Source organism: Dasypus novemcinctus, chromosome 30 (assembly GCF_030445035.2).
Source record: "Dasypus novemcinctus isolate mDasNov1 chromosome 30, mDasNov1.1.hap2, whole genome shotgun sequence".
Lineage (NCBI taxonomy): Eukaryota > Metazoa > Chordata > Mammalia > Cingulata > Dasypodidae > Dasypus > Dasypus novemcinctus.
The window spans coordinates 25,640,343-25,712,431 of NC_080702.1; the positions used below are offsets into that span (position 1 = coordinate 25,640,343).

The 72,089-nt window shown below is 39.6% G+C and overlaps 1 protein-coding gene across 2 annotated transcripts; it reads right to left on the reverse strand.

The window, feature by feature from the left end:
* Positions 1–2,929: 2,929 nt before the first annotated feature.
* On the reverse strand, positions 2,930–27,403 carry LOC101412432 (zinc finger protein 699-like). Of its 2 annotated transcripts, XM_004454027.4 has the most exons (5): positions 26,945–27,403; positions 21,418–21,668; positions 8,915–9,041; positions 7,771–7,918; positions 2,930–7,359 (listed from the first exon to the last, which is right to left on the reverse strand). In XM_004454027.4, the coding sequence occupies exons 2-5, from the start codon at positions 21,418–21,420 to the stop codon at positions 6,237–6,239; spliced, it is 1,401 nt and encodes a 466-aa protein (XP_004454084.1). In that variant the 5' UTR covers positions 21,421–21,668; positions 26,945–27,403; the 3' UTR covers positions 2,930–6,236. The 2 variants fall into 2 exon arrangements, with proteins under 2 accessions (XP_004454084.1, XP_004454085.1); XM_004454028.5 differs by lacking the exons at positions 21,418–21,668; positions 26,945–27,403 and having other exon boundaries at positions 7,771–7,907; positions 8,915–9,008.
* Between the last annotated feature and the right edge of the window lie 44,686 nt (positions 27,404–72,089).

Genomic DNA, 72,089 nt, shown 5'->3' on the forward strand with positions numbered 1-72,089 from the left:
ACTCAGGGGACCTGAGTCTCTAGACTGTTCATGTAATAGCCAGGCCCTCAGCCTCAACGGACTTGCAACTCCTACCCTCTGGTTTATTGGACTTACCCTGGCCAGCTAACAGGGAGGTGAAGGTCAACTACCACACCACGGAGCCAAGAGTGCCTACAACTGTAAGCAGGAGAATTACATCCATCATCCATGTGAAATCTAAGCCCCCTCTTGATACAGAGGTGGAATGGACATAACCATCCCAGGGTCCACAGGATGGAGGAATAGAATATGGATTAGAGTGGACTTACTGATATTCTACTACGGAACTATTGTGATTAGTAGGGGAAGGAAATGTAGCATAGATTGGAAAAAGTGGCCACAGTAGCTGCTGAGGGTAGGGAGAGGGAAGAAGAGATATGATGTGGGGGCATTATCAGGACTTGGAGTTGTTCTGGGTGGTACTGCAGGGACAGTTGCTGGACATTTTATGTCCTGCCATGGCCCACTGGGTGGACTGGGGGAAAGTGTGAACTATAATGTATTATCCATGTGGTGCAGCTGTGCTCCTGATGTATTCACCAAATGGAATGAATGTCCCATGATGATGGAGGTTGTTGATATGGGAGGAGTGGGGTAAGGTGGGTGGGGGGTATATGGGGACCTCATATTTTTTTATTGTAACATTTTTAAAAAAGAGAAAAAAAAGCAGAGGAAAATGTGGGGGAAAAAGCTCTTTCTAAAAACGGAAGGTTTTCAATGTAAATGACTGATTCCAGAAAGCCACTCTTAAGCAGAAATCTATGAGTTGATATTGATATCAAAAAGTAACTCCATAACAGAGAACCCTGTCAGATGCCACCTCAATCTGTTATGATCAAGGATAACTAGGATTTATTTGCCAAATAGTGTACTGATGCAAAACTGAAGTTTGACTTTTTATTAAAATATATTAAATCTGGTATTAGCTGCCTATTTCAGACACTTTATACTTACAGAAGATCCATGTTGCACGCTAAACTTTTTTTTTTTTAAGTGTATTACCTTTATTGTTGAAAGTAAATGTACTTTTAGGGTGCAAACATTACTGTTCCAATAGGCATGTGATCATATTAAAGTGATGGTAGTAGGAAGATAATCTCGATTTCATTGGGAATCTTAGGTTTTCATAAAATAACTTGGAAAATTTCCTCCCTGTACTGCTGTTTATTCAAGAATACTGTGTATCTTACAGTAAACAATGCAGACACTGTTCATTTTAATCTGAAGTAAAACACTTTCAAGATCCTTTAAAAAGTTTCATTTACTATATTACTTATATTTAGGATTCTACAAAGCTCTTAAAGACTTAAGGTCTCACTGTCAGTATTCTATCCAAATACTAATCTGCATAGTGGTACTGTGGTTATAGTTTTAGTTATTCTTAGAAGAATGTGATATCTTATGAAAACCACAATCCCTTATCAATTACATTATTCTACTCTGATGCTTCTCTAAAAGAGCATGAAATGGGCTCCCCTTCAATAAAAAGGGACTTTGAAGAAAGCAAATCTACATACTGTGTTTTACTGGTTGAGTAACATAATCTTGGTAAAACTGTAATAGTAAAATGAAAGAAAACTTCTACAATAGGTGGTCAATGATCTCTAGAAACAGCTTTATTTAAACTCTCATAAGGAAATTAGGGCCTAGAGTGTAAGCTTTGCAGTAGTCACATTTATTCCTGGGAGAATCCCTGGCAGCTCTGGTCTTCCCACAAATATCCTTCCTTTATCTTTGATGAACTGGAGTAATTGGCTAAAAACTGCAAGAGCCACTCTTCTGGGTGGCAACTCCCAGAGCCCACAAACTCCTATAATTACTAATAGTCACTTGCTTGTCTTGTTCATATGGTAGCTGTGGCCTTCTATTTAAACCCCCATTCCACACTTAGGGCTTCATGTTGAAAAGTTCACAGATTTTAAGAGTTGTGGGATGGAGTGGATTGTAGTGTAAATGACTTTGCATTTCCCCGCCACCCCTTCCAGCTCTTCCTGGCTCTCAAATTGCAGCATTCCTGAGTAAAAAAGGCAACCCTTAGGAGCTGGTGAATGATCAGTAAATTTTGTAACACTGTATTCCTTATTAGACCCACTGCCCCTCATGTGCCTTCTGGACCTGCACTTGGACATGCTTTATAAAAGACCCCTCTCATTTTGCATTAGGGCAGATGATTGAACTCAGAAAATGTTCTCTCTCCTCCTGCTGCTGAGGATGAGGACCCCATCTTAGTATCAGGATATAAAGTTGAAATTAATGCATATGCAGATATGGTCATGGTAAATTCCATTATTTCTAACTTTGTCCTGGTATGAACTTCCTTTTGCACAAAAAAGCAAAATGAGGTCAATCAAGGCTTTCCTACATTGCTTGGTTACACAATCTCTCCTCTGAATGAGGCCTTATAGACAAGTGTCTTCAAGAAGGGAAACCAAAGTCTTCCCTTGTCTTCCATTCGTAGAATATCTTGACAGTGTGATGACTCACATATTGACTCAGTTGTGGGGAAAAAACACAAACTGGATGTTCCCACCTTTCTTACAATTATATGGTTAGAGTGCAATTCCTCATGTGTTCATCAGGTATAATCAGCAAAAGTTTTCCCACATTGAAGTATGGGGGAAAAGCAAAAACTTGCCCACATTCTGTACCCTTAACAAAGTTTCTCTCCCATGTACAGTATCTTCTTTTAGGTTTTAAAATGATGAAGGAAAACTGAAAGCTTCCAACATTACTTACACATTTTTAATCTGTAGAGTACCTTCTCATGTCTTCAAAAGGCTGAAAAGCAGAGACATCTCACATTCCTTACAATAATAACGCTTCTCTTCATGGTGGGCTCTCATCTGGTCAGTGAGGGATGAGTGATTAAAGGCTTTCCCACATTTTTACATTCATAGACTGCTGCAAGTTTTTGCATTTAAAGCAATTTTATTGAGATATATTTACATACCATACAAACCATCCAACAGTGCAATCAATGGCTTTTCATATAGAGCTGTGCCCCATTTCAACACAATTTCAGAACATTTTCATTATTCAATGAAGAAAAACCCATATCCCTTGACAGTCACCTTTCAATCTTTCTTTCGCTAGTCCTATATTACACTAATTGTCTCTATAGATTTATTTACACACACACATATATATGAATATTTATATATCTACTTTTTTTATATACAGACTGAGTTATATGTAGTACTTGTATCTGGTTTCTATCACCATGTTTTTAAAAATTATTTAATTAGAGAAATTGTATGTTTATAGAAAAGTCATGTAAAAAATACAATATATCCATACATCCCATTTATGACACATTGATTAGTGTTATACTTTTTACTATTGATGAAAAAATATTGAACTACTATTAACTGCAGTCCATAATTTATATTACATGTATTTTCCCATATACCATTCAATTATTAACACCTCGTGTCAATCATTTGTTACAATTCATGAAGAAACATTCTTGTACTATTAACCCCACTCCATCACCCACAACAGGGTTTACTATGTTATAGTCACATATGTTATCTTCTTTCATTCTAGTAAAATACATGATCCAAAATGTCTCCTTTTGTATTAGTCAGCCAAAGGGGTGCTGATGCAAAATCTGTCGGATTTCATAAAGGGTATTTATTTGGGGTAGAAGGTTACAGTCACAAGGCCATAAAGAGTAAGTTACTTCCCTCATCAAAGACTGTGAGGGTTCAGTCTTCCTCTTCCTCAAATGGCTCCGTAGTCCCGGTTTCTCCTCTTCTCAGCTGTAGGCTAGCAGAAAGCTCACCTTTCTCCCTGGGGCTCGTTTCATCCTGGGCTTTCTCAGTTGTTCAGGGCTCTGGTCTCCTCAGCTGCAAACTATCAGGTGAACAGCTCGGCTCTCTCCCCAGGGCTCCAGAGTCTAAAACTAAACTCTCTGTGTTCTTCTTGTCCATGTATTTACTTCCCTATCCTTGAGCATCCATTTATATAGCCCACAAAGGGGGTGGGGGTGGGAACTCTGAGTCACCCTAATGATGTGGTCAAATAAAAGCCCTAATCTTGATTTAATAAAGGCAAAGTGAAACCTCTGAATCTAACACAATCTTATATGCCCAGAGGAACAGACCAGTTTACAAACACATTCCAATATCTATTTTTGGAATTTATAAATACCAAACTGCCACACCTTTCAAACACATTCACATAGTACAGTGAGGTTAATTAAACTCACAATACTGTGGGGCCTTCACCATTATCCACTTCCAAATTCACAATTAACCAAAGTAGAAATTCTGTATGTATAAGCATCAGGTCCCCATTCTCTACCGCACTCATTACCCTGCTAACCTATATTTTAGATTCTATGAGTTTGCTTACATAATTAGCTCATTGACAGTAAGATCACACATTTATTGTGGCTTGACTCAACATAATGTATTCAAGATTGATCCATGTTCACATGCATCAAGACTTCCTTTTAAAAAATGGAATAATATTCCATCTGCTTCCTCTATTTTTCTTTTCATTGTTTTAGTCCTGCTTTACCACTTTATATCTTGCATGCCCATTTTCAGGAAACACCTTTTCCTTGCTCAGTTGTATTCTGATTCTATGAATTAAAGTGCAGTGCTATGTATTGTGGATAGAGTACTATTGCATTTTGCATTTACCTTTTTAGCTACCATCTCTTCACACCACTCCAAACCACTTCCTCTTGTCTTTTTAATCTGCAGAACTCCCTTTAGTAATTCTTAAAGGGCAGGTCTCTTGTTGACCGATTCTCTCATTTTGTGTTATCTGTGAATACTCTACACTCTCCCTCAGTTTTGAAGAACAGTGTTGCCAGATAAAGGATTTTTGGCTGGCAGTTTTTCTTTTCAGTACCTTAAATATGTATTTCATTTTCATTTCTGATAAATCAGAAGTCTTTTTAGGATGTCTTGTGACAAATGACTTTTCTCTTGCTTTCAGAATTCTCTTTAACTTTAGAATCTGACATTCTGATTAATATGTATCTTAGAGGTCTATCTGGATTGTTTGGAGAGCATTGTACTTCTCAGACATGTGTATTTATGTCTTCCATTAGACTTGGGAATTTTCTGGTCAAATATACTTTCTACCCCTTTACCTTCTCTTCTCCTTCTGGGCTGCCCATGACATGTATGTTTGTACACTTTTTGTTCTCACTCAAATGCCTGAGACATTGCTCAAATATTTGCTGTCCTGTGCCTTGAATTAAAAGGACAATTTCAAATGTCCTTTTAGTTTGCTGATTTTTCCTTCTGCCTGATCAAATCTGATTTTTGTCTCTAATGTAGATATATAATCTCTACTATTGTGTCTTTCATCCCCATTTGTTAGTTTATACTTTCAAGCTCTTCATTATACTCACACATTGCCTTTATATCCTTTATCTCTTCATGCCTATTTTCCTTCATCCCCTTAAATTGTTTTAAGAGATTAGTTTGAACACCTTATTAAGTTCCAAATCATGAGTCCTCTCTGAAAAAGTTTTCCCTTGACTGAGCCATATCTTCCAGTTTCTTAGTATGGCCTATGATTTTTTCCCCTGATGCCTGGGCATCTGATTCTCTTCATCAGTTAACTCTTAAGGTCCATTTCTTTTTATCCAGAATCTTATGGTTGACTGGCTTTATGTTAAGGCTCTTCTGCACTTGGTCTTACTCTAGACCTTCACAACAGCCCATATTTAACTGTTCAGATTTTCTCAACTCATCTGAATCTTGCCATGAATATGTGGTGCAATTTTTAAGATTACACACATTTTGTGTAACTGCTTCACCTCCAAATAGTTTTTCTCTGTTCCTTCTCTGGTATTCTTGATCTGTAATTTTTGTATGTGCGCAGACTTTCCTCCCAAGCTCCTGGTTTGTGTAAATTCTCTCCCTCACTCAGATCCTTGTCTTCCTTACACTTTTCAGCTCTGCAACCCATTCGATCTTACTGCAGTTCAGTTGAACACACCACTGCCATTTTTGTGTTGTTTCCTGTGAGGCTTTCCTGCCATTGGTTTCTTCTCCATCAGGGAATTCCACCCTGGGAAGCCAGATAGGGTCAACCCAGAAGGGTGGGTCACTTCAGAAAAGTCCATTTTGCCTTTGTATGGTCTAGCTGACTAAAACTGGTGTGAATAAAGTCACAACAGTCATTACTAGCCTTTCTTTGGTGGTCTCTCTCCCCATCTGCCCCAAGGGCTCTTTTGCATGCAACACTCCTCAGCGGTTCATGTTCTTCTCACCAGAGTGAATTCTGCTATGTTTAGTAAGGTATGAGGAACGACTAAAGGCTTTCCCACACTCCTTACATTCATAAGGCTTCTCGCCAGTATGATTTTTTTTATGTTCGGTGAGGGCGAAGGAAAGGCTAAAAGCTTTCCCGCATTCTTTACATTCATAAGGCTTCTCTCCGGTATGAATTCTGATATGTTTAGTGAAGGATGAGGAACGGCTAAAGGCTTTCTCACATTCCTTACATTCGTAAGGTTTCTCTCCACTGTGACATCTTTTGTGTTCCGTGAGGGAAACAGAAATAGCGTAGGCTTTCCCACACTCATTACACTTAAAAGGCTTCTCTCCTCTGTGACTTCTTACATGGACATAAAGGTATGAAGAACGACTAAAGGCTTTCCCGCATTCCTTACATTCGTAAGGCTTCTCTCCGGTGTGTATTCTTTTGTGTTCAGTGAGGGCGAAGGAACGGCTGAAGGCTTTCCCACATTCCTTACATTCATACCGCTTATCTCCAGTGTGGTTTTTTTTATGTTCAGCAAGGGCAAAGGAACCGATAAAGGCTTCCCCACACTCCTTACATTCGTAACGCTTATCTCCACTATGAATTTTTTTATGTAAAGTGAGGGATGAGGAACGAGTAAAGATTCTGCCACATTCCTTACATTCAATAATATGACCTCTTACATGTGTCTGAAAGGCTGAGGGACAACCAAAGGTTTTTCCACATTCCTTACATTCAGAGAATTTCTCTCCAGTGAGGGTGGAAACATGTCTTTTAAGAGATGCATGAGAACCAAATCCTTTCTCACATTCTCTACATTTATAGGGTTTCTCTCCAGTTAGAGTTCTCATATGAGTACTTATATACGAGGTACAACTACAAGTTTCTAGACATTCTGTACACTGAGAGGGTTTGCATCCAATGTAAGAACTCATGTGATGCTTAAGTGATGAATGATCCATGAAGGCTTCTCCGCTACCATGGCATTCATAAGACTTCAATACAACAGGAGTTCTTCTAAGCAGAGTAAGATGTGGAATTTGGCTGAAGGTAATTCCAAACTGATTACCTTCATCATTCTCAGGGAGGCTTTCAACCATATGCCCTCTGTTAAAAATAAGAAGCATGCTGTCAGAAATGAATTTATTACCAATTTACCATAGATATACACAGTGAACATGTATGGTTTCTGCCCTGAGTTGTCCCAAGTTGTAAGAGCTGAATCATCTGGCAGGGAGTGCTAGCTTTATTGTCACAACGTTTCTAAAATATGGGACTTTCTGATAACTGCTGACAAGTTATAGATGTTTCAAATACTCAATATCCGACTCACAAGAATGGAATAGTGAAAATTATAGGAATGCACACTTTTTTAGAGGTATATACATACATACATTCACACATATTTACATATGTGTGTATGTAAACACACACATTTATGTATGTAGGCAGGTATTTTAATGCCATGATACCCTCAGGCTCTGGGGCACTAGTCTCTCTTGTGTGAATGGCACTCACCTAACAAGTCTCCCCCATTGGTGCAGATCTTCAATGCCCTGGAATTGGTAGACTTCTCTTAACATAGAGGGCCAGGAGTCACTCTTCATGAACTGCACTATTATATGTTCATTGGATAAGTGTTCTCCATTATTATCCTGTTGAGAAACTGACCCAGTGATTTTAAGACAAGTTTCATCATATGAAACAAAAAAGCAAAGACATTTTAAAAGAAAGAAGGCACGTGTGAGCAAAAAAGCTTTGAGGCATTTGAAAATGCCTTATTTGGAAATAATAAGTATAAAGAACTGGAAGGGTAAATAACTTACTAAGAAATAACTTCTTGAGAACTGAATGTTGATATTATAAATAGGGTGCAATTAGGAGAGGAAAGAAGAAAGGTGCATGTGCCCAAAGATAATATTAAAGGAGGTCAGAGGGAAGGCTTTACCCATGAACACAGAGGCTGGAGAGCAATGATGAAAAGTCAGAAAAGTAACTTCACCCTCTTCAAGTCATAAGAGATGTTTTCTAATTAACTTAATCGAATGTACCTCTCACCACTCAAGGATTGTTCTTTAAAAGATATTGTCTTCTAGGTGCTCTCCAACACAACAGCTCTGGAAAATTCCTATCTTTACTATCCTCAGATCTAACCCTTGCTTCTCTGGGGGGAAAAGACGGAATGGGTGTGGCTGGCCTGGTCCTCATAGGACAAAGGCGTATTATGAGAGAAGATAGTGAAGGGCAACACAGATTTCTCTGGCCATGAACCCAAAGCTTTGGTCTGCTAGAGAGGGGCACACATGAGTTTATTTGCAGCAAAATCATGTCAAATTTCTAATAAAGACAGTACAACTATAACAAGGTCCCAAATCACAAATCTTCTCTGGGTCCCAAAGTGACTCCTGGGGCCAATGCCCACATTTATCACACATAAAGGACTTCAGGACTTTTAACCATATGGAAAGAAGTCAGATTAATACACAGATATTTATGTTCATGGGTAAGTCGGGATATATGTAAGCTCCATAGCACAAGTGACCATGGTAATCTTATTCATCAAACTATTTCCATTTTTCGGCCTAAATTCTGGAACAAGGTCAAAGAGTGAAATAAACTTTTTCACTAAAGGAGTAAATTTTTTAAATGAGGCCACTCTTACCTATGGAGGCCAGGTTCCTGAAGTTTTCCACCATCACATCTCGGTAGAGTTTCCTCTGAGCAAGATCCAGCAAAGCCCACTCTTCCTGAGAAAAATCCATGGCCACATCCTCAAAGACCACTGAGTCCTGAAACATTACACACATTCTGGATCAGCAAGTTACCATCTCCCTAATATGTGGAGGATGATTGAGGATTTCGGCCTTGGGGAACTAAAAAGTCTTAGGAAGTTTACAAAGTTCTGGGTGTTTACCAAGATTTACATTACCTAAAGGCTTGGCCAAAAGCATCTTCCCTACACCAGCTATATTTACTTCCTGACTCACTGCGTCTTGTCTCACAGACTCAACAACCTTCAATCACATCGAATTTATCTCTCCATCTGTTGGCTCTGAGTAAGTAATTCCAGTCTTCTTCCTGTGTTTATGGCTCAAAACAGAGCCCTTAGCAAAAATGAGAGAAATGCTCTACAGATGACTTATTCCCCCATTTAGCTAATCACTTCTTTGTAAAAATAATTATTTCATTTCCCTGCCTAAGACCCTCCAGAACAATCAACAAACATAAAGGGTGAAATGGGCATGAGATATCAGTAATTGGTAAAGTACTAGGGAAATGGCAACTTTTCCTTTTGCCCCTCCCCATTTCCATGCAAAGCCCAGAAAGTAACTAATTCAGATACAGAAACAGTCAACCCTGGCACTGAGCTCACCCTAAGTCCTTTAAAAGTTATATACCAGGAAAAAGATGTGGCTCAAGCAACTGGGCTCCCGTCTACCATATAGGAAGTCCAGGGTTCGATTCCCAGGGCCTCCTGGTGAAAGGCAAGCTGGCCCATATGGCGAGCTGGCCCACGCAGAGTGCTCGCCCTTATAGGAGTGCTGGCCCATGTGGACAGCTGGTGCAGCAAGATGACACAACACGGAGAGACACAGAGGAAAGACAATAAGAGATACAGCAGACTAGGGAGCTGAGGGGACGCAACAGATTGAGCACCTCTCTCCCCCTCTAGAAGGTCCCAGGATCAGTTCCCAGTGCTGCCTAAAGAGAAGACAAGCAGACACAGAAGAACACACAGACAGCAGACAGCAAGTGTAAAATGAGTGGGGTGGGGGGAGAGGGAAGAAATAGAGTGATAAATACATCTTTTAAAAAATAAAATAAAATAAAAGCTACACATCATCAGGAGGACACAGGACAACCTGACTACAGGAGAATAATCTTTTGGAAAAGTATGTATTTTCACCTATCTGTCATCTAGTTTTAAAGAATTCAGCACTTGCACTGTCACCCTAACACCTTCATATAGATAAGCAAGGGTACTGAAATTTTAAAAGAGTTCCGATGGAGAGGACACATGAAAATATGGGCCTCCACACAATTCCAACACTTATGAGACTGACTGTACCTGCACAAGTATTAGTGACCGCTCTGCTCAATAAACATAAGCCCAGACATCCAATGACATTCTAATACAAGATACCAAAGAGAACTATTTCCACAAGAGCCAGAAGAACATGCTTTGGGCTTTATTAGGTGTGGGTAACAAGTTAAGGTTCCCGTTTTACATGGTTACTGAAGTCCAAATTGGTTTCAATGTTAAGTTGCCCATTAATCCTAGGAAACAGAGACTTACACACCAGTCCTCTGAAGGCTCCACTCTAATATTTCCTTACATCTCCATCCATGGTGGGGACACAAGCATAACTACCTTAACCCTGACCACGGCAAAATCCCAGGGGCTGTAGGGGTCACCATAACGACCTGCCACTAAGAAAGATCATTGCTCACTGACTGCCAAAATAAATACTACCTCAAACAGCAGGGCTCCTGAGGGCTCTGGAGACATCTAGACACTACAGGCAGGGCAGACAGCTCAGAAGTTTGGTGCCTGGCCAGTGGGGCCTACTTTGGAACTGATGCTCCCCAGTGTGACAGAATTGGACTCAGCTGTGGTTTCCCTACACATGGCTCTTCTGACCCTGTACTGAACCTAGAATTGATAGGTGTACACCCAAAAAACTGAAATCTTTGGGCTGTCCATGTTACCAGCTGGGCGCTGAATCTCAACAGAGGTGCAATACCTACTCTCCAGTTCACTGGACTCATGCAGGACAACTAACAAGGAAATGATGATGGACAACAACCATCCCAAGGAACCAAGAATCTACAACTGCAAGCAAGATAGTCCCATCCATCTGCCCTATGGTACCAAAGCCCCCTCTCAATTAGAGGTGGAGTGGGCATCATCATCCCAGAATTCTCAAGATTGGGGAATGAATGAAGGACTAAAGTAGTCTTACTGTATTTCTACTATAGCCTTATTGTCATTTTAGCAATGGAAGAACAGAAAAGGCATTAGACAAAATCAAGAACACCTTTATGATAAAAACACTTAGAAAACTAGAAATAGAAGGAAACATCCTCAACATCAAAAAGGGCAAAAATTCAACCAAGGACGTAAAGAACTTACATACAGAAAATTATAAAACATTACTAAAAGAAACCAAAGAAGATGTAAATAAATGGAAGTATATTCCGTATTCATGGACTGGAAGACTAAATATTATTAAAATGTAAATTGTACCCAAAGGAATTTAGAAATTCAATGCAATCCTAATCAAAATTCCAACAGCCTTCTTCGCAGAAACGTAAGAGCCAATCATCAAATAAATACAGAAGGGTAAGTCACACTGAAAGCCAATACCATCATGAAAAAGAATGAAGTTATTCACAATGATAAAACTTACTGCAAAGCTATAGTGATCAAAATAGCACGTATTCATGACCTAAATATAAGACCCAAATTATAAAACTTCTGGGAAAAAACATAGGGAAGCATCTTCAGGATTTGTAACAGGCAATGGTTTATAAGACTTTACACTAGAAGGATAAACAACAAATAAAAATACAGATAAATGGTATATCATCAAAATAAAAATATTTTCTGCATTAAAGAACTTCATCATGAAAGTAAAAAATATAACCTCTAGATTAGAGGAAAATATTTGGAAACCACTTATCAGATAAGGGTTCTTTTTTTGTTCATTTTTTTATCTTTTTTTTAAAAGATACATAGATCACACAAAATGTTACATTAAACAAATATTAGAGGTTCTCATATACCCCCACTCCCCCACATTGATAACTTCTTTCATCAGTGTGGCACATTCATTGCATTTGATAAGTACATTTTGGAGCACTGCTACACAGCATGGATTATAGTTTACATTGGAGTTTACATTCTCGCCCAGTCCATTCAGTGGGTTATGGCAAGATATATAATGTCCTACATCAGGTAAGGGTTTAATACGCAGATTATATGAGGAAATCCTACAACCCAAAAACAAAACAAAACAAAAAACATCCAACTAAAAAACAGGCGGAAGAACTAATGGCTAAAAAGCATATGAAAAGATGCTCAATATCATTAGCCAGTAGGGAAATGCAAATCTAAACCCAATATAAAATACCATTTCCCATCCAGTAGAATACTATTATAACCAGAAAGCAACAAATCTTGGAGAAGATGTGAAGAAAGAGGGTCACTTATTCATTGTCGGTATGCAGCCCCTATGAAAGTCAGACAGTTCCCCAGGAAGCTAAATATAGCATTACCATATGACCAGGCAATCCTGCTACCAGGTACATACACAGAAGAATTGTAAAGAGGGACTCAAAACAGATATTTGCACATCAATGTTCATAGTGGCACTATTCACAATTGCCAAAGATGAAAATAACCCAAGTGTCCATTAACTGGTAAACGGATAAACAAAATGTAGTATATACAAAAAGGAAATATTACTCAGTTCTAAAATGCAATGAAGTCCTGATACATGCAACAACATGGATGAACTTTGAGGACATTATGTTGAGTGAAATAAATTAGGCAGAAAAGGACAAATATTACATGATTTTACTTTTATGATCTAACTATAATAAGCAAACTCAAAGAGACAGAATCTAGAACATAGGTTACCAGGGGATAGATTGGGTTAGAGATGGGTATCTGATGCTTAATTTGTACAAAATTTCTATTTAGGTAATTGTAGAGGTTTGGAAATGGATGTTAGTGATGGTACCAGATTATTGTGAGTTTAACAGCACTGAACCATGTATGTGAATATGTTTGAAAAGGGACATTTTGGGTCATATATGTTACTAGAGTGAAAGAAGATAAAACATGGGAGTATAGAACATAGTGAACTCTGTTGTAGATAATACACTGAGGCTAATAGCACAAGTATAAAAATGTTATTTCATGAATCATAAGAAATGCATGCCACCATTACAGGTGTTAATAGTAGGGTGGTATGTGCGAAAAAATACCTAACGTAAACTATGGACTATAGTTAATAGCACAATTTCAATATTCTTTCATCAGTAGTAACAAAGGTACCACACTAAGGTAAAGTGTCAACAATAGGAAGGTATATGGGAACCATGACTTTTCTGTAAACATACTTCTCCAATTAAAAAAACAAAATAAAACATTATGCTAAGTGAAAAGAAGCCAGAAACAATGTACTACATATTGTATGATTCCATTTTCATAAAATGTAAATACAAATAAATGCATAGAGACAGAAATAAATTAATTGCTATGTAGGGTTGGGAAAGGAGAGAGCGATTGAGAGGTGACTGCTAAGGAGCATGGGTTTTTCTTTTGAGAGTAAAGAAGATGTTCTAAAATTGATTGTGATGAACGCACAACTGTGATCTGATGGTATGCTTTTGATGAATTGTTTGGTATGTGTGTAGTAGCAGTTTGGTATTATTTATGAATTCCAAAATAGATATTGGATTAAGTTCGTGAACTCTGTTACTCTAGGCATATTAGACTATACTGGATTCAGATGTTTCACTTTTACTTAATTATGACTAAAGTCTTGATTGGGCCTTGTCAGTAGGATGTTGAGCCCCCACCCCCTTGGTGGGTGGGGACACACAGAGAAAAGACATGGCAGAGTACAGAGAGTAGAGTGTTTTGATGCTGAAGCCTCAGGAAGTAAACACCTAAGAGACAAACACAGAGGAATAAAGATGACTCCATTGACACGGCAGAGCCCAAGGAACAAATAGAGCCTGATAGTCTACAGCTGACATTGTGGAGAGAATAGAGCAGCTGAGCCTGGAGAGAAACAAGCCACAAGAGAGGGACAAGGCTTATCACAACCTACAGCTGAGATTAGAAGAAGCTGGGACCACGGAGCCTTAAGAGGAAGAGGAAGCCTGAACCCTTGCAGACATCAGCAGCCATCTTGCTCCAACACATGGCAAAAGACTTTGGTAAGGGAAATAACATGCCTTATAGCCTTGTAACTGTAAGCTTTTAATCCAAATAATTACCTTTTTATAAAAGCCAACAGATATCTGGTACTTTGCACCAGCACTCCTGTGGCTGATTAATGCATGCATATAACTCAGTAAAACTGCTTTAAAAGAAAAACAAAAAACAAATGAAGAGAATGTTGGATAACCTAAAAAGTACCAGTCTTAAATGAGTTTATATGGCTATGAGTCTCTAAAAAAGAGTCTGGAGGTTGTCAGAAGGATTGTCCTTATGCACACCTGAGCAGAGTCTCAGAGACAGATAAAGTAGATAAAACCCCAGGTATTGGTTCTTTTGAGGACTAAAGAGACCCACAGGTTCTATGGTCATGGCAGATGGGGTTCACTGCCATGTCAGTTGGCCCTTCTTTGGAGCTGGTGTTTCTGCGTGATGGAACTGGACTCAGATGTGATCTCTTTTCACAAGCCTTTCATGCTACTTTACTGGAATTGTATTTGGTGCTGGGGTTTAAGATATATCTAGGGGATTTGAATCTCTGGACTGACAATACGATAGCCAGGCCCTGAGTCTCAACAGACTTCAGCTCCTATACTCTGATTTATTGGACTTACCCCACTCAGCTAACATGGAGTTGAAGAATGTCAGCCATCCCACCATGGAGCCTAGAGTGCCTACAACTGAAAGCAGGAGAACTGCATCCAGTATCCATGTGGAATCTAAGCCTCCTCTTGACATAGATGTGGAATGGACACAACCAAGCCAAGGTCCACAGAAAGGAGGAATACAGTAAGGATTAGAGTGGACTTAATGATATTCTATTCATGAACTATTGTGGTTAATAATCAAGAAAATGTGGCATTGGTGTGGAAAAAGTGGCCATGGTGGCTGCTGGGGGCGGGGAATGGGAGGAAGAGATGAGATGTGGACGCATTTTCGGGACTTGGAGTTGTCCTGAGTGGTGCTGCAGGGACAACTGCCGGACATTCTATGTCCTCCCATGGCCCACTGGATGGAACGTGGGAAAGTGTGGGCTATGGTGTGGACCACAGGCCATGGGGTGCAGCGAAGCCCAGAGATGTACTCACCAGATGCAATGGATGTGTCATGATGATGGGGGAGAGTGTTACTGTGGGGGGAGTGGTGGGGTGGGGGTGGTGGGGGTGAATGGGGACCTCATATTTTTTGAATGTAGTATTTTCTTAAAAAATGAATAAATTGAGTAGAATTTGAAAAAAATAAAATAAAAATAAAAATATTTTGGAGCAAAAAAAAAAAAAGTACCAGTCTTGCTTCTTTGTAATTAAGATTCACCTGTGAAAAACTCCGAGGTCTTCTCTATGGAATGATGCAACAGCTAAACAATCCAAAATTAAATTATATATCTTACTTCCTGAGAGTGACCTTGTTGCTCAAATATGGCCTCTCTCTAAGTCAAACACGGCACATAAATGCATTACCTTTCCCCCAGTGTAGGACATGACTCCTGGGGATGAGCCTTCCTGGCACCAAGACATTACTACCAAGTACCAACTAGCATTGCAAGTGGAAAAAGACCTTGACTAAAAGGGGGAAAAGTAAAGACAAATGAGTTTATAGGGCAAGGAGACTTCAAAATGAGTTGGGAGGTCACTCCAGAGGTACACTTATTCACTTCTCAGCAGGATCTCCTTGACTACCAAATTAAATACTACTTCAGACAGTGGGGCTCCTGAAGGCTCTGGAGACATCCAGACACTACAGGCAGAGCAGACAGCTCAGGAGTTTGGTGCCTTACCAGTCGGCCCTACTTTGGAATTGATGCTCCCCAGTGTGACAGAGTTGGACTCAGTTGTGGTTTCCCTATACATGTCTCTTCTGACCCTTCTATTTGAACCTATAGTTAGTACTACAGTAAATGACAGGTATACATCCAAGAGAATTAGATCTTTGGGCTGTCCATGTGCCAGCTGGGCCCTGAATCTCAACAGAGTTGCAACACCTACTCTACAGTTCACTGGACTCACCCAGGACAACTAACAACGAGGTGATGATGGACAACGGCCATCCCCCCAAGGAACAGAGAGAGTTTGCAATTGCAAGGAAGATACTTTCATCCATCTGGCCCATGGAATCTAAATCCCCTCTCAATTAGAGGTGTGGTGAGCATCACCATCCCAGTATCCTCAGGACTGGGGAATGAACAAAAACTAGAATAAGCTTATTGGTTCCACTATTGAATTGTTGTGATTCTAGTAATGGAAGAACGTATATCATTGATGTGGAGGCAGTGGCCACAAGAGGTTCTGAGGGGAGGCAGAAGGAAAAAAATGTGTAATATAGGGGCATTTTGGGGACTTGGGAATTGTCCTGATTGGCATTGCAATGGCAGATACAGGCCATTATGTATCTTGCCATAACCTACAAAATTGTGCAGGAGAGAGTATAAACTACAATGTAAACTATAAACTGCACTTATTGGCAATGCTCTAAAATGTATTCATCAATTGTAACAAATGTACCACACTAATGAAGGATGTTGTTAAGGTAGGAAAATGTTGAGAGGGAATAGGGAATGGGGCATATGTGGTTTCCCTGTATTTTTTATGTAACATTTATGTAATCTAAGTATCTTTTAAAAATATATATATATGTTTTTAAAAATTATATATCTTATGTATAATACAAGAGAGAAAAAGAAGTAGAGCAGGATTCAGAATACTGATAGTGCTGACAATTCAAGTAGCTATATTATTTAGGTTATTCAGTGGGCATTATCAAAAAGAAGGAACTGAACTGAGTCTCATTGGCTGCAACTGTTACCCAAGGGAATATGTGAGAAGATAATGTACCAGACAGAGGAAACAGTCAGAAGACAGTAGGTAAGTGTGCTTTAGGTAGAGCCAGAGACCAATGTAATGGGAACACAATGATATTCAGAAGAACAATCATAGAGGAAGTCAAAGAAGTGTGCAGAGTCTGTGAGCATTTCATGCTTTAGAGCATTTGTGATCAATGTCTTTTAATCTGAGTGAAATGTGGAGGAATTTCAAGCTCTTCACCAGAGAACAAACCATATCTGATAGTTCTTAAAGAACCTCTTTGTAAAATATATATCTGAACACTGTTGAAAGAGTTAGGTTAAATATAGGTAATAGAATGAAAACAAACCAAAACAAAGACCTATAACTGCACTACACAAACAGTGAACCCTAAGGTAAACAATAACTCTACTAACTAGCACAATAATAAAAATGTGCTTTCACTATGACACCAACAGAAGGTCTTAATAGGGTGGTATATAAGAATTCTGTATTTTATGCCTGACTGTTCTGCAAACCCACAGCTTCTCTATTAAAAAACAAAAAACAAAAAAACACTTCTGTGTAAAAGGCAATTGTAGAAGGTGAAAGATATGTTAGAAGGTTATGGCCATATTCAGATAAGAAACACTGATGGTTGAGACTGGGGTGGTGGCAGTTTAAGTTGTATACGCAAGGACAGTTCTGGATAATCTTTTAAGATAGAGCCAATGGAATTTCCTGATGGAGTGAATGTTGGGTAATGAGAGAAAGAGGTGGCAAGAATGAGTCCAATATTTGTCTGAGAAAATTGGAATGTTCATGTTGATGTCAACATGGTCTAGGAAGTCTACAAGGACAGCAAATTTTATGGGGAAAGCTGAGGAGGCTATTTGAGTCATGCTGAGATTTAATTGAGGATAAGACCTCCAAAGTGGGAAGACAAAGAAACAAGAAAGTTTTTTAAGAAAACCGTACATGTTAAGGCTCAACATCTCATTCCCTATTCCCACCCTGTCCCATGGTAAACTATGTTATAGATTCTGATTCTATGAATTTACTTATTCTAATTGTTTCAAAGCAGTGTGGTCATACAATGTTTGTCCTTTTTGTCTGCCTTATTTCACTTAACTTGCTGTCTTCCAGGTTCATCTGTGATGTAAGAATTATGACGCCTTTATTCCTTTTTATGGTTGAATAATAAAACATTATATGTATGTAAAAAAAAAAAGAGTTTTTTAAAGCACTGCATAACAACAAAAAGACAAATAAACCAATTAGAAACTGGACAAAGGACTTGAATAGACATTTCTCAAGGAAGAGCTACAATAAGAAAATGACAAATCACACCACAATGAGCTACCACCTCACACAGTTTAAAATGGCTCTTATCTAAAAATCAAAAAGTATCAATGGATGGCAAGGACACGGAGATAGGAACCGCAGTACACTGTTGGTGGGAATGTAAAATGGTATAGGCACTATGGAAAACAGTTTGGCAGTTCCTCAAAAATTTAAACATGCATACTACATGATTACACAATCCTACTTCTAGGTATATACCCAAAGGAATTGAAAGCAGGGACTCAAAACAAATATTTGTACACCAATGTTCATAGCAGCATTACAGCTAGCCAAAAGGTGAAAGCAACCCAAATGTCAATCAGCAGATGAATGGATAAACAAAATGTGGTATATGCATACAATGGACTATTACCCAGTCTTCAAAAGGAATGATGTTCTGATACACACTGTGTGGATGAACCTTGAAGACATCATATTCAGTAAAATAGTTTAGTCACAAAGGTACCTATATTGTATGATTCCATTTGTATGAAACAACTACAATATACAAATTCAGAGACAGAAAGTTGAGTACAAGTTATCAGGGACGGAGGCTGGGAAGAAATGTGGAGTTAGTGCATAATGGGTTTAGGGTTTGTTTGCAGTGATGGGAAGTTCTGGTAATTGATGGTGATAATTGAACATGGTAAATGTGATGAATCTCAATAAAGGGTATGCTTGGAAGTGACTGAGATGGGAAAGATTATATAGTATATATGTTTCCAGAATTTAAGGAAAAAAAGGCAACTGAAGAGACAGGGACAACTAAACGCAATGCATGAACGTGGATTGGCTCTAATAACGAATGAGAAAAGACCCAAAGGACACTGCTGAACCATATGAAAAATGGGAAGGCAAACGGAAAGCTTTGTATCACTGATAAAGTTCTTTAACTTCATAACTTTAATTAAGATGGTTATATGAGTAAATATCCTTATTCTTAAGAAATGTACATGGGAGTTATGTGTTGAAGGAACATGTGTACAGCCTGTTCTCAAATTTTTACACTTTTAGAAAACTGACAGATAAGGAGGTAGACAGACAGACAGACAGAATGATACAGCAAATGTAACACAATGTAAAAATTGTCAGATCTTAGGATGGGGGTAACTATGTTGGAGATCTTGGGATGGGTTTTGCAGTACTTTTTTTACATCTACTCTAAGTTTGAAATCATTTCAACATAAAAAGTTAAAAGATAGAAAACAAAACTGTAGTACTGAGTAATTCGCAACACTGATAAAAATAATTACTTTAAGAACAAAACCATTTGAGTTATTCATGCACAGCCTAATTATTATTAAATAATAAAAGTAAATTGAAATCTCTTTTTAAACACAGTGAAAATAGACATCAGGCCTAAAATAGCCTAGATATTGAATACATTAATGTATTTAGGAGTTCTGACATGGTCTGCTAAATGTAGAGAGTCTTCAAAATCCATCCCAAGATTTTCGATACATCTTAATTGTTTGAGTATCTTTTACACATCAGTTAAAATTGATGTTCCTGTGTTTCAGAAGTTTAATATACACTAAATTTTAAAATTCTCAGTAGAAACACAAACATAACCTCAAAATTAACTTATAGTGGAAACTATGAACTTACAAATTTATATACTACCCATCTTTTACCTTGAGATTCTCTAGCAAAAAAAAAATAACACGTTAATTTCAAATTGTAATCTAGGACTAGGAAGAATTAGGCTGGGAGGAACAGGACTCAGACTGGGTAACATGCTTCTTACAGACCTGAAAGCTTCAAAGCAAAACAATTCCCCACTGGAAAAAAGTATGGGCCTAGAGACCCCAAGAATGAGCTGGATTCATTCTTTCCAGCACCAACCACCACTCAGAACACCACAGACTCAGGGCTCTTTCCCTAATAACAAACTCGTCCCTTCTTCACCCCACAGTCCACTGAGAGAGGTGGAGCTATATGGTTTCACAACTGCACAGAAAAGGCTCCAGTGCCTGACGGAAGCCAAGAGAACTGTGTACAGTGATAGAACAAGGATGGCTCCAGAGGGTCAACAGATCAGCCTCCCCAACAAGAGGGGGCTAAAGTAAGAGTTGTTCCATCAACAGGCCCTAGAGGATGTTGTCATTAAACACAGAAAACAGAACCCAAGGTAGGGGGATGTTAACTCACCATAGTGCTAGCTCTGAGAAATCACATATGGAAGATGACTCCAGGTTTCCAAGGCTTGCAAGTCTCCATTTAGGTAAGGGAGAGCCCAGTGTTGGTGGAGGAGAGCCTTAGGATGCCCCTTACAGCTCAAGACCTGAGACCTCCTCTGCCATTTTTTTTTTAAACGTTACATTCAAAAAATATAAGAGGTCCCCATATACCCGCCAACCCCTCACCCCACCCCTCCCACATCAACAACCTCTTTCATCATCATGAGACATTCTTTGCACTTGGTGAATACATTTTGGAGCACTGCTGCACCACATGGATAGTGGTTTACATTGTAGTTTACACTCTCCCCAGTCTACCCAGTGGGCCATGGCAGGACACACAATGTCCAGCATCTGTTCCTGCAGCACCACCCAGGACAACTCTAAGTCCTGAAAATACCCCATCATATATATCTCTTCTTCCCTCTCTCGACCTTCAGCAGCTACCATGGCCACTTTCTCCACATCAGTGATACAATTTCTTCCATTACTAACCACGATAGTTCTATAGCAGAATACCAGTAAGTCTACTCTAATCCATACTCTATTCCTCCATCCTGTGGATCATGGGATGTTTATGACCACTCTCCCTCTATATTAAGAGGGGGCTTAGATTCCACGTGGATGATGGATGCAATTCTCCTGCTTGCAGCTAAAGGCACTCTTGGCTCTCTGGTGCTGGTGTTTGACCTTCACCTCCCTGTTAGGTGGCTGGGGTAAGTCCAATAAACCAGAGGGTAGGAGTTGTAAATCTGCTGAGGCTCAGGGCCTGACTGTCACATTCTCTGCCATTTTTTTCCCAGATAGGAAACACAGGGCCCAGAGGACACAGCCGGTACATGCCATGTCATATCTAGCCTCCTCTCTTCATGCTTAAAATAACCCAGTTCTCCTCAGTAGTACTCACCATTTCCTGTCTCCAGCTTCTGGAAATCCAAGTGACTGTCCTCCCTAGAGCCCAGGAAGCCACTTAAGGTAAGAGGGATGGAGTAGAAGCAGGGTCACAGGACACAGTTCGGAAGCAGATGAACGTATGGTCTACGCAGTCAGTCAGAGTAGTGGAAATCCTTACTCGTGGCTGCATGGATCTGCCAGATGGACGCCCTGGATCCCCAGCTGCCTAGACTGAACCAGTTCTCCCTGTGCCACACCTGGAACCTGAAGTAGAAGCAGGATGGGGAGAAGACAAGGTTGAATGAGGGAGTGGCTGATTCTTGGAATTCAGCTATTTGCCCGTGCGGGGTTTCCTCCTAGGATAGGGACACTGTTTCATCCTGAGAGTATCTGTATTTAAGGTGATCTTGTGACAAGCTTCCATCCTTCATGTAGCACCATGAGCCCCTTCCTTCTAGGAACAGGGTTACATATAGAGAAATTTCTACACCCAAAAGCATGACAAGCAACCTGTCCTAGCCAGTATAGAACACATGTACCTGATCTTTTCCAGGGAGTCAGGCACACAAGGCTGAAGCTGTGAGTTCACCTAAGTAACTTTACGCCATTGTCAAGCAACACACTTATAGTCCATCTCAAAATGGATGGATTTTCAGGGAATACCTAAATTCCAAATTCGGTGATGAATCTATCATGCTTTCTAGATTTTAAATATTTGCAGTTACAATTTTCTGCTGTGCTTTCCTGATTTTTACAAACATTTTCAGTTCATCTATATCATTTTAATATGTGATAAGTATTTTTCCTGTAGATTTTACAACTTTCTTCCTTTGGCTTCACTCCCCACACCCTCATCCCGTCAGGGACCATGACACCACCAGTCCCAAAGCTTTCCAGAAATTTGGGAGGATTCCTGTACACTATCCTTTCAACCTTATCAATCGATCGGCCTATCATTCATAAAATCATTCAGTTTCTCTATGGAATAATCTAGCCTCTGTTCCAGTTTCTTTCTTCCCTTTTCCCACACAGCTGACTCCTATGTATTTATTTTTTTGGTCTTATGTTCTCTCCCACATGGTCTTTATTCAAGTATCTCACCTGTTAGCATTATCCTTCCTTTTGTTTCCTCTACTATCTCTAATATTTTCTCTAATTTCATTTAAATCCTTCTTTCTATAATTTTCATTATTTCCAGCACCAAATCGGTACCTTATTAGAAATATAGAATCTCAGGCCGCACCCAGACCTGCTGAATCAAAATCCACATCTTAACAAGATTCTTGGGATCCACATCCTCATGAAAGTTTGAGAAGCACTTACCTTTCTACAGCCTGTGGTAACTGAAAAAAAGAACATGTGCCCTTTGTACTATCTACATCCATACCATTCCGCTATTTTCATGATGCACAACCTTTCTCCATGTCTACACCATCCAGAGATAGCTCAATTTATTCATGACAATCTGTTGCTCAGCATCATGCATTCACAGTAGTCATTTCTAAAATCTACATGCAATTCAGGACCTGGAGTATTTTGTTCTAAATTATAACTTTACTCACACCCCATCCCTTCTTAATGTCCCTCAGTAATTGTCCACTCCCTTGGAAAAAGCCCAGAGTAGTAAGCATAGCTCTAGTGACCCTCTTAAGTCTGGCTCACCCCACTCACCTACTATGTTTTCTGTGCTTCAACTGGCCCTGTCTTTCATCAATGCATGGATTATATTGGATTCTCTGCTACCTTAGAGATTTGCACACTCATTTTTCCCACTTGATATACTATTTTCAAGCTCCACCCTCCCTCATTTCACCAATTCTGCTCAGCCATATTTGTAGCTAAACCTAACTAATTCTATGACTTAACTACCTTTCAGGTACTCTAACCTGATACTTGGGTTAGATCCTTTTATTTCATGCTATCAGATGTCAATATTGTCACTATTTATTTAAAATTAACTTCCATGCTAGACTGTAATATCCATGGGTAGACACTATGCCCACTTTGTTTTCTTCTTTTCCTTCTGGCCTATCATGTCTGGCTGACCATCCAGGCCATATGCAGATTATTTTATACTAATCACACCTGTTGTATATACTCTAGAAAAGCCCTGTCCAATTGAACTGTGATAAATAAAAAAAAATGCTCATTGTCTTAACTGTCCAATATGGTAGCCAGTACCTATTAAGCATTTGAAGTAAGACTAACACAATTAAGTTTCTCTATGGAGCAGAATCCAGCCTCTTCCAATTTCTTTCCTCCCCTTTCCCCCGAATTTTTTTAAAATTTAATTTTAATTGCAACAGTCACATATGGCTGTGGACATAGTAACTCTAGCATCCTCAGAAGAACTAAAAGGGGCCAACACATCACACAGGGTGTGTAGGTGTGATAGCTGTCGTTACTACAATCCCCAGCTTTACAACCTTCTGTTTGCTGGAAATGTGTCATATAGGGGGAAAGAGTGGACAAAAGCAAATTTAAGTCTCAATTCAGTTTGGCTGCATTTACATCATTGAGGATAATGTTAACTTTAATTGGATTACCTCATTCAGAAGAGTACAGTGATAAAAACATAACACAGAAATGTGTAGAAGTAACTGAGGGGGAAAGGGTGGGCACTCTAGGGGAGATGACATTTGAAGGGAGACCGGGATTATGAAAATATAATTAAGGAATTCCTGTGGATGGGCAGGAGGGGAGGGTTCCTCTATCCAAAGGAAAAATCTGGTGCAAAGGCTATAAGGCAGAGAAGATCTTGATGTCTTTGAGGAATTTTTTTAATGTAACAGGAGCTTAATTAACATGAGGCTGAATGCTATAAACCTGTCAGGGAGCTATAAAGAAGCCTGACCACATATGACTTTGTTGGCCAAGATAAAGTATATGGAATTTGTTCTGTGTGTGATTGGCAGCTTACTTGGTTTACAGATTCCTACTACTGATACGTGAAAAATACAGGAGAAATTTTAGAGACTGTTTTGAAGTCTCTTTGCAGATCACTGAGAGTGACTTGGACTAGAGTTGTACTCATAAAGACAGTAGTTATATTCTGGTCATCCAACAAGATTTGGTATTTCCTGAAGGTAGAAGGTGAGAGAAAGAGGGTGACTGAATGTTTCCCCTAATCTAGTGGGGAAAAAAAATGCTGGTACAATTACTGACATAGGAAACCAGGTGAGAAGCAGATCTGCCGTGGTAGAACTTCAAGAGCTTTGTTTTTAGAACCATGTGGTCCTAACTGCCCCACTGGATCATGAGAAGGGTTTGGTGTCCGATGCCACTGTCTGTATATCAAACTGTGGGTTCCCTCTTCCTTGCTACAAAAAAATCAAACAGCGACTTTTGAAGGGGCCTCAAATCCCATTTCTGTAGTTTCGCGCTAAAGGGAAGGTAAAACACTTGTCCTGACATGTACTAGATATTTAGGAAATCCTAAGAGTCTGGACTAGGAAAGTTATGTCTGAATGAAGGTTTGAGTTTGACATAAAGTGACTCAACTACCAGTGAAGACGCTAAGGGACAAACCTGTCAAAAAGGGGATTCTTCTAGATTATCTACCTCTAGGGAAAGAAAAAGAAAACAGAAATAAATAAAAGGCACCACATTTTTCTACAAATGTCGAGATTACAAGTGTTGTTTAATGATCGTATTTCCTCAAGGCATTTTCCCAATCTTTAAGCTATGCAGTATTTTCCAAAATAATAACATTTATTTTCTTCATATATGCATAATGATGATGATGGTAATAAATATTAATATTTCAAGTATGGCAACAAGCAACTGAAGATTCTCAGCATCAGTGTGTGTGAGTGAAAAGAAGGAAAATTTCATGTCATGGTGATGTTAGGAGATTATGTGGGAGTTTCAAATATTTCATGCCAACTCTAGGGAGTGTTAACCTAGAGAAGTAAAATCACATTTGAGGAAGAGGAGTGGGGAAAGCCTGGAATTTAAATAAATGATCCAATCAACTTGATGTTAATTGTGGATTCAAAAAAAAAAAACAACCACACACACAAAACTGAGAGTACTTTCTAACAATTACTCCTGTGACTTATATTTCTAAATATTCAGGAGAGACTACCCTAATGACATTGGAGTTATCAATGATTTCTCAAACAGGTGACATAAGGTTTACAAACTAAATTTTTGAAATGACCTATGTAGTTGCATCTACTCTTTAATGTCTAGCTTCTCCCACCGTTTGTTCTATACAAAATATCCTTTTGTTAAACTTACCTTCAATAAATCTGATATACAGACTACCTTCATTCTACCTTACTTTGGTTTTAAAAGAAATGTATTCTCTCATTACAGATGCCACACTCATCATTTGTACATTGAATTTAATTTTACTTCATGTCCAAAATTATTTCCTGTAAATCATGACTTTCCAATGATTACACATTTCAGATTTATCCAAACAAGAGTATTTTGTTAAACAATTATTTTAAAGAACTAGGCACTCTTTGCCAAAACTGTAGTGCAGCTGTTCCAGTACTCTGATTAGCTTCAGCAGGCAGCCCTTCCCTCTTGGCTTCATTCCCAGTATTTGATGTTCTGGCATGGGGAACATGCCAGGTGTTTGCTCGAAGACCACTTCAACCTACTAAGAAGTGTGGCTCTTCGGTGTAAGATTCATCATCAATCCCGCAGGTACTGTCCCAGCCGATTCTTAAGGTTCTATAGAAGTACTGGATGTATGATCTCCAGAAATCTCATTGATCTATATTAAGCTTATCCAGCTAAATCACATTTTACATCACACAGACTACGATTGGTCATATTAATGTTCATCACACATTGGTCAGAGAAAAGTCTGCCTTACAGCCTAAAACATTGCAGAAATATGCTTACTGCTAAATACTGTCCTCTTTTTTTAAATTATATTTATATATATTTTTGTCTTTATTTTTTTTAATGTTACATTCAAAAAATATGAGGTCCCCGTATACCCCCCATCGCCCTCACCCCACTCCTCCCCCCATAACAACCACCTCCTACATCATCATGAGACATTCATTGCATTTGGTGAATACATCTCTGAGCACCGCTGCACCTCATGGTCAATGGCCCACATCATAGCCCGCACTCTCCCACGTTCCACCCAGTGGGCCATGGGAGGACATACAATGTTGGGTAACTGTCAGTGCAGCACCACCCAGGACAACTCCAAGTCCCGAAAACACCTCCACATCTCATCTCTTCCTCCCACTCCCTACCCCCAGCAGCCACCATGGCCACTTTCTCCACACCAATGCCACATCTTCTTCAATTACTAATCACAACAGTTCATGAATTTAGGTGGGACTAAATATGCTCCTAAACGCACCTACTAGTTTCCAATTTATGCTATCTTATCTATCGTAAAAGTCTATCACCACTAACATAGAAGGAAAACATTATGCACAATAATCTTGGTTTTTGTAAGTGGAAATACTTTAACAAAACGTTGCCTCGCTGAAGCAAAGAAAACAAAGCAGAGAGCGGCACGCGGCAGCCCGAAGCGGGCGCGGGGCTTTGAGAGCCAGTCTCACCTGGGCTCCGGGGGACCCGGGACTCACAGGGTCCCAGGGGAGCTGATGCTGGGGCCTGCGAGCCACGCTGTCACCTGGTAATGCACCGGCGGAACTAGGCCCACTGGGACCGCCCGGCGACATCGGCGGCTAAGGGGATAGGGGCCCGGGACCGTTAGGGAAAGCGCTCCGCGGCCGAGCGCGGACCACAGTGGACAGCGGGGGCTGCGGGAGGTCCGGGACGCGGCGTCGCGACCGTGGGAAAGGGTCAGCACCGGGAAGGAAGCGCCGCGAGTCCGGAGCGGCCGGCACAGCGCGGGAGCCCGAGGCGAACCCCGTCACGGCGCCAGATCCCTGTAGTCCCGAGGTGGCGACACCTGAAAGCGAAGCAGCGCGCAGAAGGAGCAGGTCTCCTAAACACCAGCCACAGGGAGGACGAGGGAAAAGATGGCCGCCCGCTGACGGCCGCTTCCGGTTTCTGGAGGGGCACGCCGGAAGGGGCGGGGCCTCAGGAGCTGACGCAGAGTCTCCGCCCACTGCCTGGGGAAGTGCCTGCCAGCTCTTGGGCTCTCAAATCAGTGTAGTGCGGGCGTTATTTCCTCCAGGGAGATAATCTTTACGGTTTCTTAAAAAAGTATGTAACCTTAAAGGCAGATTTCAGAAGTGAAGGTTTTCCAGTCCTCCTGGGGAACAGAGAAAGTAGGTCTTTTCAAGTTTGGCCATTTGAAAAAAAAATTAGCATGTTCTTTGGAGAAATTGTTTTCTTTTTTCGCTGCTCCTAAATATTATCCGTCTTCAAAATCCTGGAAGTCAGAAGTGTTGCCTCATGTTTCGTGGTTTGCATCTCTTGCACATCCGCTAACCATCATGGATCTTTCCCCATGAACAGACCACACCGACTATATAAAAAGTCTTGTTTCTAGGTTATGTATCTGCGAAATATCTGTTGTCTATTTTTCAAGAACTCAGCAGTTGCACTGTCACTGTAACCTTTACCTTCACTGAGACAGGCAACCGTATTGAGAATTTTTTCCCTTTTTTTTTTTTGTTTTGTTACATTAAAAAAATATGAGGTCCCCATATACCCCTCCCTCACCCCACTCCTCCCACATCAACAACCTCTTTCATCATCGTGGCACATTCACTGCATTTGGTGAATACATTTTAGAGCGCTGCTGCACCACATGGATAATGGTTTACATTATTCTTTACACTTTCCCCCAGTGCACCCAGTGAGCCTTGGCAGGACATACAATGTCCAGCATCTGTCCCTGCAGTACCACCCAGGACAACTCCAAGTCCTGAAAATGCCCCCACACCACATCTCTTCTTCCCTCTCCCCACCCTCAGCAGCCGCCATGGTCACTTTCTCCACATCAGTGCTACAATTTCTTCCATTACTAATTACAATAGTTCCATAGTAGAATATCATCTACTAGATAAATAAATAAATCTTTAAAAAAAAAAATAGTAGGTTCAAGAGAGAGGATCCAAGATGATGACAGAGCAGGGAGCTCTAACAATCAGCTTGTCCCACAAGGAAGTTAATAATCATCAGAATCTGTCTGGAAGACTGTTTAGGGTCCTCTGGAGACTAGAAGAACACAGTACACCACTCATGAAAGAATGGGAAGAGGAGGCTCATAATCCGTGGTGAAGTTTTTGTTGTTGTTTTTTTTATATGTAGCTTTTCTTTTTTTAAAATTTTTAAAAATTTATTTCTCTCCCCTTCTCTGCTCCCCCCACTTGTCTGCTCTCTGTGTCCATTCACTGTGTGTTCTTCTGTGTCTGCTTGTATTCTTGTCAGTGGCACCGGGAATCTGTGTCTCCTTTTGTTGTGTCATCTTGCTGCATCAGCTCTCTGTGTGTGCCGCACCACTCCTGGGTGGGCTGCACTTTTTTCACATGGGGTGGCTCTCCCTGCAGGGCGCACACCTTACATGTGGGGTACCCTTACGTGGGGGCACTCCTGCATGGCACGGCACTCCTTGCAGGCATCAGCACTGTGCGTGGGCCAGCTCACCACACAGGCCAGGAGGCCCGGGGTTTGAACCCTGGACCTCCCATGTGGTAGGCGGACACTCTGTCCATTGAGCCAAATCCGCTTCCCTATGGTGAAGTTTTGTGAGTAGATTTCTCCACCTTGTAGAGATAGTTGCCCATCCCCCACTGGTGAGGTGGGCTGCTCTGGGACCCACTCCTTGGCAGGAAGCAGAGCTCGTTTTTCCAAAAGCAGGGGAGGGAAAGTACCCTGGCACCAACTAAGGCTGTTGATTAGCAAATTCGGCCAGTTGAATTCCAGTTCTGAGCACAGGTGAGGTATAAACCTGCACAAGGCACAAAGAAGCCAGCAGCCTTTGTACTTTCTCTGCCCCCAGCAGGCATAGAAACAGGGGTGATTGAAAAACACAACAGACCCCGGGACATTAGGGATCAGGTTCAGCACACCCACGTTGGAGAGCCATTACTTGGGCACCCACACCCAGCAGGAGAGGAAATTGAACACTACTGAGATGCAGAATGAGTAGATTCACCCTACCCACCTTAAAGAGCGGTGGCACCCTTGGCCCCAACAGCCCTTCAGAAGGAGAGGAAGCATGCATTCTTGCGCAGTGCAGGCAGATTCACCCCACCCGTCTTAAAGGACTGGGGCATTCTTGGAAAAAGGCACCATAGTAAGGAGAGGAAGTGCACGCAGTCTGATCACTCTCTCAGGCAATGATGGCAGAGTCACCGCCCACCTCTGGGACCCTGCACAGGTTGTGGCAGTCAATTAGAGAACTCAGACATAAGTGACTGTGAATTGTGCAACTGTTTCATGCTGGGTAGGCTAGTGGCCTCAATCTCAAGTACGTCCCTTGCAGGAGCTATGAAAGCTGGGAATTAAAGGCATGAGAATATGTAAGGGCAGCAGGTATTAACTGGATAAAGAGTGCTGGGTATGCTAGGAAAGCAAAAATTGGGGGAGTTATGAGAGAGAAGATTGGAAGCTTTTAGGGTCTCATTTCCAGAGCACATTGGAATTGGTCTATACCACCTTCATGGGGCCCCTGGGCCTGTTTTAACTGAGAAATCTGAGGTGGAAAGCTTGTTGCCAGCGAGACACTCTTACAAATATTAGCCTAAGAAGTAATAGCAACTAGAGAAAAAAACAGCATTAAAAATATACAGAGGCAAATAAAAACCAAACAGAACAGATTAACATTGCAGAAGAAAGAACAGAGGAAGCTTTAGCAAAAAACCAACCCATAAGCAAGACATAGGCTAAAAAGAGAGACTAAGCACAGAATAAACACATCAAAAAATCAGATGTCAAGACACCAGGAGAAAATTACAATCCATACTAAGAAACAGGAAGATATAGCCCAGTCAAAGGAACAAATTAACCTCCAGATGACACATGGGATTTAAGACAACTAATTACAGTTTTCAGAACAAATCCCTTTAATAAACTCAAGAAGATGGCTAAAGGATTAAGAACAATAAGAAGACACTAGGTAAACATAAAGAACTTGAAAACTAGCAAACAAATGTAACAGATCTTGTGGGAATGAAAAAAAAAAGATGGGTGAGATGAAAAATACATTAGAGGTATGTATTAGTAAGCCAAACGGGTGCTGACGCAAAGTACCAAAAATCTGTTGGCATATATACATTGATATATATATGTAATTATTGTTATTATTACTAGTGAAATTGTGAACTTACAAAACAATCATGCACCTGTGTGGAATTTCTGCAACACCCCTCCACCAGTAAACTACATTATTTTGGACCATTTGTTACAAATTATGAGATAATACCTACAGATTATTAACACTAACTATGATCTGTAGAGAACATTTGACATATTTTTTCCATAACCCCCCATTGTTATCAAAATATATCTTTGGCATTGATGCAAAAATATAACAGTATTGTTAACTATAGTCCATAGGTTACCTTAATTATATTTCCCCATCCTTCTCCCCATTCTTACCACCTTGCAATAGTGATGAACATTTGTTCATGGCCACTGAAGGCCATACTTGTATTTGTACTTTTAACCACAATTCTTATTATCTCTGGGCTCCCTGTGTTATTCAGTCTTAAGATTATTCTCTAGCCTTCTTTCAATGACATTTATATTACTAGACTACCCTTTACAGCGACAATCCTTTTTAAAAACCTGCTGTTCCTCACTATAATGTGATACCACCACTCTATCAATTTACACACTTTTTTGAACCACACTTGTATGCTTTGTATAAAACCCACTTGGTCATCATGAATTGAATCCTATTAGCAAATAGTTTGTTGAGGAATTTTGCATCTGCATTCATTAGGGAAGTGGGTCTATAACTTTTTTTTTTTTGGTAATGTCTTTATCTGGCTTAAGTATTAGGGTGAATTTTGCTTCACAGAGTGAGTGTGGTAACATTCCTTCTTGTTCAATTTTTTGGAAGAATTTGAATAACATTGGCATTAAATCTTCAAATGCTTGGTAGAACTCACCTGTGAAACCATCTGGTCCTGGAGTTTTCATTTTGGGGAGTTGTTTGATGACTGTTTCAATCTCTTTACTTGCGATTGATTTATTTGCTCTCTTCTTTTCTAAGGCCAGTGTAGGTTGTTTGTATTAATATATCCTGGGAATTTTTCCATTTCAGTACATTGTCTAGTTTGTTGACATACAGGTTATTCAAATATCCTCTTATGACCTCTTTAATTTCTGTGGAGTCAATAGTCCCCAAATAGCCCATTTTTAAATTATTTGCCTGTACTCTTCTTTTTTTTTTTTTTTTTTTTTTTTTGTCAGTCTAGCTAAGGGTTTATCAATTTAGTTAATCTTCTCAAAGTACAATCTTTTGATAATTTGCTCTTTGGTTTATTTGTTCATAATTTCATGGACAGTCCAGAGACTCAAGTCTCCTGCATATACCAATCCCAGCACCAACCACATGTTCAGTAAAAGTGACAAAAGAGGCATATGTTGAGAAGTCATATCTGAGTCTGACTCCATCACACTCAGGAGCACGAATTCCAAAGTAGGGCCCCCTGGCTATGCACAGAATTCCAGAGCCATTTGCCATGACCATGTGCCCTGGGTGTCTTCATAACTGTCAGGAGCACTGCTACCTGTAGCTGTGTCTACTTTGGCTGTTTCTGAGATTCTGCTGAAACATGCATAAGTGCAATCCTTCTGATGACCTCCCAACTCATTTTGAAGTCTCTTAGCCATATAAATTCATTTGTCTTTACAATTTCCCCCCTTTTATTCAAGTTCTTTTCTAGTTGCATCAATAGCTGGTGCTTAGTATTAATACCTAGGTGCCAGGGAGGCTCATCCCTGGGAGCCATGTCCCACACTGGGTGGAAGGTAATGCATTTACATGCTGAGTTTGGCCTAGATAGTGGCCACATTTGAGCAACATGGAGGCTTTCAGGAGGTAACACTTAGGCATCCTTCAGCTCTAGGCCTAGTTCATATTTCAGGCACACAGGCTTATAAGCATAGTCATCAGTATCAAGGGTCCATCATTGGACCATCCTTCTTCACTCATCTTTGCCCTTGCACTTTGGGGATTGTTGCTGTACCACTGGTGAATGTGACAGAGCTCCCCAGAATGGAAACTCAGCACTCCCTAAGCTGTCGTGTAAAACTCTACTGACAACGTCAATACCCAATGAACATCTGAACATATCTTTACACCCTATATGCATGTCCTGGAGAAATGCCTCCCAACCATGCAACCCCCATCAATGACTCCTCACACCAATGCTTCTCCCCTGCCATAGTTGAACCCCTCTGTGATCCAAAACTTCTTCAAAAATGAAGCCTAATATATTGCCAAATTTAATTAATAGGAAAATGAAATAGTAATGATAGGTTTAAAGATTAGAAATAAAATACATAATAATTTAGAAAAACTAAAACATGGTAAAAAATAATTTGGGATATTAAAAATATAAAAAAATTTTTTTGACATTTTACCTTTCATCACTATAATAGGTGTTTCCTGTATGTACAGTGGCAAGGCAATCTTTCCATTTCTTCCTCAATATCTTACATCTTTTGTTTATGTCTTCAAAAAAGTTTGGTCAGAGTAAAGTCACATATAGAATGTAGGGGATTTCCATATACCCAACATCCATCCCATTTTCCCCCTGCCCCTGCAACAATATTTTTACATGTGGATGTTACTTTTGCTACAACTGATGTACAAATATTGAAATATAGCTACTAACCATGGTTCCATTATGGTTTACATTATGGTTTACAATTTAGACTGTAGACTTTTATAAAATTTTGGTTACATTATGGTTTACATTTTAGACTATACACTTTTATAAATTTTTGGTGAAATTTAACATGGCCTGTATCAATCATTGCGTGACCCTGTGGAACACTTCCATTGCCCCCCATTTACCACCTCTTCCATCTATTCTATTCCTCTTTCCCCCTCCCCTCGGGGCCCACAGTGACAACCAAGCTTCACTGCTTGAAGGACCAGATTCATAGATACTTGCAACAATGCTGAGGGCTTGACACACTAGTCTGTCTTCCCCAATTGGGAGCCACCAATGCTCTCAAGAGACACCCTTCCCTCTGTTTGAGTGTATGAAGCCTCCCAAGGATGGGGGAACAACAGCTTCCCCCTTATTGTATGGGTCTCTACCCAATGATATCACACACTATGACATTATGAGCACTCACACACTCCCTAGAAGTATGCCCCAGGTGCACCTGGTGCCAGATGCTCCCCATCAAACACCTTAAACAAGTAACCATTTCAGATTATATTTTCTAAAGTGTTTTCTCAACATTATAGTTTCAACTGCATACCTAGAAATCTCCCATGCTCATCTGTTCCCCAAAATCCTCTCCCCAATTCCAAGGACCATCTGGCCCATCTTCCCAATCCTAGCCCCCCTCAAGTTGCAAAGCCCACCCACATGTATCCCTGTGCCCTGGTCTTATCCCTTCCCTGCACAACTACTTACCTCCAATTTATCATAGATTTTGCCCATGTGGGAGTCAGCTCACAACCTTCCTGTCCCCCCAGTTTCCTGTAAGCCTATCTTCTAGTCTCTAGCTCTCTCACCTTGATTTGCTTAATTCACATCAGAGAGGTCTTGTAGTATTTGTCCTTCAATGCCTGACTTGCTTCACTCAACATAAGGTCCTCAACATTCATCCTTATTATCCCATGTTTTACTACTGTATACCTTCTTACAGCTAAGTAGCATTCCATTGTATGTATACATCACATTTTGTTTATCCATTCATCTGTTAAGTGGACATTTGGGTTGATTCGAACTTTTGGCAAGAGTGACTGTTAAGTGGACATTTGGGTTGATTCGAACTTTTGGCAAGAGTGACTAATACCGCTATGAACATTGCTCTTCATATATTGGTTTGTTTCCTTGTTTTCGGTTCTTCTGGACATATAACCAGCAGTGGAATTGCTGGATAATATAGCAAATCTATAGCCAGTTTTTTGAGGAACCACCAAACTGTCATCCAGAATGGCTGGATCCTTCTACATTCCCACCAACAGTGGATGAGAGTTCATATTCCTCCACATCCTCTCCAACACTTGTAGTCTTCTGTTTTCTTAATAGCCACCACTCTAATGGGTATAAGATGATATCTCATTGTAGTTTTGATTGGCATTTCCCCAATAGTTAGTGATGTTGAGCATGTTGTCATATGCTTTTTAGCCATTTGTATTTCTTCTTTGGAGAAGTATCTGTTCAAATCTCTTGCCCGTTTTAGAAAAGGGTTGTGTGTTTTTTCATTTTTGAGATGTAGGATTTCTTTATATATGCAGGATATTCGTCTCCTATCAGATTTATCATTACCAAATATTTTCTCCCATTGGATAGGCTGTCTTTTCACTTTTTTAATAAACTCCACTGAGGTGCAAAATCCTTTAATTTTGAAAAGGTCCCATTTATCTATTTTTTCTTTTACTGCACGTGCTTTGGATGTGAAGTTCATGAAGCCATTTCCTATTACAAGGTCCTGTAAATGTTTCCCTATATTGTTTTCCAAGGTCTTTATGGTCTTAGCTCTTATATTTAGAACTTTGCTCCATCTTGAATTGATTTTTGTATAAGGTGTGAGATGGTAATCCTCTTTCTTTCTTTTGCATATGGATATCCAGTTCTCTCAGCACCATTTGTTGAAGAGGCCATTCTCTTCCAGTAGAGTGAGGTTGGTAGCCTTGTTGAATATCAGATGACTGTATATGTAAGGATCTATATCAAAACTCTGAATTTGGTTCCACTGGTCAGTGTGGCTATCCTTGTGCCAATACCATTTGTAGCAGTTTGATACAATTGATGGATTCCAAAAAGAAATATTGGATTATGCTTGTAATCTATCTGTACCTGGGCATGATTGAGTTATGATTAGGACTTTCATTGGGTCACATCATTAAAGTGTGGTATGGCAAAAGATAGAGCTGGGGCTTTTGATGTGAGGGCTTTTAATGTTGGAGTTTTGATGTTGGAGTTCGATGCTGAAGACTTAAGCTGGAACCCTAGCAAATAAGCTCACAGAGGAAAGAGAAGCCAGGCACAGGAAGGAAGAAACCTTGAAGCCAGAATAAAGCAAGCCCCAGGAATGTAGGAACCCAGGAAGCCTGAACCTTCACAGACATCAGCAGCCATCTTGGTCCAAATAGACTTGGTGAGGGAAGTAACTTAAGCTTTATGGCCTGGTATCTGTAAGCTCCTACACCAAATAAATATCCTTTATAAAAACCAACCAATTTCTGGTATTTTGCATCAGCACCCCTTTGGCTGACTAATACACCATGCCATTTTGACCACTGTAGATTTGTAGTATGTTTTTAAAGTCAGGTAGTATGATTCCTCTGATTTCTTTTTCTTTTCCAATGTGTCTTTCACTATTCAGGGACTCTTTCCTTTCCAAATAAATTTCATAGTTAGTTTTTCTAGTTCATTAAAAATGCTGTGTTGATTTTTATTGGGATTGCATTAAATCTGTAGATCAGTTTGGGTAGGATAGACATCTTAATGATATTTACTCTTCCTATCCATGAACAGGGAATATTCTTCCATTTATTTAATTCTTCTTCGATTTCCTTTAACAATTTTGTGTAATTTTCTGTGTATAAGTCTTTTGCATCTTTAGTTAAATTTATTCCTGGGTATTTGATTTTTTTGTTTACTATTGTAAATGGTATTTGTTTCTTGATTTCCTCCTCAGACTGCTCATTATTGCTGTACAGAGCTGCTACTTATTTTTGCACATTGATCATATGATTTGCAACTTTACTGAATTCATTTATAAGTTCTAGAACCTTTGTTGCAGATTTATCAGGGCTTCCAATATATAGGATTATTTTACATACATTCACTTTCTTTTTTGTTTTTTTCTTTTTTCAGCCACAGACCCATTTATTTATTTATTTTTACACTTTTTTATTAAAGTTAATAGATCACAAAGAACGTTACATTAAAAAACATTAAAAAAACATAAAAAAACACAAGAAGTTCCATATATGCTTCTCCCCACCCCACACCCCATGATTTTTGTAAATTGTATTCTTTTGAGATATATACATCACACAAAAAATGTTACATTAAAAAATATAGGAGGTTCCCATATACCCCCTCCCCCCCCTCCCCACTCCTCCCATATCAACAACCTCCTCCATACTATTGACAGGTGATATATGGTGACAGGGAGCTATACAGGGCATATGTCCAGGGTGCATGGTAATGTTTGGATATACTCATAGTGGCAATAATTAAAAACTACAGCTGGGGGGTACCGGGTTCCTGGCCGGGGGTGTTCTGTCTTGGTCCCTAGGGGAGCAGCGGCAGTCCCCCAGGTGCAACGGTAAGGACCAGGAAGGAATGAGGGTCCAACAGTGAGCCCCTGATACTAATGACTATGCTTGTGAGCCTATATGCCTGAAATAAGAACAAGGCCTAAAGCAGCACTGTGCCTGGGAATTTCCTCCTGACTGCCTTCATGTTACTCAAATGTGGCCAGTCTCGAAGCCAAACTCAGCATGTAGATGCAATGCCTTCCCCCCAGCGTGGGACATGACACCCGGGGATGAGCCTCCCTGGCACTGAGGGATCACTATCAAGTACCAACCGATGATGCAACTGGAAAATGACCTTGAATTGAAGGTTCAATGTGGATCAGCAGAATATCCCTGTCTACATATAATAACATGACTTTAAAATGCTGTTTGACCTAATGTAAGGGGGAAATGGAAAGGAGAAATGAGTTTATATGGCTATGAGTCTCTAAAAAAGAGTCTGGAGGCTGTCAGAAGGATTGCCCTTCTGCACACCTGAGCAGAGTCTAAGAGACAGATAAAGTAGATACAACCCCAGGTATTGGTTCCTTTGAGGGCTAAAGAGACCCACGGGTTCTATGGTCATGGCAGATGGGGTTCACTGCCATGTCAGATGGCCCTTCTTTGGAGCTGGTGTTTCTGCATGATGAAACTGGACTCAGATGGGATCTCTTTTCATAAGACTTTCATGCTACTTTACTGGAATTGTAGTTGGTGTTGGGGTTTAAGATATAATTAGGGGATTTGAATCTCTGGACTGACAATATGATAGCCAGGCCCTGAGCCTCAACAGACTCCAGCTCCTACAATCGGATTTATTGGACTCACCTCACTCAGCTAAGATGGAGTTGAAGAAGGACAACCACCACACCATGGAGCCTAGAGTGCCTACAACTGAAAGCAGGAGGATTGCATCCAGTATCCATGTGGAATCTGAGCCTCCTCTTGACATAGAGGTGCAACGGACACAACCAATCCAAGGTCCACAGAGAAAATGTGGCATTGGAGTGGGAAAAGTAGACATGGTGGCTGATGGGTATGGGGAATGGCAGGAAGAGATGAGATGTGGAGGCGCCCTTTGGGACTTAGAGTTGCCCTGGATGGTGCTGCAGGGGAAATCACCAGACATTGTAAATCCTTCCAGGGCCCACTGGATGGAATGTGGGAGAGTATGGGCCATGATGTGGACCATTGACCATGAGGTGCAGAGATTCCCAGAGATGTACTTACCAAATGCAATGGATGTGTCATGATGATGGGAGTGAGTGTTGCTGGGGGGGAGTGGTGGGGTGGGGGTGGTGGGGTTGAATGGGACCTCATATTTTTTCAATGTAATATTTTTACAAAATCAATTTTAAAAAGTCCCTAAAACTGGAAAAAAAACAAAACAAAAAACAAAAAACAACCTCCTCCATCATTGTGGCACACTCATCGCACTCGGTGAACACATTCTGGAGCACTGCTGCACCACATAGATAATAGTTTACCCTGTAGATCACACTCTCCCCCATTACATTCAGTAGGTTAAGGCAGGATATATAAAGTCCATAATCTGACCCTGCAATATCATTTAGGGCAACTCAAAGTCCCAAAATGTCCCCACAGCACATCTCTTCTTCCCTCTCCCTGCCCTCAGCAACTATTGTAGTCACTTTCTCATTCTCGATGCTACAATTTCTTCTATTACTGGCCACAATAGTTTTAAAGTAGAATATCAGTAAGTCCACTCTAATCCATATTTTATTCCTCCGTTCTGTGGACCCTGGGATGGTGATGTTCACTCCACCTCTAGACGAAGAAGGGGCTTAGATTCCACATGGATGATGGGTGCAATTATTCTGCTTGCAGTTGTTGGCACTCTTGATTCCCTGGTGTGGTGTTTGATCATCTTTACCTTCCTGTTAGCTGACCTGGGTAAGTCCAATGAACCAGAGTGTAGGAGCTGCAACTCTGCTGAGGCTCAAGGCCCAGCTAGCACATGGGCAGTCCAGAGATTCAGGTCCCCTGATTATGCACCATCCCTAGCGCCAACCACAGTTTCAGTAAAAATGACAGAAGAGGCACGTATAGGAAGGACACATCTGAGTCCAGCTCCATCACACTCAGGAGCACAAATTCCAAAGTAGGGCCTTCTGACATGGCACAGAGCTTCAAATCTATCTGCCATGATCATATCCCTGTGGATCTCCATAGCCTTCAGGAGAACCGACATCTAGGGATGTATCTACTTTGGATCTCTGGTGAGGTCCTGCTGAGGTATGTGTAAGCGTGACCCTTCTGATGACCTCCTGACTCTTTTATGGAAGCCATGTAAATTCATTTGTCTTTGCCATTTCCCCCTTTTATTCATGGTCAAAAAGCAGTTTTTAACACTTGACCCAACATGTAGGCTGAGATATTTGGCTGGTCTGAGTTGAACCTTTTATTCAAGCTCTTTCCAGTTGCCTCACCAGTTAGTGATTGGTAGTAATCTCTCGGCACCAAGGAGGCTCATCCCCAGGAGTCATGTCCCATGCTGGGGGGAAGGTAATGCATTTACATGCTGAGTTTGGATTAGAGAGTGACCACATTGGAGCAACATGGAGGCTTTCAGGAGGTAACTCTTAGGCACTAATTCAGATTTCAGGCACACAGGTTCATAAGCATAGTCATCAGTATCCAGAGCTCATTGTTGGAACATCCTTCCTTGTTGGTCTTTGCCGTTGCACTTGAGGTAGTATTGTTCCATTGGGGAATGCAACAGAGCTGCCCTGGGTAGGAACTCAGCACTCCCTCGGTTGACGTTAGTAACTGTAACTACCATAAAAATAGCCAACATGTACCAGAACATTTTTATGTCCTCTACATATATGTCCTTGAGAACTCCTCCCCACTCATGTGTCCCCCATCAATAACACCCCCCACCAGTGTTCCTCCCCTGCCATAGTTGAACCTCTCTGTGGTCTAAAACTTCTGCAACTATGAAGCCTAATATATTGCCAAATTCGATTAATAAGAAATTGAAATGTAGTGATGCGTTTAAAGTTTAGAAATAGAATACATAATAATTTTAGAAATACTAAAATAAAGTAAAAATAAATTAGTGTATTAATAAAATGAAAAATATTATAAAGCTTTGTTTCAAACATTTTGCCTTTTATCACTGCAATAGGTGTGGTACTGTATGTACAGTGGCAAGGCACTTTCTTTCATTTCTTCCTCAGTGTCTACATCCTTTCTTTTTTCTTTTTCTAATTTTTAATTTTCTCTTCAAAAAAGTTTTAGATCACCGTAATTCACACACACAATATAGGGGACTCCTCTATATCCAACATCAAACCCCTTTCCCCTTTCAATGATCTTTATACATGTTCATATTATATTTGCTGCAGCTGATGTACAGATTTTGACACATAGCTATCAAACGTGGCTCCATTTTGGTTTACATTATGGTTTATATTTTAGACTGTACAAATTTCTAAATTTTTAGCTTCCTTATGTTTTACATTATGGTTTCCATTTTAGCTTATAGATTTTTGTACACTTTTGGTGTAAGTTAACATGTCCTATATCCATCATTGCATGATCTTGTGGAGCACTTCCACTGACCCACCATTGCCCTGCTTCCATCTATTCTATACCTCTCTCTCTCTCACCTCAGGGCCCACAATGACAATCAATCTTCACTACTTGAGGGTCCAGATTTGCAGAGACTGTAACAATGCTGAGGGTTTGACTTACTAGACTGTCCTAATTGGGAGCCACCGATTCCCTGCAGAGACACATTTCCTTTTATTTGGGAACATCAGGTCTCCCCAGGATGTGGGTATACCTCCACACTCATTATATGGGTCTCCACCCAATGATAAAACACACTATGACAAAATGAGCACTCTCACACTCCCTAGAAGCTTGTCCCTGTACCAGGTGCCCCCTTAAGCACTTTAAATATGTAATCCTTCCTTATTTTGTTTTCTAAAGAGTTTTCTCAACATTATAGCTTCAAACACATACCTGACATTCTCCCATGTTCAACTGTTTCCCTTACCCCTCCCCACAATTCCTTGGGTCACCTGACCCATCCTCCCAACCCTAGGCCCTGTCAAGTCCACAAAGCTCCACCCAATGTTATACCTATGCCCCTATCTTATCCCTTCCCTGTACAAATACTTACCTCCAGCTTCTCATAGACTTCACTCATGTAGGCATCAGCTCACAACATTCCTGTCCCCCCAAAATTCCTTTAAGCCTATCTTCCAGTCTCTAGCTCTCTGAGACAGCTCGGTTTGCTTGTTTCCTATCAGAGAGGTCATGTAGCATTTGTCCTTCAATGTCTGGCTTGCTTCACTTAACATAATGTCCTCAAGATTCATCCAAGTTATCACATGTGCTTGTACTGTATTCCTTCTTACAGCTCAGTAGTATTCCATAGTAGGTATATACCACATTTTGTTTATCTATTCATCTGTTGATGGGCATTTGGGTTGATTTCAACTTTTGGTAATAGTGAACAATGCTGCTATGAGCATTGGTGTGCATATATCAGTTTGTGTCCTTATCCTCAGTTCTTCTGGATATATACCCAGCAGTGGAATTGCTGGGTTATATGGCAAATTTATAGCTAACTTTTTGAGAAACCACCAAACTCTCCTCCAGAATGGCTGGATCCTTTTGGATTCCTACCAGCAGTGGATGAGGGTTCCCATTCCTCCACATCCTCTCCAGCACTTGTAGTTTTCTTATGGGAGTAAGATGGTATCTCATTGTAGTTTTGATTTGCATTTCCCTAATAGCTAGTGATTTGGAGTATTTTTTTCATGTTCTTTTTAGTAATTTGTATTTCTTCTTTGGAGAAGCATCTGTTCAAATCTTTTATGCATTTTTTAAAATGGGTTGTTTGTCTTTATTTTTGAGACATAGGATTTCTTTATATATGCAGGTTATAAGTCTCCTATCAGATATATGGTTACCAAATATTTTCTCCCATTGTGTAGGCTCTCTTGTCACATTCCTGACAAACTCCTTTGAGGTGCAAAAGGCTTTCATTTTGAGAAGTCCCATTTATCTATTTGTTCTTTTGCTACTCATGCTTTGGGTGTGAAGTTCATGAAGCCATTTCCTATTACAAGGCTCTGTAGAAGCTTCCCTACACTGCTTTTCAAAGTCTTTATGGTCTTGGCTCTTAAATTTAGGTATTTGATCCATCTTGAGTTGATTTTTGTATGAGGTGTGAGATGGTAATCCTCTCTCATTCTTTTGCATATGGATATACAATTCTCTAGGCACCATTTGTTGAAAAGGCCATTCTCTTCCAGTTGAGTGGGCTTGGTGGCCTTGTCGAATATCAGATGAGTGTATATATGAGGATCTATATCAGAACTCTCAATTCAGTGCCATTGGTCAGTGTGTCTATCCTTGTGCCAAAGCCATACCGTTTTCATTACTGTAGCTTTGTAGTATTTTTTGAAGTCAGGGAGTGTGATTCCTCCAGTTTCATTTTTCTTTTTCAATATGTCTTTGGCTATTCAGGTTCTCTTTCATTTCCAAATAAATTTCATAGTTAGTTTTTCTGGTTCATTAAAAACTGCTGTTTTGATTTTTCTTGGGATTGCATTTTGATAAGATAAACTTCTTGATAATATTTAGTCTTCCTATCCATGAACAGGGAGTGCTCTTCCATTAATTTAGGCCTTCTTTGACTTCCTTGAACAGTGTTGTGTAGTTTTCTGTGTAGAAGTCTTTTACATCTTTAGTTAAATTTATTCCTAGGTATTTCATTTTATTTATTTACTATTGTAAATGGTATTTGCTTCTTGATTTCTTTCTCAGGTTGCTCATCATCAGTGTACAGAAAGGCTACTGGTTTTTGTACACTGATCTTATATCCTGTGACTTTATTGAACTCATTTATATGTTCTAGAAGCTCTTGTAGACTTCTCAGGACTTTATATGTATAGGATCATATCATCTGAAAATAGTGAAATTTTGACTACTTCCTTTCCTATTTGGATGCCTTTTATATCTGGGTCTTGCCTCAGTGCTTGAGCAAGTACTTCTAACACAATTTTAAATAGAAGGGGTGATAGTGGGCATCCTTGTCTTGTTCCTGATCTTAGAGGGAAAGATTTTAGGATTTCACCATTATAAATGATGTTAGCTGTGGGTTTTTCATATATACCCTTTATCATGTTAAAAAATTTTCCTTCTATTCCTATCTTTTCCAGTGTTTTTATCAGGAAAGGGTGCTGTAATAGTATGGATTAGAGTGGACTTACTGATATTCTATTCATGAACTACTGTGATTAGTAATCAAAGAAAATGTGGCATTGGTGTGGAGAAAGGGGCCATGGTGGCTGCTAGGGGTAGGGAATTGGAGGAAGAGATGTGACGTGGGGGCATTTCTGGGACTTGGAGTTGTCCTGGGTGGTGCTGCAGGGACAGTTACCAGACACTGTATGTTCTCCCATGGCCCACTGGGTGGACTGTGGGAGAGTGTGGGCTATGGTGTGGACCATTGACTATGAGGTGTAGCAGTGCTCAGAGATGTATTCACCAAGTGCAAGAATGTCTCATGATGATGGAGGAGATTGTTATGGGAGGAGGAGTGGGGTGAGGGGGTGGGGGTATATGGGGACCTCATATTTTTTTAATGTAACTTTAAAAAAAATAAAGATAAAAAAAGAAAGGGTGCTGTATTTTGTGAAATGCTTTTTCTGCATCTATAAGTATGATCATGTGATTTTTTTCCCTTCAAACTGTTTATGTAGTGTATTACTTTGATATTCTTATGTTGAAACATCCTTGCATACCAGGAATGAAACCCACTTGATCATGGTGTATAATTCGTTTAATGTGTTGAATACAATTAGCAAGTATTTTCTTGAGGATTTTTGCATCTAGATTCGTTAGAGAGATTGGTCTTTAATTGTCCTTTCTTGTGGTATCTCTGTTTGGCTTTGGTATTAGGTTAATGTTGACATCATAAAATGAGTTAGGCAATGTTCTTTCTGTTTCAATATTTTGCAAGAGTTTCAGCAAAATTGGTGTTAGTTGTTTCCGGAATGTTTAGTAGAATTCACCTGAGATGTCATCTGGCCCTGGCTCTTCTTAGTTGGCAGGTGTTTGATGACTGACTCCGTCTCTTTATCTGTGATGGGTTTGTAGAGATCATTGATTTCTTCTTTAGTCAATGTAAGCTGCCTTTGTGTTTCTAGGAATTTGTCCATTTCCTCTAAATTGTCCTTCTTCTTGGCATATAGCTTTTCAAAGTATCCTCTTATGATAATCTTTAATAAACTCTGGGGGTCAGTGGTGATATCCCCTTTCTCATTTCTTATTTTGTGTGTTTGCATCTTCTCTCTTTTTTTCTTTGTTAGTCTAGCTAAGGGTTTGTCAATTTTATTGATCTTCTCAAAGAACCATCTTTTTGTTTTCGTTTATTTTTTCAAGTGCTTTCTTATTTTCTATTTCATTTAGTTCTGCTCTTATCTTTGTTATGTCTTTCTTTCTTCTTCCTTTGGGGTTAGTTTGTTGTTTTTTAACTAATTCCTCCAAGTGTGCATTTAGTTCTTCAACTGTAGCTCTTCTTTTTTGATGTATGAATTTATGACTATAAAATTCCCTCTCAGTACAGCTTTTGCTGCATCCCATAAGTTTTGATATGTTGTGTTATCATTTTCATTAGTTTCAAGGTAGTTATTGATTTCTGTTGAGATTTCCTCCTTGACACACAGTTTTTCTAAGAGTGTGTTGTTTAGCCTCCATCTCTTGTTGCCAAATCTGGTTCTCTGGCCCTTGCAGATTTCCAGCTTCATTCCACTGTGGTCAGAGAAGTTATTTTTTATGATTTCAATCTTTCTGAATTCATTGAGACTTTTTCTGTGTCCTAGCTTGTGATCTATGTTGGAGAATGATCCATATGCACTTGAGAAGAATGTATATCCTGCTGTATTTGGGCGTACTGCTCTGTATGTTTGTTAGGTTCAGATCCTCTAATATAGTGTTCAAAGTCTTTGTTTCTGTATTGATTGTCTTTTGAGATATTCTGTCCAATGGTGATTGTGGTGTGTGTTTACCTCACATATTTGGAGGTTCACTTGTTAGGAGCATAAATGTTATGATTGTTCTTTCTTCTTGAAAGATTATCCCTTTCACTAATATGTAGTGTCCATCTTTGTCTCTCACAATTGTTTTGCATTTAAATTCTATTTTATCTGATATTAATATAGCGACTCCTGCTCTTTTTTGGTTATTGTTTGCTTGTAAGATTGTTTTACAGCCATTCACTTTCAACCTCCTTCAATCCCTGGGTCTGAGATGTGTTTCTTGCAGACAGCATATAGATGGGTCGTATTTCCTTATCCAATCTTCCAGTCTGAGTCTTTTGACAGGTGAGTTTAATCCATTGACATTCAGTGTTATTACTTTCAAAGAATTACTTATATTAGCCATATTTTCTTTGGATTTGGATTTGTCATGTGTTGTTTGACTTTTTTCTCTTTTTGTAGTTTTAGTTCTTCTTACACTCTCCTCCAGCTTTGTCTCCCTTGTTCTTTTTCTTTTCTCCAGCAGAAATCCCTTTAGTATTTCTTGAAGAGCAGGTTTCTTGTTGGCATACTCTCTTGGTTTCTGTTTATCTGTGAATATTTTGAACTCTCCATCATTTTTGAAGGCTAGCTTAGCTGGATAGAGTATTCTTGGTTGTAAATTCTTTTCTTTTAGTACCTTGGCTATGTCATACCACTGCCTTCTTGCCTCCATGGTTTCAGAAGAGAAATCAGCATTTAATCTTAAGGAGCCTTCTTTGTATGTGATGATTCTCATTTCTCTTGCTACTTTTAGAGTTTTCTCTTTGTCTTGCACATTGGATAATTTGACAAGTATATGTCTTGGGGTAGGCCTGTTGGAATTTATGCTGTTTGGGGTGCATTGTGCTTCCTGGACATGTATATATATCTCCCTCAATAGACTTGGGATATTTTCAGCCATTATTTGCTCCAACACCCCTTCCATCCCCTTTCACTTCCCTTCTCCTTCTGGGATGCCTATAATGCATATGTTTGTGCATTTTGCATTGTCATTCAAGCCCCTAAGTCTCTACTGGATTTTTTCTGTCTTTTTATCAATCGGTTCTATTATCTGTTTGGTTTCAGATGTACTCTTCCACATCACTAATTCTTTCTTCTGCCTCTAAAAATCTGTTATTTGCTAAGAGTGTATTTTTTATTTCCTGGATTGTACTGTTGATCCCTATCATATCCATAATTGTTTGCGTATAATCACAATTTCTTCTCTATGCTCTCCAAGTGTTTTCTTAATATGCTAATCTCTTCCTTCACTTCTTTGAATTGGCCCATGATACATGTTTTGAGAGGTTTAATTATTTGTTCAGTGTTCCACTTCTCTTCCTGGTTTTTGGTCTGTTCATTGGATAGGGCCACGTTTTCCTGATTGTTTGGTATGGTCTGTAGTTTTTTGTTGCTGTCTGGTCATCATTTTATCTTGTTGGGTTTATTTAGTTGATTAGCTTCTTCATCTCAGGGTTTAATTATTTGTTATTTTTCTGTGTGTGTTAAGTCTTTTCCTTGTCACCTTGTTCTTCTTATTCTGTTTCCTTGTTGTGGGCTAAGTTCCCTTGAAGGAAAACATTAGGGCAAGGGAAAGCAAAAGGGATAAGAAAATAAAATATAATAGTAGTATTGATAGTGAATGTTAGCAGAAGAACCATGTGAGATCTAGGAGAATGGATATTGAACTCATGTAAGCTGTATATAGTTATAACCATAAAAAGGCGGAGTACCTATAATGAGATAGTAAACTGAATATGGGGAGGAATATAGTATGAATTAAAAGGCCAGCTTGGTCAGGAGAGAGGGAAAGAGAAAAGAAATGACAGTAATATAAAGAGTGAATAAATGATAGAAAATAGATTAGAGGTATTAGAGATAAAAAGTCAGAAATATTGGGGGCTGGCCAAATAGAGGTGGAATAAAAAGAAACAATAAATGATGGAGGATAGAATGATGTAGAGGAAGGGGGATAGCATTGGTAGCCAAAATCAGTACACACAGAAAAGAGGAAATTGAGGATGAGGAAGCACAGCAAATAATAAATGTTACCTGCAGCACCTAATATAAAAAAAGAAGAAAAAAAAAGGAAAAATAAAAAAAAATTTAAAGCAAGAAGAAAAGGAGAAAGGAAAAAGAAGAAGAAGAAAAAGGGCCACGGGGGGATGAAGGGGAAAGGAAAATGAGAAAACAACCTGCAAAAAGGACAAGATAAGGCCTCAGGCAAGGAATTCTCTTTGCAATTGAAGAAACTGCTTAGGAGTCCCTCTCTCCCAGGGCAGCAGGAAGGCTGTGTGAGGGCTCCCATAGGAGACTCAAATGGGTCCCTAGTGAACCAACTCACCTCAGAAAATAATGTTTCTTAATTTCTTGAGAGAAAGCACCCACCCCTTGCCAGGAACCCTAAATATGCTATTGGAAGCCTGCAAAGCACATCCTACTGTTCCTCTCCCTTAGGGGTGCTACAGGGGGGCTAGTTGATTTTCTGACTCCAGCTTCTCCCAGACCAAGTTTTCTATCCAGGGCATTTAGATAAATCAGGCTCTCTCAACAGATTCACCTCTCCTTTCTTCCTGGGCTCCTCCAAGTCAGCTGATATGCTCCCCCAAACTCATTAAAAAGGTGGGGACCAGACAATTGAACCTGCACTCCTTGGACCCCTCTGCACCTCCCACCTAAACTCTCCCACTTCTGCAGTTAGCCAGTGACCAGAAGGGTAGGCCAATGCTGTGTTTCTGGGAGTGCTGGGCTCAGGAAACAGAGCACCGGGAGAATGTGGACTTGGGGTATGTAGACCTGTGAAATGTGGGTTGCAGTGGTTCAGAGAACATGGACTTGGAGTTCACACATTTGGGGAACACAGGGCTTGGGAATACTGCTGCATGATGGGCAGCTCTCTAGGAGCACTACGGCCTCCACCATGGGGGAAGGGATTTACCATCCCACGGCTTCCAAGTTCAGTGTTAGAAACCCACTATTGTATCTTGAGCAAGCACTAATTCTGCTGCAGTCTCTCCAGATCAGTGTCCAGATGCCTCCTGCTCTGTAGGTTCCTGAAAAAGCCCACTCCAGCAGAATTCCACCACCACACAGCTGATCCTTTGTCAGAGAGATGATGACGGTATACTTACTCAGACAATATTTTGCCCTACCTTATCCAACCCATTCACTTTCAATCTCCTTGAATCCCTGAGTCTAAGATGCGTTCTTTGTAAACAGCAAATAGATGTGTCATATTTCCTTAACCATTCAGTCAATTTGTGTCTCTTGGCAGGTGAGTTTAATCCATTGACATTCGGTGTCATTACTTTCAAGGAATTACTTACACTAGCTATATTTTATTTGGATTTGTGTATGTCATATGTTGTTTGTAATTCTTTTGTCTTTTTAGTTTTTCTTACACACTCCTCCAACTTTTTCTCTCCTGTTATTTCTTTCCTCCTGCAGAACTCCATTTAGTGTCTTATAGGGGAGGTTTCTTGTTGGTAAATTCTCTTAGCTTCTGTTTATCTGTGAATATTTTCATCTCTCCATCATTTTTGAGTGCCATCTTTGCTGGATAGAGTATTCTTGGCTTGAAATTTATTTCTTTTAGTATCTTGACTATGTCATACCACTGCCTTCTTGCCTCCATGGTTTCAGATGAGAAATCAGCACTTAATCTTATTGAGCTTGCCTTGTATGTGATGGTTCTCTTTTTTCTTGCTGCCTTCAGTGTTTTCTCTTTGTCTTGAACATTGGAAAATTTTACAACTATATGTCTTGGGGTAGGCCTGTTGAGATTTGTGCTGTTCATGGTGCATTGTACTTCCTGGGCATGTACATATATCTCCTTCAATAGCTTTGGGAAGTTTTCAGCCATTATTTTGTCCAAGACCCCTTTTTCACTTTTCTCTTCTCTTCTCATTCTGGGATGCCTATAATGCATATGTTTGTGTGTTTTGTGTTCTCATTCAGATCTCTAAGTCCATGCTGGATTTTTCTATCTTTTTATCAATCAATTCTACTGTTTGGTTTCAGGTGTATGCCTCTTCAAATTTGCTGGTTTTTTGTGGAGAGTGTATTTTTCATTTCTTGGATTGTGCCACTAATCACCATCATATCTGTTATCTTTTTGTGTATGTTTACAATTTCTTCAGTATGCTCTCCAAGTGTTTTCTTAATATCCTTAATCTCTTCTCTTCCTTCACTTCATTAAGTTAGCTCATGATATTTGTTTGGAGAGCTTTGATTAGTTGTTCAGTGTTCTGCTCCTCTTCCTGGTTTTCAGCTTGTTCATTGGATTGGGCCATGTCTCCCTGTTTATCAGTATGGTTTGTAATTTTTGTTGCTATCTGTTCATCATTTCATCTTGATGGTTTTTTTCAGTTGATTAGCTTCTCCATCTAGTTTTGGGGTTTATTTAAGTGCTGTGTTTGTATGTGTGTTAAGTTTTCTCTTTGGAATGTGTGAGTTTGACAGAGCTGGACTCATATGTGACCTTCCTATACACACCTCTTGTCACTTTTACTGAACCTGTGGCTGGTGCTAGGGATGGTGCATACTCAGGGGACTTGACTCTCTGGACTGCCCATGTGCCAGCTGGGCCCTGAGCCTCAGCAGAGTTGCAACTCCTATGCTCTGGTTCATTGGACTTACCCAGGTCAGCTAACAGGGAGGTAAAGATGGTCAAATACCACACCAGGGAATCAAGAGTGCCACAACTGCAAGCAGAAGAATTGCATCCATCAGCCATGTGGAATCTAAACCCTCTCTTGATCTAGAGGCGGAGTGGACATCACCATCCCAGGGTCTACAGAATGGAGGAATAAAATATGGATTAGAGTGGACTTACTGATATTCTACTATAAAACTATTGTGACCAGTAATAGAAGAAATTGTAGCATTGGGGTGGAGAAAGTGGCCACAGTAGTTGCAGAGGGCAGGGAGAGGGAAGAAGAGATGTGATGTGGGGGCATTTTTTGCATTTTGAGTTGTCCTAAATGATATTGCAGGGTCAGATTATGGACTTTATATATCCTGCCTTAACCTACTGAATGTACTGGGGGAGAGTGTGATCTACAGGGTAAACTATTACCTATGTGGTGCAGCAGTGCTCCAGAGTGTGTTCATCGAGAGTGATGAGTGTGCCACAATGATGGAGGAGGTTCCTGGTGTGGGAGGAGTGGGGGAGGGGCTGGGGGTACACAGGAACCTCTTATAGTTTTCAATTTAACATTTTTTTGTATGATGTATATATCTTCAAAAAATACAATTTACAAAAATGATATGGTGGGGAGTGGGGAGTGGGGTATAGGGGAACCTCATGTTTTGTTTTTTTTTATGTAACACTCTCTGTGATCTATTAACTTTAATTCTTAAAAGTGTAAAAATTTTTTTTCTCCTTGACTCTTTGTTCTTATTCTATTTCCTTATTGTTGTCTAAGTTCCCTTGAAGGAAAAGGATTAGGGCCAGGGAAAGCAAAAGAGTTAAGAAAGGAAAAGTATAATAGTAGTATTGATAGTACATGTTAGCAGAAGAATCATGTAAGACCTAGGAAAATGAATATTAAACTCATGTAAGCTGTGTAGAGTTGTAACAATAAAAAAGTGGAGTACCTACAATGAGCTGGGAAAATAAATATGGAGAATATAGTATGAACTAAAAGGCCATTGTGATCAGGAGTGAGGGAAAGAGAAAAGAAAGGACAATAGCATAAAGAGTGAATAAAAGATAGAAAACAGAATAGAGGTGTTAGAAATAAAGCCAGACAAATTAGGGACTAAACAAAAAAGAGGTGGGATGTAAGAGCAACAACAGAAGATGGAAGATAGAAAGATGTAAAGGAAAGGGAATAGCATTGGTAGCCAAAATCAGTACACACAGAAAAGAGAAAATTGAGGATGAGGAAGCACAGCAAATAAGAAACACTGTCTGCAATTCCTAATAGAAAAAAAAAGGGAAAGAAAGGGCGGTGGGGGACAAAGAGGAAGGAAAGACAAGGAAAAAAAGAAAACCATACAAGTTCTCAAGCAAGGAGTCTTCTTTGCAATTGAATTTACTGCTTAAGAATCTGTCCTTCCCCCTTTCTCCCTTCCTCACTTCTTTCTCTCCCAGTACAGCAGGAAGTCTCTATGAGAACTCCCCTCAGAGATTCAAATGGGGCCCTGGTGAAATAACTCACCACTGAAAATAATGATTCTCAGTCTCTTTGAGAACTAGCACCCACACCTTGCTGGTAACCCTAAATGTGCTATTGGAAGTCTACCAAGCATATCCTACTCTTCCGTCTTTTAGGTATGTTGCACAGGACTAGTTGATTGCCTGACTCCACCTTTTCCCAGACCAATTTTCCCTATTCCAGGGCATTTAGGTAAATCAGGCTGCCTTAGCAGACTCACCTGTCCTCTCTTCCTAGCCTCTACCCAAGCCAGCTGGCATGCTCCACAAAGTTCAAGAAAGAGGGGACCAGAAAATTGAACCTGCAGTCTTCAGGTCCCTCTGCATTCCTCACCAGAGCCCTACACTCTCAGAGTTAGTCTGAGACCAGCAGGCTTGAGGAATGCCAGGGTTCTGGGAGTGCTGGGTTTAGGGAATGTGGGCATAGGGAATGCAGGCTCAGGGAATGCAGGGTTTGGGGAACACAGGGTACGGGGAACACAGGGTACAAGGAACACACGGTTTGGAGAACACGGCTTCAGGAATCATGGGTTTAGGGACCAAGGGGATCAGGAATGCTGCTGTGTGAACAGCAGTGTGCAAGGAATGCTGTGGCTATTAGCCCTAGGTGAAGGGTTTTGCCTTCCCACAGGTCCAGATGCAGGTGCCAGAAACCTCTGGTTTTACCTTCAGCAAGCACTTCTTTTGTTGTACATTCTCCAGATTGATGTCCAGAAACTTCTGCTTTGTCAGGTCCCAAAACAGCTCACTTGGGCAGGTTTCTGTCCCCACTCAGCCAGTTTTTTGCAGGAGAGATGACAAGGGTGCACTCACTTGGATGCCATCTTACCTCACCTCTACCATTGATCCATCTTGAGGTGATTTTGTATAAGGTGTGACATTGTAATCATCTCTCATTCTTTTGCATATGGATATCCAGTTCTCCAAAGCACCATTTGTTGAAGAGGTGATTCTCTCCCAGTTGAGTGGGCTTCATGGCCTGGTCGAATATCAGATGACCGTATGTATGAAGATCTATATCAGAACCTTCAACTTGGTTCCGTTGGACAGTATGTCTAATCTTGTGCCAATACCATGGCATTTTGACCTCTATAGCTTTGTAGTATGTTTTAAAGTCAGGTGGTGTGATTCCTCTGACTTCATTTTTCTTTTCCAATATGTCTTTGGCTATTCAGGGCCTCTTTCCCTTCCAAATAAATTTCATAGTTAGTTTTTCCAATTCAGTAAAAAATGCTGTGTTGATTTTTATAGGGATTGCATTAGGTCTATAGATAAAGTTAAGTAGGATAGACATCTTATTGATATTTAGTCTTTGTATCCATGAACAGGGAATATTCTTCCATTTATTTGTCTTCTTTGATTTCCTTTAACAATGGGGTGTACTTTTCTGTGTGTACATCTTTTACACCTTTCATTAATTTCATTTGATTTTTTTTCACTATTGCAAATGTTTTTTTTTTCTTGATTTCCTCCTCAATTTGCTCATTGTTGTGCAGAAATGATACTAATTTTTGCACATTGATCTTATAATCTGTAACTTTGCTGAACTCATTTGTAAGTTCTAGAAGCTTTGTTCTAGATTCCTCAGGGCTTTCTATGTATAGGATATGATGTTTGCAAATCGTGAAATTTTTACTTCATCCTCTCCAGTTTGGATGCCTTTTATATCTGGGTCTTGCCTCAGTGCTTCACCAAGTACTTGTAACACAATGTTAAATAGACAGAGTGATAGTGGGTATCCTTGTCTTGTTCCTGATCTTAGAGGGAAAGATTTTTGGAATTCACCATTGTATATGATATTAGCTGTGTGTTTTTCATATATACACTTTATCATGTTCAGAAAGTTTCCTTCTAGTCCTATCTTTTGCAGTGTTTTTATCAGGAAAGGGTGCTGTATTTTGTAAAATCCTTTTACTGTATCTATAGATATGATCATGTGATTTCTTTCTTTCCATCTCTTTGTGTTGTGTTACAATGATTGATTTTCTAAGTCAAACATCTTTGCATATAAGGGATAAAACCCACTTGGTCATGGTGTATAATTCATTTGATGTGTTGTCGCATAGGGTTAGCAAGTATTTTGTTGAGAATCTTAGCATCTAGATTCATTAGAGAGACTGGTCTGTAATTTTCCTTTCTTTTGGTGTCTTTGGCTCTAGTATTAGTGCAGTTTTGGTATCATAGAATGAGTAGGCAATGTTCCTTCCATTTTGATATTTTCAAAGAATTTAAGCAAGATTTGCATTATTTCTGTCCAGAATATTTGGTAGAATTCACCTGTGAAGCCATCTGGCTCTGGGTTCTTCTTAGTTGGGAGATTTGTAATGACCGATTCTATCTCTTTACTTGTGATTGGTTTGTTGAGATCATCAATTTCTTCTTTCATCAATGTAGGCTGCCTTTGTGTTTCTAGGTATTTGTCCATTTCCTCAAAATGTCCATTCTGTTGGCATATAGTTTTTCAAACTATCCTTTTATGATACTCTTTATTTCTGTGGGGTCAGTGGTCATATCCCCTTTCTCATTTCTTATTCTGTGTGTTTCATCTCTCTTTTTTCCTTTGGTAGTCTAGCTAAGGGTTTGTTAATTTTATTAATCTTCTCAAAGAACCAGTTCTTTGTTTCATTTTTTATAATGTTTTCTTATTTTCTATTTCTTTTAGGTCAGCTCTGATCTTTGCTATTTCTTTCTTTCTTCTTCCTTTGGATTTTGTTTGTTGTTGTTGTTGTTGTTTTTACTAATTCCTCTTAGTGTGTAGTTTGGTCTTTGATTTTAAATATTTCTTCTTTTTTGATATATTAATTTATTGCTATGAATTTCCCCCAGTATGGCTTTTGCTGCATCCCATATGTTTTGATATGTTGTGTTGTCACTTTCATTATTTTCAAGGTAGATACTGATTTCTTTTGAGATTTCCTCCTTGACCCAGTGTTTGTCTAAGACAGCACTGTTTAACTTTCATATCTTTGTTCCTAAACTCTTTCTCTGGTCCTTGTAGATTTACAGCTTTATTCTATTGTGGGCAGAGAAATTATTTTGTATGATTTCAATCTTTCTGAATTCATTGAGACTTTCTCTGTGGCCTAGCATTTGGTCTGTCTTGGTGAATGATCCATGTGCACTTGGGAAGAATGCATATCCTGCTGTATTTGTGTGTAATGTTTGGACATGTTTATTAGGTACAGATCCTTAATATATTATTCAAAGTCTTTGTTTCTGTATTGATTCTCTGTTGAGATGTTCTCTCTAATGGTGATAATGGTGAATTAAATTCCCCCACTATAATTGTATAGTCATCTATTCCTCTACTTAGTTATTCCAGTGTTTGCCTCCTGTATTTTGAGGTGTCCTGTTAGGTGCATAAATGTTTATGATTGTTCTTTTTTCTTGAAAGATTACTCCTTTTACTAAAATACAGTGTGCATCTAGTGTGCATCTTTGTCTCTCATGATAGTTTTGCATTTAAAGTCTATTTTTTTCTGATATTAGTATAACTACTCCTGCCCTTTTTTTGTTGTTGTTATTGTTTGCTTGTAAGGTTGTTTTCCAGCCTTTCACTTTCAACTTCCTTGAATTCCTGAGTCAAAGTGGGTTTCTTGTGACAGCATATAGATGAGTCATATTTCATTATCAATTCTGCCAATTTGCATCTCTTGACTGGTGATTTTAATCCATTAACATTCAGTGTTACTACTCACAAGGAATTACTTATATTGGCCATATTTTCTTTGGATTCATTTGTGTTATATGTTGTTTTTATTTCTCTTTTTGTCTTTTGAGTTGTTCTTACACTCTCCTCCGACACTCCTTTTCTGCTTTCCTCTGGAACTCCCTTTAGTATTCCTTTAATGGCAGGTTTCTTATTGACATACTTTCTTAGTTTCTGATTATCTCTGAATATTTTGAACTCTCCATCATTTTTGAATGCCAGCTTTGCTGGATAGTAAATTCTTGGATGGAAGTTTTTTCTTCTAGTTTCTTCACTATTTCATACCACTGCCTTCCTCTGTTCATCTTTTTGATGAGAAATCAGCAGCTTCCCTTGTATGCAATGGTTCTCTTTCTCTTGCTGCCTTCAGTATTTTCTCTTTGTCTTGAGCATTGGATAATTTGACAAGTATATGTCTTGGAGTAGGCTTGTTGGGATTATATGGTTTTAGTTGTGCTGCACTTCTTGGACCTGTATATACATCTCCCTTGATAGGTTTGGGAAGTTTTCAACCATTATTTCCTCCAACACTCCTTCTGTTCCCTTTCCCTTCTCCTTCTGTGATGCCTATAATGTATATGTGTGTCCCTCATGGATTTTTCTATCTTTTTATCTATCAGTTCTATGAACTATTTAATTTCATGTATACTGTCTTCCACATCACTAATTCTTTCCTCTGCCTTTTCAAATCTGCTGGTTTTTGCTGAGAGTGTATTTTTTATTTCTTGGATTGTTCCATTCATCACCATCATATATATTATCTTTTTGTATATGTTTACAATTTTTCAATATGTTCTCCAAGTTTTTTCTTTTTTTAAAATTTCTCTCCCCTCCCCCCCCCAGTTGTCTGTTCTCTGTGTCTATTTGCTGCGTGTTCTTCTTTGTCTGCTTCTGTTGTTGTCAGTGGTATGGGAATCTGTGTTTCTTTTTGTTGTGTCATCTTGTGTGTCAGTTCTCCATGTGTGCGGTGCCATTCCTGGGCAGGCTGCACTTTCTTTCACACTGGGCAGCTCTCCTTATGGGGCACACTCCTTATGCGTGGGGCTCCCCTACATGGGGACACCCCTGCATGGGGCGGCACTCCTTGTGCACATCAGTACTGTGCATGGGCCAGCTCCACACGGGTCAAGGAGGCCTTGGGTTTGAACTGCAGACCTCCCATGTGGTAGGCAGATGCCCTAACCACTGGACCAAGTCCGCTTCCCTCCAAGTGTTTTCTTAATACCCTTAATCTCTTCCTTCACTTCATTAAATGTGTCCATGACATTTGTTTGCACAACTTTGATTAGATGTTTGATGTTCTGCTCCTCTTCCTGGTTTTTAGTTTGTTCATTCATCTTCCTGATTATTGGTATGGTTTGTAATTTTTTGTTCCTTTCTGGTCATCATTTTATCTTGATGTATTTGTTCAGTTATTAGCTTCTCCTTCTAGTCTTGGGTTTTATTTAGTTTCTGTCTCTGTGTGTGTGTTAAGTTTTCTCTTTGACACTTTGTTCTTCTTATTCTTTTTCCTTGTTGTTGTCTAAGTTCCCTTGATGGAAAAAAACAGTCCCAGGGAAAACCAAAGAGGTAAGAAAAGAAAAAGTGTAACAGTAATATTGATAATATAAGTTAGCAGAAGAACCATATAGAACCTAGGAGAATGACTATTACATTCATTTAAGCAGTGTAGAGTTATAGGAATATAAAAGTGTAGGACCTACAATGAAATGGGAAACTGAATATAGAGAAGTATATAGTATGAATTAAAAGGCCTACATGATGAGGAGAGAGGGAAAGAGAAAAAAAGGACAAAAACAGAAATAATTAATGAAAGATAGAAAACCTAGATGTTTTAGAAATAAAATGCCAGGAAAATTTGGGGCTAAACAAAGAAAGGTGGAATGTAAGAGTAACAACAGATGGCAGAAGATAGAAAGATGTAGGAAGGGAAAGTGATAGCATTGGTAACCAAAATTAGTGCATGCAGAAAAGAGGAAATCAAGGAAGAGGAAACACAGCAAACAGGAAACAAACTTGCAGCGCCTAATTTTTAAAAGGGGTGGGGATAAAAGGAAGGAAAGACAAGAAAAAAAAACAAAACAGACAAACCCACAACAAATGAGTCAACCAAACACTAAGAATAAACAGACTTCCCTCTTAAACCCGTGTGAAGCTTGTCTGGATACTGATGTTTATCAATAAATCACCCTGCAGCAGTTTTGCTGCTGATTTTGAAGTGGGTTTAGTGAGTAAACTAAGGTAAGTTATCCAACAATAAAAACCGTTTTCTTAGGAAAAATAAGAGATCCAAGAGAAGCTAATGCAAGGATAATGTCTATATTTCCCCTCCTAGATGTTTAATATCCCAGTGGGTCACTACTCTAATAGGAACTGGGAATCAAACTAGAGATCTTGTATATTCAAGGCTGAAACTCCTCCACTGAGCTAAACTTTCTTCTTGGGTTGATTAGCTCTTCAGAAAAATTCCCTTTCCCTGCGGCAGGATTGACTCTTTGCAATTGGATAAACTGCTGATTAGCAATCTGTCCTCCCTCTCCCCTTTTTTTCTAACTGCTTTCTTTCACAGGGCAGCAGGGAGCAATGGACTGTGTGAGAGTTTCCTTTTGAAATTCAAATGGGATCTTGGTGAATTAACTCACCACAGAAAATAATGTCTCTCAGTCTCTTTGTGAGAGAGTGCCCACACTTTGCTGAGAACCTTAAATATGCTCTTGGAATCTTACTGTGGACTTCCTACTGTCCCCCTCCCTTAGGGGAGTTGCACAGGACTAGATAATTGCCTGACTCCACCTTCTCCCACACCAATTTTTCCCTATCCCTGGGAGTTTAGGTAAATCAGGCTGCCTCAGCAGATTCACCTCTCCCCTCATTCCGATTTCTCTTCAAACCAGTTGGTATGCTCTTCAAAGCTCAAAAAATGGGGTCCAGACAATTGAACCCACACTCAGGGGACCCTCCTCCACCCTTCACCAAGAGTGGTTCCTGCCTGAAGTGCCAGAATCTCATGGTTTTACCTTAAACAATCACTCTTTTTGTTGTGCTGTCTCCAGATGAATGCCTTGAAGTCTCCTGCTTTGTGGGTTCCCAAAACAGTTCACTCAGATGGTATTTTGTCCCCACTCAGCTGTCTTTTGTAGGATAGATGATGTAGGTCCACTTAATCTGACACCATCTTGCTCCTCCTCCACCTCTTCTCTTGATGCTTCATAATTCTTTATCTTTGGCATTTGACTTTGTGATTAGTATATATCTCAGAGTAGGTCTACTTGGATTTTTTCTGTTCTTCCTTCTGCTTGTTAAAATCTGCTATTTTATGCCTCTAACATATTTTGATGTCTCCTGTTATGCCTTTCATCCCCATATTTTTTATTTATTTTAGTTGTCTTTTTTTAAAGATACATAGATCACCAAAAAAATGTTACATTAAAAAATATAAGAGATTCCCATATACCCCACACCCCAACCCCCTCACTCCTCCCACATCATCCCCGTAATTTATGTTATGATTATTTTTATACTTTCACTTCCCTTTTTAATGATCACAGTCTCTCCTTAATATCTTTTATCTTTTTATCCATATTTTTCTTAATCTTCTCCAGGCTACCTTGAAGGAATATTGGAGTTCCTGGAAGGAAAATGAGTGAGGAAATTTCTCTAATGAAAATCTCAGAGAGAATTAATGAAGAGTAAAGCAGCCATATAACTTCACCAAGTGTGGAAACTATTAAGTCCTGGTGCAGAATCAAGTCAGAGATCAATATCCATGATGGCAGCTCACAGTTTGAGAGATGCATACAAGGATCTTTGAAGTTATGGTATTTTGAAGTCATTGTCCATTGGGGAATCATCAGGGATTTTAGCTTGTGTAATTTGATCAATATTGTAATATACATGGTTCTCTCTAGCTCAATGTGAATATCAAGTAGAATGTTGCTAGCATTGAAATTGCTTGGATAGATGACATGTAAATGAAATAGGACCATAGATTTAGAGGCAGGAAATGCAGAAAGAATTAGAGATTTGAATAATATAAGAAAACTCAGTCTCAGTCTCATTTCAGCACAGTGATAACCATTCACTTACTGATAGGGAATAACTATATGAGGTTCTTACATGTATTGTTTAAGTCAGCTGCTCTTCATAGGATGAAGCCATAATACCTACTATGTTGAAGATGTTATTAAGACTTAGAATGATTTCCTTTCTATCAAATTTTATCATATATTATGTGATTGATCAGGGATTCAAATCCAGGCTTACCTGACTCCAAATTTTTTACAGTTTTTATCATTTAAAACTCTCCTAGAATCATGGGGAAAAGACATCAGATTACAAAGGCAGGGCTCAGATCTCTCTCTCAAAAACAACAGAGAAAGAGCCAAAAGCTGCCCAAGAGGCCTGCTTTGGAACTCAGTAGACCAAGACAGTGCTTGACAACACCCAGGAGGATAAGGAGCAGAGAGATGAAGAACCACAAATAACAAATATGAGTTAATAAACACTTGTAGCAGCTGAAAAGGGCTTTCCTTCTCCACACCTAACATAACTAAGCTAGGGTAAAACCCATGACTCACTTCAACTGACAGTGGAAAAATTTCTTCCTTGTAATCACTTATAAGGGAAAAGTGAGCAAGAGTTTAGGGGCTTTTCTTCAGTGAATTCAACCAGCACATCCAACTTAGAATCTCAACGCTGACCAGACCAACATATTGGATAACAAATATTTCCCCTCTGTGGAGAAGTAAACAATGAGGGCCATCTGCTGGCTTGTCTGGAAATTGCATGGACAAAAACTGCTTTTGGTAGGCTAGACCTGCAGTCCAATCTGGGTAGCTGGTCCCTACCATCACTGTGATTTTTAATTAGTCTGCTTCCTATCATTCCAGAGGTGGAGTTAAAAAGGTGGCTACTGGCCTCCTTATGACTTGGACAAGCTTAAACCTTAGCTTTTTCAAGATTACACTTTGGCCAGCCAAATTTACAATCAGATTGATAAAGCAGTGCCCAACTGTCTTCCTCCCCTGTTTTTTTGTAAATGGAGACTCCAACTCTACCCACAGAACATCTCCCAAGTTGAATATCATTGCCAGTGGGGGATGGGCACTGTCCTCTGCAGCATGGAGTGCTCTACTCATGGATCTTCACTGCAGATGGGCAGTCTCCTCCTTCAATTCTTTCAGGGTGTTGCAGAAGGCACTTCTGGTCTCCTGGGGCCCCAAAACTGGTGTTTTAGATAACTCTGGGTTATTACTAGGATGAGCAGACACTTGGAGCTCCTTACTCTGCCACCATCTTGCCCCTCCTTGGTCAAGTGATTTTGACAAGACAGTCAAACACACCCAGCTGTGTCAGAGCTGTCTATTAAAAGGATAGTGCTAGAGGAACTGGATAGCCATGGGTAAAAGAGAGAAAAAGGACCCCTATCTCACACCTTATGTGATAACTAACTTGAGTTGGATCAAGGACCTTGATATAAAAGCTTGATATGAAACTTCTAGAGGAAGATGAGGAAAGTATCTTCATGATCTTGTGGTAGGTGGTGGTTTCTTAAGCCTTATACCCAAAACACAAGCTATGAAAATAAAATAGATATACGAGACACCCTCCAAACTGAATGCTTTTGTATTTCAAAGGACTTTTTGAAAGGTGAAAAAGTGGCATACTCAAAGGGAGAAAATATTTGGAAACCACATATCCAATAAAGGTTTGATATTCATCTTACATAAAGAGTTCATACAACTTATGGATAAAAAGACAACCACCCTAATTTAAAAATGGGCAAAAGACATGAATAGACATTTCCCCAAAGAGGAAATACAAATGGTCAAAAAGCCCATGAAAAAAAGTTCATCACTAGTTATTAGGGAAATGCAGAGCAAAACTACAATGAGATATCATTTTACATATTATAAAATGGCCTTTTAGAAAACTACAAATCTGGAGAGGATGTGAAAAAATAGAAGCACTCCTTTAATGTCAGTGGGAAGGTACAATGGTGCAATCTCTGTAGAGAAGAGGTTGATAGCTCCCCAGAAAGCTAAATAAAGAACTGCCCTATGATCTAGCAATCCTACTAAGAGAAAATATTCAGAAGAACTGAAAGTAGGGGTGTGAACTGACATTTGCACACTGATGTTCATAGAAGCATCATTTACTATTGCTAAAAGATGGAAACAATCCAAATGTCCATCAACCAATGAATGGATAAGCCAAATATGGTATATTCATATGATGGAATACTATGCAGCTGTAAGAAGAAATTAAGTTGGGATGCATATGACAACATGGGCAAATCTTGAGGACATTATGTTGAGTGAAATAAGCCAGATACAAAATACAAATGGCATATGTTCTCACTCATATGAACTAAATATGATGAATAAATTCATTTAATTTAAAAAACTGCTCTTGGGGCTCTCTGTTCTATAACACCTGGGGAAAAAATCTTTGCCCCATTAGTGAGTCCCTGGCATGATTTGGATAACTTAAACTAAACAATTTTAAAGACTTAAAATAAGAAGAACCAAATATCAGAGAAGACATGTGGGGGAGAAAACAATAGGGAACAGGTAGAAATTGGTCATCAGAGTAAATTCACCAACATATTCAGATACTTAGACAACAGCAAAAATTTGCAAGCCATACTAGGAAACAGAAAGAGATGGCCAAGCCAAAGAAACAAACCAAATACCTTGAAGAGATTCAAAATTTAAGGCAATTAATCACTGGTAATCACAAATTCTCCTAAATAACTTAGAAAAATTGGAAGAAAATATGATTAAGAGATAAAGGATTTTAAGACAATGGGTGAGTATAAAGACAACTTGAAAGCCTGCAAAGAAAACTAACAAGCATGTGAGTGAAAGACAAGATGGATGAGATAAAAACACATTAAAGTCATATAAGAGCATATTTAAATTGCTTGAAGACAGAATTAGTGATTTCAAAGACAAAAGAGAAAGAGAAGTGAAGGGAAAAATTGGAATAGAGTTTGGGGGAATTAATGACAACACAAAATACACAAGCATATTGCATCCCAGAAGAAGAGAATGGAAAAGGGACCAAAAGAATATTTGAGAAAATAATGATCAAAAACTTCACAATCCTCATGAAAGACATAAATATCAATACCCAAGAAGGACAATGTGCCACAAACACAATAAATACAAATAGACCTACTCTGAGTCACATATTATTCAGAATGAGAAATATCAGAAAAAACAGTGATGATCCTGGAAGCAGCAAGAGGATCTCTCATTAGAAACCATGGAGGAGAGAAGAAAATGGTATGATGCATATATGGTACTGAAAGAGAAAATCTACCAGGCAAGAATTCTGTACTGGGGAAAAGTGTCCTTCAAAAATGAGAGGGATTTCAAAGTTTCCACAAAGAAAAACCAAGAGTGTATGTTACCAAAATACCAGAATTATAATACAAGGGATATTCAAGGGAGTGCTGCATCCTGAAGGGATAAAATAAGAACAAGAGTCTTGACAAAGGGGAGAAATGATGATTATTAGAAAGAGTGAATTAATGGGTAAAAACACAGAAAATAGTTCGATATGGCAACAGAAAGCCAAAGGTGAAAATGGATGAAGTCAGTAATGTCTTTATAGTAATAACATTGAATGTTAATGTCTTGAACTCCCAATCAAAAGACATAGAATGATAGAACAGATTTTAAAAATATGTGCCATCTATATGTAGTCTACAAGGAACTCACCTCAGAATTAAGGACACAACCAGGATAAAAGTAAAAGGTTGGAAAAAGATATTCCATGCAAATAGTAACAAAGTGAAACTAATATCAGAAAAGATATATTTTAAAATCAAACTTGTTATAAGGGATGAAGAAGGTCATTATATATTAATAAAAGGGGCAATTATCCAAGAAGAAATAACTACGCTAAATACTTACACACCTAACCTCAGTTCTCCTAGCTAAATGAGGAGCAAACTGGTCAAGATGAAGGTAGAAATAGATGCCTCTACAATAACAGATGGGGAAATCAGTACACCATTCTGAGTATTGAACAGAGTATCTGGATCTGGACAGAGGATAAATAAAGAGAGCTTGAATAATACGATAATGAACTAGACCTAACAGGTGTCTATAGGGATTGCACCCCAAAACAACAGAATATATATTCTTTTCAAGTACTAATGGATCCTTCTCCAAGATAGACCATAGTTTGGGTCACAAGACAAATCTGAATAATTTAAAAGATTGAAAATATACAAAATACTTTCTCTGATCATAACAGAATGAAGCCGAAAAATAATAATGCCCTAAAAATGAATTCATAAATATATAGAGATTAAACAACACACTCAAATAATCAGTGGATCAAAGAAGAAATTGCAAGAGAATTCAGCAAATATCTTCAGATGAATGAAAATGAGAACATAACATATCAGGACTTATGGGACACTGCAAAGGCAGTGCTTATAGGGAAATTTATAGACTTCAAAGCTTACATTAAAAAATAAGAAAGTGCTAAAATTTTATATCTAAATTCACACCTGGAGGAACTAGGAAAAGGAACAGCAAAATAATCTCAAACCAAGTCAAAGAAATAAACAGTAATGATCAGAGTAGAAATAAATGACAATGGCAAAACAAAGAATCAACAAAATCAAAGTTGGTTCTTTGAGAAGATCAAAATCAACACACCAGTGGCGGACTTGGCCCAGTGGTTGGGGCATCCATCTACCAAATGGGAGGTCCACGGTTCAAACCCCGGGCCTCCTTGACCCGTGTGGAACTGGCCCATGCGCAGTGCTGATGCATGCAAGGAGTGCCATGCCATGTAGGGGTGTCCCCGTGTAGGGGAGCCCCACGCGCAAGGAGTGCACCCCATAAGGAGAGCCACCCAGCACCAAAGAAAGTGCAGCCTGCCCAGGAATGATGCTGCCCACATGGAGAAAATGACACAACAAGATGACGCAGCAAAAAGAAACACAGATTCCTGTGCTGCTGACAACAACAGAAGTAGGCAAAGATGACGCAGCAAATAGACACACAGAACAGACAACTGGGGTGGAGGGGAAGGGGAGAGAAATAAATAAATAAATAAATCTTTTTTAAAAATCAACAAACCCTTAGGAAGAATGACAAAGAAAGAAGGAAGAACACCCAAGTAAATAAAATGAGAAATGAGAGGGGAACATTACCACTGAATCAAAAGAAATAAGAGAGCTCATAAGAGGATATATTAGTGAGCCAAAATGGTGCTCTTGCAAAATACCAGAAATTGGTTGGTTTTTACAAAGGGTATTTATTTGGGATAGGAGCTTACAGATACCAGGCCATAAAGCATAATTTACTTCCCTCACCAAAGTCTATTTTCATGTATTGGAGCAAGATGGCTGCTGAAGCCTGCAAGTGTTCAGGCTTCCTGCGTTCCTCTGGGTTTAGCTCCTCTGTTTTCTCCACAAAGTCAGCTGTAGACTGTCAGGTGAATGGCTCTGTTGCTCTCCCTGGGGCTCCAGCTTCAGCATCAAACTCCAACATTAGAACTCCAACATTAAAAGTCCCTAACTCTGTCCTTTGTCATGCCTTTAGCTGTGAGTCCCCACCTACTGAAGGGGGTCAGTGTCTTACTGGCACAAGAGATTTACCTGATTACTTAATCAAAAAAATCTCTGAATCCAATATAATCTAATATGCCCAGAGGAAAAGATCAGTTTATAAACATAATCCAATATTTCTTTTTGGAATTCATCAATAATATCAAACTGCTATGGAGGATATCATGAACAACTGTATGATTAAAAAAACTAGGCAATGTAGAAGAGATGGACAAATTCCTAGGACACATGAGCCACCTACACTGACTTTGGAAGAAATAAAAACCTCAACAAACCAATTTCAGGTGAAGATATTGAAACAGGCAACAAAATCCTCCAAAAGATTTAAAACGCAGGATCAGATGGCTTCACAGGTGAATTCTATCTATCAGTCAAAGACAACCTAATACCATTCTTGCTCAAGCTCTTCAAAAATGTTGAACAGGAAAGAAAGCTACCAAACTTATTCTATGATGCAAATTCACCTGATAGCAAAACCAGATAAAGTACCACAAAGAAAGGAAATATCTCTACAAAAAGAATAATATCTCTTTGAATATAGATGCAAAAAATCTCAACAAAATACTTGAAAACAGAATCCTAAAGCACATTAAAAGAATTATACACCACCATCAAGTGGGTTTTATCCCAGGTATGCAAAGTTGTTTCAAAACAAGAAAATCAATTAGTGTAATAAATCATTGATAAATTGAAAAAGAAAAGTCATATGATCCTCTCCATTGATGCAGAAAAGGCATTTGAAGAAAAATACAGCATCTTTTCTTGAGAAAAACACTCCAAAAAATAAAAATAAAAGGAAGCTTTCTCAATATGGTAAAGTACATATATGAAAATCCAACAGCTAGCATTTATTCAATGGTGGAAGATGGAAAGCTTTTCCTCTGAGATCAGGAACAATACAGGATGCTAACGGTCACCATTAATATTCAGTAATTTGTGAGATATTCTAGCGACAGGAATTAGGTGAGATACAGAAATAAAAGACACCCAAATCAGAAAGGAAGTAGTAAAATTTTCAGTGTTCATTGATGATATGATGGAGTTTCTAGAAATTAGGAAAAATCCAAAACAAAGCTACTAGAAACATAAATGAATTCAAAATAGTGACAGGATACAAGATCAATATGCAAAACTTAAAGTGTTTATATTCACTACTCATGTGCAATTTGAGAAGGAAATCAGGAAAAATAACTCCATTTATAATGATGAATAAAGGTATCAAATATTGAGGAGTAAACTTAACCAAGGATATAAAGGACCTGCATACAGAAAAGTACAAAACATTGCTAAATGGAAAAGATTTAAATAAATGGATGGACAGTCCTTGCTCATGGATTGGAAGATTAAATATCATTAAGATGTGAATTCTCACTAAATTGCTTTAAAGACTCAACATAATCCCAATATAAATCCCAACAGTCAAAAATGTCATTAAAAAGAATGAAGTTGGAGGACTCTCACTTCCTGACTTTAGAATATGCTATCCATATCCAAAAGATTGAGAGAGGAACACCATCTCACACTCTAAACAAAAATTAGCTCAAGATGCATCAAAAATCTAAATATAAGAGTCAAGACTATAAAGATCTTGGAATATAGTGGAGAGAAGCATCCACAAGATCTTGTATTAGGAAATGGTTTCATGAACTTTACACTAAAGCATGAGCAATGAAAGAAAAAGTAGATAAATTGGACCTCCTTAAAATTAAAAATGTTTGCTTCAAAGGAGTTTGTCAAGAAAGTTAAAAGGCAACCTATTCAATGGGATAAAATACTTGGCAACCATATATCTGATAGGGGCCTAATGTCCAATATATATAAAGAAATCTTACATCTTGAAGATTAAAAAAATTTTTTTAAAAAGAAACAACCCATTTTAAAAATGGACAAAAATCTCCAAAGAGAGTGTCAGGTGTTGGTTAAGAGTAAAATGCTGAGAAAATCGTATCAAAATATAATTAGGAGGGTTATCTGTTTAGGATGCTTGGAGGGGATGGTCTGATGTGGGATGGACTCCTGGGGAATGTCTGAATGCTCATTTTGCCAGGGTGGGTTGTACCATTGGGTAGAGACCCAAGTAGTGAGAGTGGGGGTAGACCCACATCCTGGGGAGGACCAATGCCATCAAATAGGGGAACTGTATCTTTCGAGAGAAAGGGTGGCTCCCAGGGCATCAGGGCAGTTGAGCAAGTCAGGCCCTGAACACTGTTGCAAGTATCTCTGGATGTGGCTCCTCGGAAAATGGAGGTTGACTGTCACTGTGGGCCCCAAGGGGAGGGGAAAATGGATGTTGAATGGATGGAACCAAGGTAAATGTGGGGGTAAGAGAGGAGTTTCGCAAGAGTACACAAGGATGGATATAAAACATGTACTATTACACCATAAACATATAGGGGACGACAGACTAATAATGTAAACCATAATGTAAAACATAGGATAACTAAAAATTTAGAAAACTGTATATCCTAAATTATGGACCACAATGTAAGCACAAATGTCACCTTGTTTGAAAGCTATTGTCTCAGAGTCTGTACATCAGTTTAAGTAAATATGATATGAATAAGTTATAAGAATATCACTGTGGAAGGGGAAAGGTTTTATGGTGGATGTGTGGGAGTACTGTATATTGTATATATGAATTACTGTGATCTAGTGCTCTTGTGAAGAGAAGCTCAATAATTAAGAAAAAAGAAAAGAAAAAGGTAGGATATGGAATTTTTCCAAATCAATTCATATTCTATATCTAACCTTTAAACCCATCGCTATATTCCATTTTACTAGTAAGAGATCCTGACATTATATTGGGCTTCACTTTTCAGGAAGTTTAGGATCACAGAGTGGTTCAACAATGGCAGCAGAGGAATACTGGTATAGGATGTTATTGACAGGTGATATATGGTTGACAGGGAGTTATGCAGAGCATATGTCCAGGGTGCATGGTAATGTTTGGATATACTCATAGTGGAAACAATTAAAAACTACAGCTGGGGGGGTACTGGGTTCCTGGCCGGGGGTGCTCTGTCGTGGTCCCTAGGGGGGCAGCGGCAGTCCCCCAGGTGCAACGGTAAGGATCAGGAAGGAATGAGGGTCCAACAGTGAGCCCCTGATACTAATGACTATGCTTGTGAGCCTATATGCCTGAAATAAGAACAAGGCCTAGAGCAGCACTGTGCCTAGGAGTTTCCTCCTGACAGCCTTCATGTTACTCAAATGTGGCCAGTCTCGAAGCCAAACTCATGACACCAGGGGATGAGCCTCCCTGGCACTGAGGGATCACTGCCAAGTACCAACTGATGATGCAACTAGAAAATGACCTTGAATTAAAGGTTCAAGACAGACCAGCAGAATATCCCTGTCTACATATAATAACAGGAGTTTAAAATGCTGTTTGACCTAAATTAAGGGGGAAATGGAAAGGAGAAATGAGTTTATATGGCTATGAATCTCTAAAAAAGAGTCTGGAGGATGTCAGAAGGATTGCCCTTATGCACACCTGAGCAGAGTCTCAGAGACAGATAAAGTAGATACAACCCCAGGTATTGGTTCTTTTGAGGGCTAAAAAGATCCACAGGTTCTATGGTCATGGCAGATGGGGTTCACTGCCATGCCAGTTGGCCCTTCTTTGGAGCTGGTGTTTCTGCATGATGGAGCTGGACACAGATGGGATCTCTTTTCACAAGGCTTTCATGCTACTTTACTGGAATTGTAGTTGGTGCTGGGGTTTAAGAAATATCTAGGGAATTTGAATCTCTGGACTGACAATTTGATAGCCAGGCCCTGAGCCTCAACAGACTTCAACTCCTACACTCTGATTTATTGGACTTACCCCACTCAGCTAACATGGAGTTTAAGAATGTCAACCACCACAACATGGAGCCTAGAGTGCCTATAACTGAAAGCAGGAGGATTGCATCCAGTATTCATGTGGAATCTAAGCCTCCTCTTGACACAGATGTGGAATGGACACAACCAATCCAATGTCCACAGAGAAAATGTGGCATTAGTGTGGGAAAAGTGGCCATGGTGGCTGATGGGTGCAGGGAATGGGAGGAAGAGATGAGATGTGGAGGTGTTTTCGGGACTTGGAGTTGTCCTGGGTGGTGCTTCAGGGACAATTATTGGACATTGTAGATCCTCCCAGGGCCCACTGGATGGAACGTGGAAGAGTATGGGCTATGATGTCGACCATTGACCATGAGGTGCAGCGATGTCCAGAGATATACTTACCAAATGCAATGGATATGTCATGATGATGAGAGAGAGTGTTGCTGGGGGGGGGGGGGGGAGTGGTGGGGGGGGTGGTGGGGTTGAATGGGACCTCATATTTTTTTAATGTAATATTTTTACAAAATGAATTTAAAAAATTAAAAGATAAAAAAACAAGTCTCCAAAGAATAAATGGCTAAAAATCACATGAAACGATGTTCAACATCACTAGCTATTAGGGAAATGCAAATCAAAACTACAATGAGGTATCATCTTACACACATTCGACTGGTGTCTATTAAAAAAACAGAGGACTGCAAGTGTAGGAGAGGATGTGAAAGAATAGGAAAGCTTATCCACTGCTTGTAGAAATGCAAAATGGTGCCACCATTGTGGAGAAGAGTCTGGCAGTTCCTCAGGAATCTGCCATATGATCCAGCAATCCACTACTGGATACACATCCAGAAGAATTGAAAGCATGGACAGGAACATATATATGCACACCAATGTTCATAGAGGCATTATTCATTATTGCCAAAAGTTGGAAACAACCCAAATTCCCATCAACAGTTTCCCATCAAACTGTGGTATATACATACAATGGAATATTACTAGGCTGTAAGAAGGAATGCAGTATTAATACTTGGGATAACATAGATGAACCTTGAAGACATTATGTTGAGTGAAGCAAGCCAGCCACTGAAGGACAAATATTACTTGACCTCACCAATAGGAATTAAGCAAACTGAGTCAAATCACAGAGCTAGAGTCTGGAAGATAAGTTTACAGGATAAACAAAGGGAGTAGAGCATCGTGAGCCAATGCTGATATGAGGGAAATCTATGATAAGGTGAAGAGGTGTAGTTGTGCAGTGGTTGGAAATGAGAGTGGTGCAGTGATTCTATTGGGTTGGGTAGTGCTGGCCTCTGAGGGGTGTAGGGTGGGGGAGTTTGACTATCCATGGAACTGGGGGAAAGGTCTGGGGAGGGAGCAGATGAACTCTGGGGATATGTGGGGATGTGGTTGATACTATAATGTTGGGAAATTTTTGGAAAATACGAGAGAGGTGGATTACTAGTTTACTGTGTTAGATGGTGGTGATGGGGGGGAGTGGAGGATGACCTGGGGCAGGCTTCCAGGGAGTATGTGAGTTTTCATTCTGCCATAATGCATTGTATTAATGGGTGGAGACCCACACAATGAAAGGGATGGTGTTGGACTCCTATCCTGTGGAGTTCTCAAATAGAGGGACGGGAGTCACTTGAAAGCATAGGTTGTGCCTTAAAGAGGATGACAGGACAGTATGTCAAACCCTCAATATTGTTGCAAATAACTATGAATCTTCCTCTTCAAGGAGTGAAGCTTGATGGTTGCCATGGGTCCTGAGGGGAAAAGGATGGAGGAATAGAACAGATGGAACATGGGGCATTTTGGGGGCATTAGAATTGTTCTACATGATTTTGCAATGTGGCTACAGGCCATGTTAAATTTCTTCAAAATTTATAAAAGTATATGGTTCAAAATGTAAACCATAATGTAAATCATTGACCACAGTTAGTAGCAATGCTTCAATATTTGTACACAAATTGTAACAGAAGTACCACCAATATGTAAAAGGTTATTAACAAGAGAAAGGCGAAAGGGGGATGATGTTCAGTATATGGGAATCCACTATATTCATTTTTTTACACTTTTTAAATTAAATTTAATAGATCACAAAGAACATTACATTAAAAAATATGAGGTTCCCATATAACCCACTCCCCACCCCCACCCCATCATTTTTGTAAATTGTATTTTTGAAGATACATACATGACCAAAAAAGTTACATTAAAAAATATAGGAGGTTCCAGTATAACCCCTCACCCTCCCACCCCACTCCTTCCACACCAACAACCTCCTCCATCATTGTGGTACACTCATTGCACTCAGTGTACACATTTTCGAGCACTGCTGCCCCACATAGATAATAGTTTACCCTGTAGTTCACACTCAAGTCACATTCAGTGGGTTGTGGCAGGATATATAAAATCCAGCATCTGACCCTGCGATATCATTTAGGACAACTCAAAGTCCCAAAAATTCCCCCACATCACATCTCTTCTTCCCTCTCCCTGCCCTCAGCAACTACTGTGGCCACTTTCTTTACCTCAATGCTACAATTTCTTCTATTATAAGTCACAATAGTTTTCTAGGAGAATATCAGTAAGTCCACTCTAATCCGTTTTTTATTCCTCTATTCTGTGGACCCTGAAATGGTGATGCCACTCCACCTCTGGATCAAGAGGGGGCTTAGATTCCACATGGATGATGAATGCAATTCCTCTGCTTGCAGTTGTGGGCACTTTTGATTCCCTAGTGTGGTGGTTGACCATCTTTACCTCCCTGTTAGCTGACCCCAATTAACCAGAGAGTGGGAGTCACAACTCTGCTGAGGCTCAGGGCACAGCTAGCACATGGGAAGTCCAGAGATTCAAGTCCCCTGAGTATGCACCACCCCTAGCAACAACCATAGGTTCAGTAAAAGTGACAGAAGAGGCATGTATAGGAAGGACACATCTGAGTCCAACTCCATCACACTCAGGAGCACAAATTCCAAAGTAGGGCCCTGTGGCATGGCACAGAACTCCAAAGCCATCTGAAATGACCATATACCTTGTGGATCTCCATAGCCTTCAGGAGAACTAGCACCTAGGATTGTATCTACTTTGGCTCTCTCTGGGGTCCTGCTGAGGTGTACATAAGAATGACCCATCTGATGACCTCTCAAAATTTTTGGAAGACTCTTAGCCATATAAACTCATTTGTCTTTGCCATTTCCCCCTTTTATTCAAGGTCAAAAAGCAGTTTTTAGCACTTGACCCAACCTATAGGCTGAGATATTCTGCTGGTCTGAGTTGAACCTTTTATTCAAGGCTCTTTCTAGTTGCATCTTCAGTTAGTGATTGGTAGTAATCCGTCAGTGCCAGGGAGGCTCCTCCCCAGGAGTCATGTCTGATGCTGGGGGGAAGGTAATATATTTACATGCTGAGTTTGGCTTAGAGAGTAGCCACATGTGAGCAACACAGAGGCTCTCAGGAGGCAACTCTTAGGCACCCTGCAACTCTAGGCCTAGTTTATATTTTATGCACAGGCTCCTAAGCATAGTCATCAGTATCAAGGGCTCATTATTGGACCATCCTTCCTTGTTGGTCTTTGCCATTGCACTTGGGGGATTATTGTTGATCCACTGGGGAATGTGACAGAGTTCCACTGGCTAGGAACTCAGCACTCCATCAGTTGACATTTATAACTGTAAACTACTATAAAAATACCCAACATATATCAGAACATTTTATATCCCCTATATATGTGTCCTGGAGAACTCCCCCACACTCCTGTGCCCCCCATCAATAACACCCCACACCAGTGTTCCTTCCCTGCCATAGTTGAACCTCTCTGTGGTCCAAAACTTCTTCAACAATGAAGCCTGGTGGAGGACTTGGCCCAGTGGTTAGGGCATCCATCTACCACATGGGAGGTCTGCGGTTCAAACCCCGGGCCTCCTTGACCCGTGTGGAGCTGGCCCATGTGCAGTGCTTATGCATGCAAGGAGTGCCGTGCCACACAGGGGTGTCCCCTGC

Excerpts from the sequence above, each read along its gene's own strand:
- LOC101412432 (XM_004454027.4), bottom strand. Across the intron at positions 7,919-8,914 it reads CAGGAACCTGGCCTCCATAG|TTTCTCAACAGGATAATAAT; the intron begins GTAAGAGTGGCC and ends TCACTGGGTCAG. Across the intron at positions 7,360-7,770 it reads CAATGGGGGAGACTTGTTAG|AGGGCATATGGTTGAAAGCC; the intron begins GTGAGTGCCATT and ends TATTTTTAACAG.